General features: G+C 39.0%; 1 long non-coding RNA gene across 1 annotated transcript; it reads left to right on the top strand.

The window, feature by feature from the left end:
* Nucleotides 1–29,219: 29,219 nt before the first annotated feature.
* LOC139078432 (uncharacterized) lies at nucleotides 29,220–59,299 on the top strand. Its single transcript, XR_011531362.1, has 3 exons — nucleotides 29,220–29,605; nucleotides 43,440–43,528; nucleotides 59,021–59,299. It is a non-coding gene; the product is annotated as an uncharacterized lncRNA (long non-coding RNA).
* Nucleotides 59,300–71,063: the final 11,764 nt, after the last annotated feature.

A 71,063-nucleotide genomic window follows, 5' to 3' on the forward strand; every position in this document is an offset into this window, starting at 1 on the left:
TATACAACACCAAGAGTGAACTCTAATGTAAACTGTGGACCTTGGGTGATAATGATGAAAGTTCACTGATTGTAACAAATGTACCGTTCTGTGCAGAATATTGATAATGAAGGAGACTCTGTCTGTGGGGTCAAGGGGTACATGGGAACGTTATGTACTTTCTGGTCAATTTTGCTGTAAGTCGAAAATTGCTCTAAAAAATAAAGTCTATTTTTAAAAGTGACTCTGCCCTCTTTTCCTGCATGGCAGCAGCTTCTTTGTCCGCTCATTTCTCTTGGTTGTTGTGTTTACGACTAGATTCCAGAGTTCTGCAAAAGTCGATTCTGACAGTTTTTGCCAGCTTATCAGCTGCTTTCGTGGAGGAATGGAGACGTGGCGTTCCGCACTCCACCACTTTTGGTGAACTATAATGGCCTTTTATTTTGAGTGAAGCCGGAGCCACTAGATAGTTTTGAGCAGAGGAGTGATTTGATCTGACATTTTAAAAGGTTCACTCAAGCTTCTATGTCAAGGCTAGACAACCTGAGGACAAGAGTGGACACAGGGAGGCTAGTTAGGAGGGTATTGCAGTATTGCATAATCCAGGAAAGAGATGCTGATAGCTTGCAGCAGCTTGTTAGCAATAGAAAGGTGATTGGACTCTATGTATAAACATGTAGAGATAGACTAAAGGCTTGAACGTGACATGTGAACGAAAGGGAGACATCAAGGAGGGCCTCTTAATCTATTTTGCCTTTATCGTATGCTAGAATTTTTTTAAGCATAGTATAGGGCATTGAAAAGTGTACAAGCTTTGGAATCAGGGACATCTGAATGAATTCCTCTTACACTACTCACCAGTAATGTTACCCGTCTGAGTCCCAGTGACCCCATCTAACATAGTATAAGAACATCAAGCTCTCAAAAGTTGTGTGTCAAACACAACAACAACGTGACACATCCAGCTTTGTGCCTGCACTACAGTAAGAAAGGAATATGAGTTAAATTGGTTTCATCTCTCATTCTTTTCTAACCTGATGAGAGTGGGCCCATTTTAGAGGTTCTTTATAATTAAATCAAGCCTCCATCCAGTTTTGTAGTTCCAATTCTGTAAGCTTGCCTAACTGAGATGTTCAGTTTGCTCTCTTCAAGAGAATAGAGAGAGACCAAGAATCTACTTCCCCCAGGACGTGGAGTAGACACCAGGATCTGAATTCCAGAATCACAGCATTTTATAAATTTGAATGATCTCATTTCATTCTCTGTAACATTAGACAGAGTGGCAGGGGATTACACTGTGGAGATTTCTCTCTCTCGCTTTCTTATCAAAGGGACTTTGGGAAAACTTTCACATTTTTCTAGATCTTTTCTAATCAATAGTATGAAAAAGATAATTTTGTAAACTGAGGTTCTTGGGCATTGTCACAACCATTACAAAGATCTCATTGATGGAAAGACATAAAAAGACAGAGAAAAAACATATACATTCCATTAAGGTAGGTCAAAGGCATGAGGACATACCTAAATACACGTGCCACACTGATTGGGACACTATAGCACTCTCAAAGAAAGAAGATGCTTTCTCAGCCATCGACTTCCCACAAAGATGAACAGCGACCCTTGACTGACACAAAGGTTATAACTTGTTCCTCAAGGAGCTCCAGTTTACCATTCACCTGGGTGGTCTTAGTGTATTCCCCACCTTCCCAATTGTTTTGGATACTTTAGGTATGTGTGTCTTTCTGCTAACCTAGTGCAAGTAAGAGGTAAAAACCGCAGAAAATTCTGAAGTGTTTCCTGGGAGATGGACTGGATCAAAGTTCATTTTTCCAAACATTCCATCACTCCAGGCAGCCTCAGGGCTAATGTAAGATCTATGCCTGTAGATCCCCAAAGTAGAAAGACTAACTAAATTATAATAACAAACCCAGGATACATTTACTAGGTATGAAATATAGAAAGTGTACAGTTCCTTCTTCTTTAATTTTCCTCAGAGCTTTCCTGTGACACCTCTTCTACCAACATGCACAGATAAGGGCAAGAAATCCAGCCACAGGGCCATGCCTGAGGTTTGATTTGTTCTGCAGGACTTCTCTCCAGCTGTCGCAGCCATGGATTATCTCTGGTTGATGTAGGAGACGAGCTCTCTTGGTGGGGAGGGCTACACACGGTCAGCTGCTCTGTAGGTGGGAGACAGATAACCCTGGAGCTCAAAAAGGCCTGTAAGAATTTTGCCCGCAGGAAAAGCACTGAGCTACTTGGAAATTGATGGGATTAAAGAAAGACCTGAAAAGCAAAGGAAGGAACATTTTCTGAACCCAAGGGAAAATAAGAACTGTTTAACATGTGCAGTGGCATCCCTGGAATGGATTTTTAATCAACAACAGTTCTCATTTAGTCTAAGAGGGAGCCAATGAATAGACTAATACTACTGACTGACATTATGGCCCATTCGTCTGCTTAAGTTGTCTGAAATTTTCAGCTGCCAGCAAAGGATTAATATTGATTTTCAGGCTGTCTTCGTTAAATACCTGCTATAGAGTACCACTCTCTTATTCTCCTTGCCAACTCTTCCCCCAATTGTCACTAGCATTAAAATGAAACCTACCTATTATTAAATCAATCATGCCTGGCAAAACTATTCAAAAAGAAGGGAGCATTCATCATCTTTACCATCAACATGAAGCCTGATTTTTTTGTTGTTGTTGGTCAACCTGAAATTGCTGGTACAATTACTTAAAATGTCCTTACAGAACTCATGTAAGAAACTGAAAGTGAAACATGTCTGTGGAAGGACAGTGAGTACAAGAGGAAGAAAACCCTAACATTTTGATAGACGCATGAGCGTGTCTTTAGGTTGAGCTGCTACCAACTCAAACCAGGAGGCTAAGCTGACGTATTTGACTCCAGGAGGCCCAGATTTTTAAACCTGGGCTCCACAAACAGCATACGTGAGCTTGAACATAATGCCTTTGGTGAACTTGTGACCCTTTTCTGCTCACATTCTATATTTTTGCTGTACCACTTTCAATTCCCTTGAATACATCAACTTTGATATTTCTCATCTCTGCATCTTTCAACAGGCTGTACTTCTGCCTAGAACACTCCCAGTCTTGGGCTCCAGGTAAACTCCTGCTCATCCTTCAAGACAATCCTTCAATTCCTCTACAGAGCAATCCCAGGCCAACCTGGGTAAGCTGGGGACCCCTGGAGATCCCTTATACAAACCTGTAGCATAGTCTTCACCATGTTGAATCATCCCCTTAAAGGCTATGAACACAATGAGGACAGGAGTGGTCCCTCTCTTCAGCTTTGAAACCCCAGCAAGGGATTGTTGAAAAATTGGACAGAGTAGGTACATGATAAATATTTATTGACTGAATGAATGAGTGAGCTTTGAAGTATATGATTGCCATCTGGTTTTCTTGTACAGAACATGCCTTTTCTGAGTCTATTTAAAAGGCAGTAGAGCCTAATGGCTACTAAGACTTGAGGCTGTAAAGTCAGACTTCCCTGTTTTGAAGTCAAGATGTATCACTTATTAACTGTGACGTTGGGCAAATATGAAACAATAGCTGAACTGTTATTCAACTGCATCTCAACTTCCTCATTTGTAAACTGAGGTCAATAATAGTCCTCAGTAGGGTGGATGTTTACATTAAGCAAGAGAATCCACATAAAGCTCTTAGCGTAGTGTCTGACCCGTGTAGTGAACTCCCAGCAGTGATTTCTACCTGGAAGCCTTGCAGTAAACTTTGCTGCATGTTTTAGGAAATGCATTCTTCATATGGCCAGAGAACTTACAAGACACTCACCCAGCCAACATTCCTAAAGGAGGTCATGCATTACATGGGGTAATTAACACAAGTTAATTCCTTAAAGCAACAAAGTATATTTGTTTAGGAAGTTCCTTTTGACATCTTATTACATGCCTACTAGACACAGCTCTGTGCATTCAGAGGTGAATGATACACGGCTCCAGCTCTGCGGGAGTACATGGTTTCCAAAAAGATTGTTACAACAACACAGTGAGTGATTTAGAAAGTTAAGAGGTTGGGGTATAGGTTACCTGGCACTTTTTCTCTTTTATACTTGAGCACAGGCAATGTTTGTAATAAGGATTTGCATTATATGAGCTTGATACTGAAATATCAGTAAATAAATATCCGAGTACTAATTTAAGCCATTCTGATGACCACTGAAATGATCCACAGCAAATAAAATGGACTCTCCAAAGAGTTTATCACATTCTATACATCATAAGAAAGGTGATGAAAGAATGGCATGAAAACTAATATTCCCTGTTACTGAGTACCAGAAACACGGCTTGCCTTACTGAGACTAGAGATCTGGAGAATCCAGGGACTTTCTAAGCAAGATTTACCACAAATGGTAAATTAATGCTTGAATTCAGTATGAATGGAGTTCAATCTGTATTTTAAAAATAGTGTCTCAGGGCCAGCTCCGTGGCCAAGTGGTTAAGTTCGCGCGCTCTGCTGCGGCGGCCCAGGGTTCGGATCCTGGGTGTGGACATGGCACCGCTCGTCAGGCAACGTTGAGGTGGCGTCCCACATCCCACAACTAGAAGGACCGGCAACTAAGATATACAACTGTGTACAGGGGGGGTTGGGGGAGATAAAGCAGACAAAAAAAAAGATTGGCAACAGTTGTTAGCCCAGGTGCCAATCTTTAAAAAAAAAAAAATCTAAAAAAAGAACAAAAATAGTGTCTCAAAGAACAATTGAAACATAACACATTTTTATTCTTACTTTCCCCACCTTGGGCTCTACTTTCTGGCAGTGCCCTAGTAGCTACTCGAGAGTATATGGGTTCTAAGGCAGCCTTTTCATCCCTTCCTCTGATAAGAGTCTCCTTAAATGAGGGAAAAGAGAAAAAAAACCCTCCAGGAATACCCTACAGACAGTCCCCTGACAGAAATAGAGTGGACCTACAAAGAGCTAAGTGAAATTCTATGTCTTATAATCCATTAATTTTCATGATCAAATTAGAGATGTGTTCTCCTGGGACCAAATCAGGTTTACATGTTAATAACAATCAGATAGAATTTTGCACTTTTAATCACCAGTCATATACAGAAAGAGAATTATTACATCCACATGGGGTTCATAGTCAGTACATAGTGTGTTTTAGCTAACAATGAGGACAACGTTCACTATTGGTTTCCAAGTATAAATTCAAAGGAGCAAGGCAGACTAGTTTAGCACAACAGATTGAAGTCTGAAAGGAGACCAGCAGTGTTAGCTTAACTAGACTCAGGCTCTGGCTGAGGCCTCATCAGGTTTCACATACTTCCCCAGTACTAGGGTTTCCTAGGCCCTGGTTGGCAAGCTCTTAAACTGTCTTTTCTCTACCTTCGTACTTACTGGAATCTGTTGGTTTCTAGACCTATCTGAAAATGTTCTGTTAAAAAAAAAATAAAAGCTTAGGAAGCAGATGCCTAGGGACAGGAAAAATGGAAGCTACCCCCAAAGTCTACTTTAGTAAGTCATAACCAGGTACGCCCCCCCCAGATGCCCCTAAAGGTAAATTGCTCATTTGGCTTCCTGTCACCCTTGCTGTTCTTATACTTTTCCCACAAAATAGGATTAACTGTTGTAAGAATAGATAAAGAAGTCAGAATTCCTTCACTCTGTGTTTCATTTACTTATCAAAAAAAAAAGAAGTCTTTGAACATCCACCATTTATATGTCACTACGGTGGCTAGAGAGATTAAAAAAACACAATCCCTAACCTCAAGGGGCTTAATGAACCACCAGGAACAATAAATCTTGTAAACAATTACACCGTAAAGCTATGTGAGATAAACCCATACCACAATTATAAGCATAATAATAATATCTAATTAAATTTTCAAAATAAACATTTGTTGAAACTGCTGTTTTCCCCATTAATTAACAGATAAGGACATTGAGGCTCAGAAAGGTTAGGTGACTTGTTCAAGATCACCCAGCAGCGGAACTGGGATTTCCATCCAGGGTCCAGCTCCAGACTCAGTGCTTGCGAACTGCTCTGTGTTGTGTTTGTTTTAATGATATAGGGTCATTTCCTGCATGGATACTCAAGGAAATCATCATGGAAAAGTGAGGCGTGAACTGGTCCTTAAGAGATGGGCTGCATCTTTTTTTTCCCTCCAGGTTTATTGAGATATAATTGACATACAACATTGTGTGAGTTTAAGGTATACAACATGATTTGATCTGCATATATGTTGTAAAATGATTCCCACAATAAGGTTAGCTAACACATCCATCACCTCACGTAGTTACCTTTGTGTGTGTGGTGAGAACATCTAAGATCTCCTCTCTCAGCAATTTACAAGTATGCAACGCAATATTGTTAACTGTAGTCATCATTATGCTGAGTGAAACAGGTCAGACAAAGACAAATACCGTACGACATCACTTATGTACGGAATCTAAAAAAGTTGAACTCATAGAAACAGAGAGTAGATTGGTGGTTACCAGGCACTGGGGGCTGCACCCTAATGACTCCTAAGAAGGTGGAACAGTATGAACAGAGGCTCAGAAGCCAGTACGTCCACCAGCGCTCTAGGAAGAGTGAGTTGTCTGGTTTGGTTGGTGTGTAAGGTATACATAGAAGGTAGCAGGACTATAATATCAAAAAGGTAGGTTGGATCTAGATTATAATAGGATTTAAAAAACTAAGTTTATTTTCTTTAGCAATGAGCTACTATTAGGTTTATTTTCTTCCTCACTGCTGTCCCAAAGGCATCCTTTCTGAGTTAAGAATTCATGTGTGAACAAGAGGATAAAATGGGTGAGTAAAATACTGTATGAAAGAGCGTGTGATCCCACCCGAAAGACCCCACCACTAGCTAGCATAACTGATTTGCACCTCCAGTTCTTAAAATGACTGACTTAGCAGATACAGCCACTGTCACATTTACTTTTTATTATCCTTCCAATTGCTATAGTTACCCGTCATCCAAAGGAAGTGGTGAAGTTTTCTTCCAAATTTAGCAAGGAGGAGAGTAAGTAAATAAATTAATTGAGGATAAATATAGAGGCAATTAGAAAGAATGTTAGGCCTAACTTGAAATGTTTACATATCAGTTTTTAAATGATCACTTCAATATCCATTTAAATAGCATGAATTCTTTCTGAAATATCTTGAAGACTCTGATAAAAATTGGAAAGTGTTATTTTATCTGTGGTCAACCTTAAGTACTACAGGGTTCAACGTTCAGGAGCTTTTTGCAGTGGTTAGTAGCTCAGCGCTTGTCCTATATTAGCTGAGATAGAGAGGGTCAACCACGTGATAGAACCCACAGCAGGTTCACGGTTGGCAGTGACTTTACAGCTGTGGGATCATCCCCACCTCTCCATTTTTCTTATCTTGTAATGTTTGAGCGTAACGACTTATATTAAACTACATAATTGAGCAGGCTTTAGTTTCTCTCACATTATAGTTCTAACATAGCTCAAACAAATACAACGCTTAAAGTTACTTTCTTCTTCTTTTGTATGGCAGAAAATGACATTATCACGGCAACTTGGAAAGGAGGGAAAACTTCCCCAGCTTTCGTCATTGCTTTGGAGGCAGGAGTGGAAAGCGAAAGAAGACGTGAGTGATGACTATAGCATCACGCAGAAGTGACCTCAGTAGACAGCTACCTGGAGAGTGTGATGTGAGGGGCCTCTGACCCCCAAATATCCCCCCGACTAGGTACTAAAATTCTCATAAGTAGAAGTTCTCCTTAGGCTCTTTAGGAACCCTTTGCATCTTTACTGTTTGAAGCATTGCATTAGCAGGAAGATACAATGTATAATTAAAATGTCAAAAGAGGACACCTTATTTTTAAAATAAACCACCATTCATTGTCATCCATTGCAGAGCAAGAAACCGTAAGAATGAGACTCTAGAAGAAGGCAATTCTAATGGCCAAGAATAAGAAGGTAGTTTGAGGAAAGCACGAACAATCTACCAGGGTGTGTATGTGTGTGTGTGCAGAACAGAAAATGATTAGTGTTTTCAATGAAGCATAGTATATTAGTTCAGGTCTGCCAAGACAGGATTAGACAAGCAGGAGATTTATTAGGGGAGGGAATGGAAGAAGATGGAGAGAGGAGGCAAGAGGCGGCAGAGAGAGCCTTCAGTCAGAATGTGATAGAGACTGACACCTACAAAAGGAGAGAGGGAAGGAAGGCAGACAGAGTGGGAAGAAGTGTGGACTGCAATGCAGTTCTAAGAAGGATTCCGCCAGGCCAGTGGGAAGGCTTGGAGCCAAAGTCGCTACATGAGAAGTTCTGCATCTCTCTAGACTAGGTCTGCCTTGCTCCCCACTCTGTGCTCAGTCATTGGTTAGGAGTACCTGTGAGAAGCGTGACTTTGATATAAATGTCATGATCCAGAGGGGCAGTAGACTGAGTCATCAGTCAGTTATGCTCTCTGATCCAAGTGACACATTTTCATAGCCACCAAAAGCAGCAATTAAAAAAATTAGCATTTTGTATACGTATGTTCCCCTCAGAATTATTACTTTGAATATAGTCAGAAAAAAAGCTTATGGTATTTATTTATTATTCATTTCTGTTACATAAGAAATTTGCTTAGTTTCTATGTTATCATATACAATTAAATCTTCTTATAATATAAAAATAAGTTAAATGTGAGTGTCATTTTTTTTCTAAGTACTTACTTTCAAGAGCATCTCAAAACCCAAGGCCAACTGTTCTCAACATATTCTTACTTCAACATATTCCTAGGAAAGGAAAGGCCCCTCACTAATAGTGACTCCCTTGGCAGAAATTCTCAATCCTTATGGAAGAGAAACTCCTCTGTTATAACACCATTACTTCCAAACTGGGATGTGGTGGGATAATTTGAACTCCACCACCATCACCACCAAACCTAATGTATAAGTTGCCAGTTCTACAGTGACTGTGCCTGCATCTTTTTCAAAAACTTCCCAGGATCACTGCTCTAGGGAAGTGGTTTTCAAATTTTAATATTCATAAAAATGGAAGATGGGAAGGCTTGTTAAAAACAGATCTGTTTCAGTAGGTCTGGGAAAGATACTATGAATGTGCATTTTTAGTCAGCATCCTAGATGATTCTGTGTATTCAGGTAAGCCCCAGAAACATATTTCCAGAAACATTAAACCAGGGCCATGATTGGCTATCCCTAATCTATAAGGAGCCAAAAATCATTTAGACCCAAGGGAGCAGAATAGAGGGTAGGCAAGGTGCAGAGTGAAGGCTAGATGGAGAAGTAGCAAGATGGTAAGACAGAAGGAATGGGGAAAACCAAAAGATGGAGAAATACATACAATCCGTATATCTGTATCCATCAATTTACCTATGTATCCTATCACCAAATTCACCAGGAAAATCTAGTTCAGTTTGGAGAATGGAAAGTGATACATCCAAAAAAATAATTACTGTTTTACATCTTGGTATTCTATTTCCCTTTGGACTATAATCATGAAATACATACATACATATATATATATATAGATGATGTTATATATATAATTTGTGTGTGTACATACATACACACCGTTTTCTTAGATCTTCTTAGCTTTATTTTAGATATAAAGGAATGGTACTGATCTTGCACATATGTTACATTATATATTGTAATACAATACATTATATATCTAATCATTTGTACTCCTATAAAGTAGAAAACAGGACACACGATTATTGTTCAAAATTATCTGCACAGTTACAATATTAACATAAGTGCAGCCTTTTCCTTGTTTTATAATTTTCAAACTATAAATCAAATATGAATGCTTGATGAAAAGCTGAGGCTAGCAAGTGGATAATAAACTATTTTACCAGGGGGGTAGAGATTCATTTTTATTTTTCAGTTTCTATGTTATTCCCAAGCACCTTTTTTGAATACCGATACAAGAAATAATGCCATCTATATGCTGCATGACAAAAGTGTTGATATGTCTCTGTACCCCTTGGCTTGCATCCCTGTTGTCATCGCCCAGCCAATATTATTGTGACATTTTGACACTGCATTGTGACACAGTGACCTGGTGCCTCCAGCAGCCTAGAAGGACAAGTTGACGAAGGCACATGGCGCATTAGGAAGCGGTGAAGCATTTCATTACTGCTACAGAGAGAAAGTCTGCTCTGGAGACAAGAATTCTTATCTAAGGCACAAGACACTGGATTCCGTTCCTCGCTCTGCTACTGATTTACTATGAGATCTGTAACAAGTAATTTTAATTCATTGGTGACTCAGTTTTTCTGTCTGCAAATGGAAATGACCCAACATATATGATTTAAAAAAAAAGAAATCCTAGGGTAGTGATTGCCTTTGCAGCCCATTCTTGGAAAATAGAAATTTTGGAAGAGCACACTTTGAGGCACTGAATTAAATGATGATCACACGATTGACTTCAGTGCTGTCATAGTCTGAGAACTATGTACTGCCTTGACTTGCTCTCATCTCTTCCCAGACTTAAAGGGCTCCCATGATGGTCTAGCCATGAAATCCTTCCTTCGCCTTTGCTTAACATTAAAATTTGCCCCTTACATCTTGACAACAGCAAGTTGTATCTCAGCCTATGTGGTATTACACAACCCATTCAGCTCAAAATTCCATCTAATAGACATTCTCTTATAATACATAACCTCAATTGTTCCAAAACAATTATTGGTTGCTTCTGAGAAGCAGGATTTGTCTTGGAGATCGTGCCACAAATTCAGATGCAAGAGATGCCTTCTAAAGCCGTGGCTTTTCTCAAGTGCCCACTGGTCCAGCTCATAACCTATTTTACATCTCAACCTTTCCATAAGGAAAATGAAATTCTAGACGTTCTGGGATTAAAGTCCACGCCTTCTCAGGTCATCTGTGAGCAGGAGCATTTTGGAGTCTATAGTCCCTTAAGACTTCAGTAAAATGAAGCCCAGCCACTAAGAAAATGTCCATCCATTGTGTATCGAGTGGCAGAGCTGAATCTTGGCCCTTTCCTGACCCAGCATTTCAGAGGCAGGGCAGTGAGCCATGGGGGTAACCACAGCAGGGATCCTGTAATCAAGCCACAAAGGGGCAGGGAAACATGCTCACTCGCCACCTCAGCCAGGGGAACTTGGTGTAAGCTGTATTTTGATAGCCTTGTTTGTTTTCTTAGCTATTCGAAGAGCATACTAATGAGTGTAGTCACAGAAGAAGGGGAGGATGGGATTAAATACCAGGGAAAGTCATTAAAATGAAAGAATGGGATAAGCCTCACAACTATTTCCAAAGCTTAGCTATTTCCTGTCCAAAGCCAAGTTCCCTTTATTTTGTAAAAGATGAGTAAAATGAAGGCAAAAGCTCGCTTATTCCCTCGGTGCCCTGATTTAACCAAGTCCTGCCAGCAGTGGAGAGTCCGATGCAATGAATCGCTAGATGCCTCATAACTCTTCTCTCTTTAACACACAACCTCGGCTAGTTATTGTGAAAGGGGCTCTGTGCAGCTTTCTTAGTGCTCAAAACTCACTACTTCCAGCCACAACCGCAAAAACAAGAACACCAGGAAAAAAACACAACTGGATTCTTACCAGAAAATATCGCAGAGCACAGTTATCAATGATGAGGGAGTGGCGCTTATGGGGGAAAGCTGACTCGTGGCTTTTTATCACCTGGCTAACTAAGATACGTCACAAATATCCTACATTGGTCATGGAACAATTTCATTATTTGTGAAAAATTCAAGAGGACTAATTCAGTGCTACTGATAACGATGATACATTCCAGCATAGCACCGTGTTCGCTAATTTTTTTAATGTGTTTATTTTTTATATTTAATTTTCTATTTAATTATAAAATAATTTAAAATATAGAGAATACCGAATATAATGAACACTCATCAATTCCTCACCCAGAATTAATAGTCAGATATTAACAATTTGCCGGCTCTATTGCTCTGGTGTGCTATTTCTCTTCTTTCTTTTTTTTTTTTTCAACAAGGTATTACAGCTACAGCTAAAGCCTTCCACTTGCTTGCTGTTCTCCTCTCTCCTACCTCCCTAACTTGGTGAATAGCATTCCTATTCAAGGGGATTCTTATACAGTTGCACAGCAAAAACATGGAAACACCCGAACTGCCCCTGGACACCAGAATGGACAAATAGATTGGTTTATTCATGAAATGTAATACTATTTAGTAGTTAAATAATGGATAAATCGAAAGAAACCATACTACTAAATAGGAAAAACAAGTCACAAAAGGATACAAAAAGTATAAGGTTAGTGACAATTCTAAAAACATATTACAATAATATAAATCATTTACTAATACCCATGCACGTAACAATAACACAACACGTGAATGTGTTTATTTTTCAGTGTAATGTTTAATATTCTTTTATGAGATGTGTGTTCCACATAGCTGTTATGTACGGCTGTCCACTGAAGGTTTGTGTCCTCCCAAAAGCCCTATGTTGAAACAATCCCCAACACGATGGGGTTTGGAGGTGAGGCCTTTGGGAGGTGATTAGGTCATGAGGGCAGACCTTCAGGAATAGGATTTAGGGTCCTCATAAAAGAGGTCCCAGAGAAACCCCTCACCCCTTCCACCATATGAGGTGACAGAGAGAAGATGGCAGTCCGTGAACCAGAAAGCGAGCCCTCACCAGACGTGGAATCTGCTGGTGCCGTGATCTTGGGCTCCTCAGCCTCCAGAACTGTAGAAAGAAATCTCTCTTGTTGACGAGCCACCCGAGCTGTGGTACTTTGGTACAGCACCCTGAACAGACTAAGACATGTCCTCTGACAGGCACTGTGGAGGGGAACACGTATGCGATTTAGGATCCCTACCCTCTAATACAGGTAGTAAGATGAAATCGACAGTGACAAACAACAGGAAAGATAACAATTTGTTATTGCACCGGTAGGGTAGCACCTCACAGTGACTTAAGCCAGTCTCGGCAATGTGGTATCCCACAACTGTTGCTAATTATTGTTACCCCACTTAACAGATGAGAAAACTGAGGCTGAACTCAGGTAAGTGATCTATCCCAAATCAGTGAGCAAGGGGCACGGCAGGGCTGGAACCTACGTTGGTCTGACTCCACAGCTGCTCCTTTGACTACATCTTACTGTGCTAACTGGACCTATTGGTTAGTTGTTATGAAATAAGAGGGTTATTGTTAAAAACCTTAAATAAATCTTGCAGGACTAAAGGCAAGGCTATAGGGACAGAAAGATCAGTGGCTGCCCGGGGTTGGGGGAGGGGTCAACTAGAAAGGAGGTTTGAGACATTTTGGGGGATAATAAAAATGTTCTATGTCTCGATTGTGGTTTTATTTGTCAAAACTCATGGAACTGTGTACCAAAAAGGAAGGATTTCACTCCATTTAAATTGTACCTCAATAAAGCTGACATTTAAGAAAAACAGGGGAAAAAAGCCCAACAAACAAAAATCTCCAAAGCCTAGTGGATAAACACCTTGTTCTGGGTACTGAGGGGTTTCTCTCTTTATCACTGTTAATTTTTTCCCACTGAAAAGTAGGGGGAGAACTTCACGGAAAAGTCCTAGGTCGGTGCCCGCAAAGTCAAATAAAGCCTGGTCTGTTTCCCCTGCAGTTTCTGTTTGAAAAAGCGAGAAAGCTGAGCCTGCGTTAAGTCAGACCTTTCCCTTCCGCCTTCACGGAAGAGAAAGGTCATCTGAGAAGTCCTGCTGTGTTAACCAGGGAGCCTTTCCTGCTGAGCCGGCCTCAGGTGTACAGATGGTCTCCCCGCAGAGAGGGGCGGCTCCCCGCGCTCGCAGGGGCCGTGGCACACCTGCGCTGTCCTCCACCAGGTCCGTCCGTGGGCGCGGGTCCCGCCGAACCACGCCGGAAAGCACATGCATCTTGCAGGAGGAAGGAAGCCTCTCTAATCTGCAGCCTGAATCTCTCTCCGCACAGCCCTCAGAGCCTGGCAGTTTAGATCCTCTGATGATTGCTGGGACAGAGGCAGAAAGACAATGCGGGAAGCAATTTAATCAAGGCACTCGGAGTTCCCGCCGCCGAATAAAGCCATCCGCTGTGTAGCCCGTGACTTTTGGTCTTCCTCCCTGAAAGCTGCATTTCTTTGTAATGCGGGGTTGAGGAGCGGCGGCTATTCTTTGAGTCAGTTGTAGAACCCAGCAGGATAAGATATTAACAGGCTTAAAAGGTATTACCTGCCTGCCCGTACCAGGAGGCTTGCGGGCCTGTGGGGGCTTCCGGTTATTTCTTGTACTTTCCTGAGGGAATTAGTTAAAATTGCCAAGGTGGAAAGTATTTGATTTAGATTAATCTCATTTTGCCAAGCGGCCGAGCCTCGTTACTCTGATTGGCTGACCTAGCCATGCTGCCCTTCTCGCTGGAGGAAGGGGGGAAGCTTCTGGTTCATAGCTCTTGATGGATAAGTAAAATAGGCCATTATCATCCTTTCACGAAACCCATAAAAAGCATAGAACGAACTGGAGGGTCAAGTCAATGGGGAGGGGTGGTGAACCTACAACATTTCAGGGTCTTCCGCAGGACCAGAAACGCTAAGAAAAAATATGCAAATCCCGCGTCTTCCGGGAGCATTCATTCTCCCAGGATTCCGGGTCATGACTGGGCCGATGTTTTAGGCCCAGTTAAAACCAGCTGGAAAAAAGCATCCATTAAAGATTTCAAAAGGCTTTATTTGTTGCAAAGAGGAAAACAACCACAACCACAAAAACATCTTTTAATTGATTCTAAATGAGAGTTTGCTGCTCTAGGCTTTCTGAACTGCCTCTATACTAAAAGGAGGGAGGCCCTTTTCAGAGAAACTTATTACTGGAGCTAAAACCTTAAACTGTGCTTCTCAAACTTGAGCGTGCAATCTGATCTCCTGCAGCCTTGTTAAAATGCAGATTCTGACTTAGTAGGTCAAGGTTCTGCATTTCTAACGAGCTCCCCGGTGATGCTCTGCTCCTAGGACCACGCCGTTTCTCTTACACACCGAGGAGTAAGATCCTAAAAGAAAGTGAAATTTAAAACCATTTGTAAGCTGAAGGGCCTGGACCATGCAAATTATTCAAATTATTCTCTGTAACGTGGTCATTCACTGTCAGTTTGCATTCATATTTTTGTTAAAACCTAGTATCCGATTTCTTTTGCTTTCACCTTCTGATCGTCTATGAACAGCTACCAGACTGCATGGCACAGGGCAAAGAACCTAAAATAACCTTGGCCAGTCATGGACTCCTCACTTACTTGGAGGTATATGTTTTTTTCTTTCCTTGTCCCGAGGATAAATTCACAATGACATCATCCTTCTAAATGCATACCCACATTTACGCCATCCTTGATCCTTGTCCCTCCCAAATCAGAATAAGCATCTATCTCTCCAAATCTTCCAATATTTGAAATTTTTGCCTCTGCAGAAGTCTGTTTTTTAAGAAAGTGCTATAAAAATCATGTGGTTATCTTGTCTCAATCCATTAGACCTCTGCTCTACGTGGCCTGAACATGGACGACTCAGATTTTGTAAAGATACAGACTTTCACATGAACGATTTGGAAAAAAACAAAAAACGAAAAACCTAAACTAAAACCACCAATCTTTTGTTTGTTTACTTAGAAAGGGACGGGCTATGCAAACAGATAACTCTAAAAGATTTTTTAAAAATTGTATAAAATCGTTAATAAGTACTATTTCCAGGCATAATTACATACTTTAAAACCAAGGAGAGGAGGTGGGTGTTTCTGAAATCGTGAGCAACAACTGGACCCATTTTTAGTGGTTTATACACACATAATTAGCAGTTTAATTTCCTCTGTGGCTAAGTTAGCCTTAAGATTTCATTTAATAACAAGCACAATTTTACAGCCAGAAGCCAGGCTCCAGCACCAGCTTCAGCTCAGCACTGCCCTCCGCTGGTCCCCAAGCAAGTCACGCTGCCCTGCTTGGCGTCAAAGGATCAGACTTGCAAATTGCAATTGGGCTGCACAAAAATTAATTGTGAGAGAAATGGAGAAATAGAATTCATTTAAAACTCTCTTTAATGAGACTTTTATTTTTAGCTGAACATCAACAAAAAAGCATGAAAAATTATATTACTCCCCGCCTTTCCTCTCGTCTCTCAGATAATACTCATTATCGTATTGGCCTTGAAGCAGGAACCTGTTCCAGCACAATTACGTCCAATACTTCCATGCAAAGGATGGCGGAAGACAACTGTTGCTCAAAACAGCAGTTTTTACCCTTTAAGTAACCAAACTAAGTGTTATGCCTGCCGAGCCCAATTTTGGCTTTATATCCCAATTGCTTTGTGCAATTATTTTTTAATGGAGGAATAAAGTTTCTTCTATGCCCAGAGGGCCAGTCACTTTGTGTTAACACTGAGTGTGACTGACTGCCAAGAGTTGGAGACGTGTCTGGAAGATTCCTGCTAATGAGCTGACACACGTCAAAGCTGCTCTGTTCAGAGGCTGTCCTCCCAGCCTTCGCTTTTCATCTGAACGTAGAGATTTGACAATTATATCAGTCTTTCCATTCAAAATTTCAAAAGGGCTATATGCCATGTGCGGAAATGCTATTGCTGCGTTACGTAAAGAGGCTACCTGAAATAGGAATCGGAAGAATTCACCAGGATTTGGAGAAAACAAACGAATATTCCCAGTGGAAATGCAGGTGGTTTGGAAGCCCAGGAAGCGTTGGTGTCCCGATGGATAGAAGCTGCATGAGCTGCATCCTTCTGTGTGCCCTGCCAGCTGCCTCTGATAGATTTTGCTATCTGATGATATGAGATGAGATGCTGTGGATGAAGGATCCTTGTCACCAAAGCCTATTATTTACCAGAACTTACACAATTTTGACTTAGGTTGTGACCAGGGTTCATATGGCAGCTCTGGCACTTTATTAGCCTTAGGGTTTGATCTCAAATAAATTGTTCCATTTCCTAAGTCTCAGTTTGCTTATTTCTATGATTGAGGTGATAATATGATTCATATAACCTGGTTGTTATGAGGGTTAAATTAGATACCTTGTGGAAATACACAGAGTCGGACGCCCTGATATTCATGGGTTCTGAACTGAAGACACAAGGTTGTTGGGAGAGGGATGGTAAAATAGCGGTGCAAAGAGAACAGACTAATATCTCTGACGGTAGCTAAAAGCCTGGGCTTTCTGATGTCTAGGCCTGGGTTTAATCCTGGCCCCAGCACTTTCATTGACCGTGGGAAAGTTGCCTTAACTTCTTTAAACCTCGGTGCCTTCATCTGTAAAAGATGAACAATGGTAATTCCAACTTCTAGCGTTACTGTGAATGACACAAGGAAAGTCACCACCATAGGCCTCATTCATAGTAAGTGTTTCTACAAGTGGTGGATGTTCGTATGGAACTAGGCTGGTTTGGGGACCTTTCTTCAAATTCTGGAGTCAACATTTTGATTGGCTTTACATACTTGTGTATTGCGTAGTTAAATGTTGTGACCATGATTGCTCTCACTTAGTTCACAAGAAAGTTAACTATATTTTATCTAACAAGTTCATAGCGGCAAAGAGGAAAGGGCTGCTTAGGGAAAAAGTCTGATCTGAAGATCTAGAAAGTCGGCCAGTGTCTACCTGTAGAGCTGTGTTAGGCTCTATGCCAATGGATGAGGAAGAATCTTTACAGCTGGTTTACAGAATTCATTGGATGCACAACGATGACCTTGACCAATATCACCTCATATTTTCCTCTCTTTTAAAGGGCAATGACCCAACTAACTTATAGCCCTGATTCTAGGACACCTGAGAAGGAAGAACATTGCTGTATCTTCTGTCTGGCATCTGGTACTAAAGCTACTTAAGGAATAATTCAGAAACTTCCTGAGTGGACACAGGGGGCCTGTTTTCCTGCATTGTCTCCTTCACATTAGTACATTCCCAGAAGAAAAAGAAAAGAAGGAGATAGACATACAGACTGGTGAAGTTTTAGAGGGCTAATAAGTGATGTTTTTCTTCCCTACCTGAGTTTGGAACCAATTAAGAAACAGGAGACAGACAACTGGAGATGAAAATCTTAGCTTTGCTAGTGATACAAACTGGATTGTAGCCTGTGGCATTAGCTCTACGTCCATGTGGGCTTTCTGGTGATTGAGCTCTGAAGGAGACAAGCATACTCGCCAGCCAGAAGCAGAGCTGGACCACGGTGGAGCCCTGACCACATGGTGGAGAGCAGATGGGCATGCAAGCTCTGCACACAGGCAGATACGGCAAGAGGGGAGGGGAAATGATGGAGTAAGCCTTTCCATGCAACTTCTGCACCCCTCACCACTTGGATGGGCACCCTCCTCCTGCTGGGAGTGCTGAGCGAGGGGCAGAGGAAGACATACCAGCCTTACCCTTGGGTCAGAGATTTACACTATTTGTGCCATGTTCCCCTTCAGCAATCCTGTGAAAGACCTCTGGTCCTCTTTCTAGGATTAGTGTTTAAATACATAAAATAAAATTCATAGACTTGCAAAGGAAATCAATTACATTAAATACAGTTATCACAGTATTTTTTAAAATTTGAGATATAGTGATATGTGTTTCTTTATTAGCACATTCATAATAAGATCTAGCAGCAGCTCTGATAATTACCATAATTTCAAAGTAGCAATGAGTGTTGGTGATATTTTGAGATATCGCAAACCCTGGAATGAGATATGAAAATCTCTCTGATTTCTATTGGTGACGTGTACTGGTAAATACCACTCTCATTTATTGCCCATAATGGAGGGAAATGTTAATTTTTGGTTAGAGGTTAGTGAAAATAAAGATGGAATTCTTTTTTTTGTTTCCCATTCGAGTTCATGAACCCATGGTTAAGGACACTTTAAGAACCCCTTGAGATCAGTGGTTCTCAAACTTGAGCGTGTACTAGAATTATGGGGAGGGCATGTTAAAACATGGTAGGTCTGGGTTGGGGCCTGAAAATTTGCATTTCTCACAAGTCCCAGGTGATGATGATGCTACTGGTCCAGACACCCAACTTTGAGAACACTGTTCTAGATGAAAGCCTTCCACATAGAAACACTTGGAATGAGGAAAGTGTTCTCCCTTGAAACTGTCAAATGCTTCCACCTCAGGTGTTCTCATCTGGTTTTCAGAGACAGTAGGTAGAATCCAGATGGATATCAGTACCGTTATTGTCACACACTTTCTATTTTAAGAGCCAGCTCAAATCTCACCACTTCCCCAAATCTTCCCTAATAACCCAGTCAAAGGGACGCTTCCCGCCTCTAAACTCCTCTAAAACTGTAGCCCTTGTGAATAGGTGGTATTGCCTGGCCCATCTTCCTTTAGTTTAGCCCAGTAGTTTATTCCTCTTTCATCTCACTAGATTCTACGCTCTGTGGAAAACTAGTCCCTGTATTAACACTAAGGCTCTCCATATTGCCTCATACCTGGACGGCTTTGGGACGTACTTGTTAATTACGCTATCTTGTGAACCTCCACATAGGTTCACCTGCAGGTGGGTTAATTTTCATTGATGTGAAAAAAAAAAGTACAGCTAGATCTTGTTGAGATGTTTATGTTGCAAGTGACAGGAAATATTCCACATTGATTTAAATTTAAAAGAGGGCTTAATGGTTCAAGTACATGTAAGCCTTCTGGTGCAGTTTGATGCTGAGATTCCTGGCGACATCAGGCCTCTGTTTCCCTATGCACTTTATGTGTTTTGCTCTTCTCTGTGCGTTCAATTTGTCCTAAGCTGGAATCCCACTATAGTAAGAAAAATGGCCATGCTAGTTCTAGAGCTCACACTTCAACTCCATGCCATCTAGAGTAAGAATGGCAGCCTCCTTTGGAGCTTTCTCTAAAGTATGTAGAAACTTCTCTCCCAGAAACCCCAGAAAATACCTCTTCATATCTCTTTTATCCAAATTGGGTCACATCCTCACAAGTAAAAGTATCAACCAGGATCAAGGGAATCTTTTTGTAGTCAAACTCCGCTACTGTTCGATGAATGAGGAGGAGGCAATGCCCAAATGAAATTAGCCTGCTGTTTGCAAAGAGAAGGGGGGAATGAACGGATTTTGGAAAATCAACAGTAACAGATATCCTCTACAAAAGCTTTCTGGTTTTTAGTTCTATCTTATATTTTAAGATAGTAAACAACTCATGAACTAAAAGAGCTAGAAGGTGTCAAAGGAAACTCCTTTTGACCAAACCCATTGCTTCAGACGGGAATGAACCTAAACTATATGAAATCTACAGTCCCCAGGAAGGGAGACTTGCCCATTGAATTCAGAAACCTAAGACTGAGTGTACCTTCAGTCATAAGCAGCTGAGGGACTCTGCGTATAGAAATTCATCACTCTGGACTAGAATCTCTTTATCTTTAAAGTCAGCAGATGACAATAGAGGATTTCTAAGGTTTTAGCAATGTTAAGGCTGCTATTAATCTAATCTATGCTTGTGTGAGTTTGTGTGTCTGTGTGTGATGTGTGTTGTGATGTGTGTGTGAGTGTATGTGTGTGTGTGAGTGTTGGGTGGGATAAGAGGGGAGCCTCTTGAGTTTTTCCCCACTACTGGAATTTATGCCAATTTCTATTATTCTATCCTCTAGGATGAACCATTGGTACTTAGCCAAGAAACATGTTTAAGGAGTTCATCTTTGCTGGTCTGAGTTTTCTGAATTGCCTCTTATCCTACATTTGAAGATACACCCTCCCACTCCTCCCAATTGTTCAACTCTCACCTTCTTTAAATACCCCTTTCCACCTGTAGGTTCTGAGATGATTCTGAAAATCATTCACACTAAAGTATAAAAAATTAGCCACCACTAGGAATGTCAACTTTTCTAAGAGTCTAAGAAAACAGTAACTCAAAAGACTGGCCTTTTAATGTGGTATAAGGGAAAGAACGCACATTCTGAAGCTGACAAACCTAGCTTCAGATATTGGCTCCACTACTGATTAATTATGTGACTCTGGGTAAATGACTTAGCTTCTCTGAGCCCCAGGTCCTTCGTTGTAGGGTGAAGATGATAGTGCCTCCCTACAGGGTTCTTTATGAAGGCATAGGTGGTAGGCCGTGAATAGTGTTCCGCTCATAGAAGCGACTCAATCTATTTTCCCTTTTCTTTTCTTTTTTTTTTTTTTTGATTGGCACCTGGGCTGACAACGGTTGCCAATCTTTTTTTTTTTTTTTCTGCTTTATTTCCCAAAACCCCCGGTATACAGTTGTATGTCTTAGTTGTAGGTCCTTCTAGTTGTAGCATGTGGAACGCCGCCTCAACGTGGCCTGACGAGCAGTGCTGTGTCCGCACCCAGGATCCGAACCCTGGGCCGCCGCAGTGGAGCACACGAACTTAACCACTCAACCATAGAGCCGGCCCTATTTTCCCTTTTCTAATGGCAGAAATTCAGATATCACTCAGCAGTTAGTGCTTTCTGGGATGATAGGTTTGGTCTGCCCCTTAGATCATTCCAAGCGAGCTATTTAGCATATATATACCTTGAGCTAATCCTACATCCAGTATCTGACTCTTATTCTGTGTCCAGAATCCCACTGTTATTCTTCCTGTATATATGGAGAACAAGCAAAATTTGTTCCTTAAACAGCTAATTTTTCTTCCATTCTCAAGTACCATTGAGTAACTGAAACTGAGTTATCTCAAATATTTCAAGCTTATTTTAAACTTTGACATGAAGCCTGATGAAGATGGTGGGAGGATAGGGTTTTGATTTTAGTGTGAGAATTCAGCCTATTTCTACACTCGTAGAGTAATAACCTACGCTATTTGCTCGTTCACACGACCTCATCTATCTCTCTCCATCTTCCCTCTTCATTCCTCCGTATAGATTTCTGTTCTTTTCTATTTCAAATATTTTTAAAGAGGAAGGACATATCCCTCACTCATTATCATTAATTTGAAATTTTATTAGCGACTCCTTCCAAACAAAGAAGCAAAGATTAATGCTCTCCTCAATGGCCACTAGAGAAAATATTACTTAGATTGACCTTCTTCTTTTTTTCCTTTCAGTTTGGTCCCCTTTTGAGTACAATCTTGGAGCTCGCCTATATCTCCTTGACTTGTTAATAAGAAGATCATGCAAAATAAAATCAGAATCAAAACTTTAGCTGAAGTCCAGGTCAATTACACGTATTACTTCCCCCCTTATCACCCTGGCATGTCAGTGTCACTCCAGCACAGAAAAAAATGAGATTGGTCTGAATAATGTGATCTTTGCGAAGCTGTTGTGGTGGCAGCTCAAGATCTTGTCTGCTGGTGGAAGATTGCAAGTGGGTAGTTTGATTATTTCTTCAAATCGCTTTACAGGTCTTGAAGTAAGATGCAGAGCTTGGAGTCACCAAGGATAATGCTTTTTCTCTTAATAAATTTTGGCAACTTATCTATATTTGCTGGACTTCAGAGTTTTTGCTCTGTACACTACAATTTTTTTAACAAAGTAGAAAGCTCAGTTATCCTCAGCTACTCCCTGTCTCGAATACACAAATATTAGAGTTATAAGCTATGTCAGCTCTGCCTTTTAAATATCTTTCACAGTGTTGTCTTCTCATCTTTCTAATTTTAATACCTAAGTTTAGGCCTTTGCTGTCTCTCATCTTTATGTTTTATAGCTGATAATGGATCTTCCTCCTATAAAATCTCCCTCAATTCAGTCCATCCTCCACACTTCAAATAAAAACCAAAAACCAACAAAAAATAAAATTCCTAAACCAAAAACCAAAAATCAAAAACCAACAAGAACGACAAGCAACCAAATCTAGTCATGTCATGGTCACATTGGAAGATTACATTGTCCCCTTAATGGTTGTAGCAGAAGGCACAAACTTCCTGGCATGGCAGATAATACCTTTCAATATCTAATTCTGTGGCCTCATCTTCTACCATCCCTCCCTAGCTCCGTACACTTGAGTAGAGCCAATCTTCTTCCTATTTACAAAGATATGACAGTACCACAGACAGTTTTTCAAGTTTCTAAAAAAAAGAGGGGGACATGTACCCCCATAACTTCTTCAGTACCTGGGGAATAATAGACGCCACGATAACTGATCAGAGGATGGATAACCCAAGCTAGATGACTTATGTTATCAGCTCCGACTCCATGAATACATTCTTCAGTTCTTTAAGACATACTCAAGCAGAGTGGTCTCTGGTGTAGATTGGCTTTCTATCTCCGATAACTCTGTGCAATGATGCGACTCATTTTATTTTGGCAGGACTGGGAGAAAGTAGAGAGGGAGGGAGGAGGTGGTTGCCTGAGATGAGTGGAAAGGTATAAAATAAATTTCATTCCCTTCTCAATTTCACTCTAGGTTCATCTGAGGACTCAGGAGTCACATTTTGATCTACAAAAGGTGACATTTAATGAAGAAAATTCTAGGTAAGCGAGTTAGAATAGGGGTTGATGACAGCTTCATTCTTTCTGTCCACCAGTTCAGGAAACCTGACTGAGATCCGGTACAGCTGCAAGGGCCCAAGCTAGTCCAGTTTTGCCACCACCTTGAATAACACACTCTTACTGCAAGTGGTGTTCCCTGCTAGGCTGTTGGGGTAAGCTCAGGATATAGAGAGATTCTGACACAAGTTGACTTGAAGAGATCTGGCCACTTGACCACTGGACAGGTCTGCCTTCTAGAAACACAGATGGAAGCTAGTAAAGCAGGCACATGACAAAGCTGGTATTAAAGCAGCTTAACCCTTTATTTAATGAGTGTGTGATCTGATTTTATATTACCTCATTAATCTTTTCAGATTTTAACATGGTTCTACTCTGGATGTGATAAAGGCAAAAGTTGCAGTGAAGGTGGTAAAAATGGAAAGTCTTTTGGGGCTGGAAGAAGAGAGCTTTGGCGATTGCCATGGGCCTAGGGCCAGGCCAGCTCTTCATTGAACCTCATCGTTTCATTTCTCAAGGCCCAGTAAGGAGAGATCCTTTGCTTCTCTTTTCCACTTTTGTGTAAATAGACAACTCAGCAGCAAGTGTGTTGGGAGGGGCACTCACAGGGCGCCCATGAACCCAAAGGGATGGCTTTGGGCTTCCTTGCTTGGCATGTAGTCCCGCTTGTTCTGTTCTCCTTGGAGACAGCACGTAACTGCTTTTTATTCTCTTGTGATGTCACTAGGCGACTTGAAAACCTTTGTTCACTACCCTCTCAGCCCTTCCTGACTGCCTAATTAAACCTCTTTTTCAGTCTTCCTTCATGGGCGCCAGCCCAACCCCTTAGTCACTGCCATTTGTACTTCACTGGACCTGCTCCAAACTGCTTAGGCACAAGGTGGCTCACAACACACGGGCTTCCCCCAAGGGTCACAGACAGACTGAGATCTCAGTGAGAGAAACAAAAGAACAGGACAAAGAAACGAAGGCACGCAGGCTGCCGTTCAGGGCAACAGCTTCCTGGTGAGGGCCTGATCCCTCGTGACACTCCCTTGGCATGGCTTGGCTATTAGTCCGACTGGGATATTGTTCAGAGCTCCCTCCAGGTGAAAAAGCAAGCCTTGCTTCAGGCTGAGGAGGTGCCATTAAGCCATTTTCCTATTGCCTTTCAGATCAGCTTTGAACTATAAATAAACCAAGTACCCAGGAGGAGCCACAATGCTTGCTGTAAGGTTATTTGCATCCCTGTCTCTATCTGAACTCCCCTTATGCCAACTCTCTCTTTTAGAAACCCCACAAGGTTGGCAGGTCCACCACTCCTGCTGCCAATGTCAGTGCATTAGCACTTAGCTTAAGTGAACACATGTGCCAGGCAGGCTCACAGCTTCCTCCTCCCCTCTTTCCTAATGGAAACACTTCAGATAAAGAATGACACCGCTAATATATTGCATAGACTTATGTATTGATCCTATTTTAGACTACTAGCTCTTGAAAATAGCAACTATATTAGCTAAGATGTTGTAGAGTGACCAGCACAGGCATATAATGATGATGGCAACAATGAAGATAATGATGATAAAATAATAATAATAATGATGGTAGTGGTAATAATAATAATTTAGTGCTTAGTGAATGCTCCTACTGTTGGTCAGGCACCAGGACAGTGCATTCTATATTATACATTGTACATGTTGTTTCTAGTCTTCACAATAACCCTGAGAGTTATTTCTAATCTTTAGATGGAAAAAGGGAGGTTTGGAGCAGCAAAATTACTTGTCCAAAGGCCTACAGGGGGCAAGTAGGACAGTCTGTGTGACTCCATTGTCAAGTGGACTTTCTTCTCTTCCCAAGTTACCTCTGTGTTTAACTTCGTGTGACGAGGAAAGCCAGAAGGGTGTAATTTTTAAATTCATTCAAAAAGTGTTAAAGCAGTCTCACTTCTCTTCAACTTCACTGGAAAGCCATAGAGACAATATATTTCAAAATATGAGAAGCTAAGGCCACCTTTCAGTAGATTAAGGGTGATTTTTTCACAGTCATGACAGCCTAAAATTAGAATGTTTGATATTCTCTCAGCTCCATTGTCAAAAGTATTTACTCTCCATTCATCCCTTTTCTTGTAAGCTCTAGAAGTGTCACTGGTAATATAAAGAAGATAACATTCCAAAGCTTTACATAAGTTTAAAACTCCATTTCCTTCTCTTTCACAATTTTTTTCAATGTGGAAAAACTGAGTTATTTTCTTAGTTTCTTTGACTTCAAGGATCTGGAGAATCTGGGGTCTTTTTGTGGTAAAATCAAAAGAGAAGGAAGAGATTGTAAACATTTCTATGATCTGTGTGAACTTGTAAAAAATTATTCACATTTTGACCATAGATGGAATGAACCTAGATATGACAAGAGCAGATTATTAACCCAGTTATCTATCCAAGATTTTTTAATCAATATGCTGTTCATTGGACCCCTTTCCATTTTGCCATCTTGTTTCACCAGTAAAATATTAGACTTGCTAATTTCCAAGACTTGGTAAGATGGTTGGCTTCTACAGAAGTCAGGGAACCCAAACAATATCATGTCTAAAGAGGAAATATTGGCCAGGAAAGGAGATTCTCTAAATGCTACCTTCCAAAAACTAGACTATTGACCATGAGGTCACTCATTTGATTTTGTGATTGGAAATATCAGTGTTTGATATCTAACAGTGTGGTTCTGAAAGGGAATAACTAAGATTTATTAAACATCTTTACTAATTGCTTACTATGTGCCAGTCATTCTTCTAAATGCTTGAGATACATTTGCTTCTATTGAATGCTGACAACGATTCTATGAATAGTTATTTTCATCATCCTACTTTATATATAGTGAGACTGAGTCAGAGAGGAGTTAAATCACCCAGCCAGAGTTACAATAGTTGAGGAAAGGTCAAGCTGGGATTTGAACCCGGGTGTTTGGGCTCCGAAACCTCTGCTTCCGACGCTCTTCCATGCTGCAAGTACCCATGGGGCACAGACTGTGAGTTCAGGTTATGGCAGTGGTCTCAGGTCTAGTGAAGTGCAGGTGTGGTGCTAACTCCAGTCTTCCTCTGTGTGTGGCAGGAAGGTGCCTGATCTCAGGATACCCTGAATTCACAGCCCTGGACCCTGAGCTCCTTGAAAATCTCATCAGCGTCGTCCCATGGGATTGTTTGCCTGGCCTACTGGGCAGAACCATCCTGACCCTACTAGGAATCCAAGATGATGGGACCTCCTCCAAATCTGTAGTTTTCTCAAATCTTCTTCTTTCAATAGAATTTAATGGGATTAAAGATTGCTGATTTGCTTAAGCCTGATTCAAAAGAAACTGAATTCTGAGCTCGCAGATTCTAGCAATGGACTTCCACGGGGCATGGAGCCATTTTTCCCCAATCCCCTTTTTCCCCTTATATAATCACACCAGACGACTAACAGATCCTGGGAGCAGGTGGTACCCTTTAAATCGGAAGTGGCATGATCCTAGCACACGACCTTCCCTCCCCCAAATCACCTTCTCCTTGTTCCAAGTCACTAACAGCAACTGTTTTCAAAAAAGAATCTTTTTGAATTTTTTCCTTCACTGATCAAAAAGGAACCTTCTGATGGCCTTCTGCATATTTTAGCCTTTGACAACAGTCTTAACGTCTTTTTTGAAGCTTTTGTGCACTATTTTTTTTAAACAGCTACCTACTAAGGATGGACCCATCTCACTATCAAATGAGGAAAACTTACTCATGATACACTCACAAAGCATGTTGCCTTGAGAACCTGCAAAGAAATTACGGGAGGCTTAATCAAGTCTGTGGTGCCTTGATAGCCATGGATGAAAAGGGCTGGAGAAGCACAGGCCATCATTTATAATTTAGCAGCATTATTTTATTATGATCACCTCTTTTTTCCTAGGTTTGTCTCACATCCTCCTTGGCATTTTAAACAAAAAGATACTTTCCTCCAATTCTCCTTCTGTTTTTTACCAGGTCATGTTATGTCTTGTCACATCAAGTCATGTTTGATGTGACGTGACACGGGGTGCCATGTAACTCAACCCAATCAATAGAGGCATCGAGAACAGGCCTGGTGGATCTTTGCTGCAAACCTGGGGTCCGGGGCTGCTGACTGCTCTTTGTCACCCCACAGTTCTTTCGGTAACCAGCAAGGACAGGGTCAGCAATGTCCTCATAAAATGTGACAATGTTCTATTTGTCGTTTGCATTTTCACTGCTACTGATTACCTAGTCAGAGAAGCTGTGGGTAAAATATTTTTCATTTGGATATTCTCCAACTAGACAGCTATATATTGTCCACCTAAGACTGGCTACCTAATTTGTGGGACCCAGTGTAAAATTAAAAAGCACATCCCCTTTTTCAAAGTTATTAAGAATTTCAGTTTCAAGATGGCCACATCAGAACATTTAATCAAGTGTGGAGCCCTATTGAGCGCAAGACCCTGTGTCACACAGGGTACGTGCCTCACACACACAAGAGTCTCTTGGTCTTGGGATCACATTCAGGGGTCTTCTTGTCTTTAGAAAGTGTACCCTGCATGATGGTGCACATTTCTGATGATGGCCTATCGTGCCAGACACAAGAGGGAGAAGAGGAATGTCGTTATAACTGCATTCAGGGATATTTCAATCGGGGCTGATTGCTCCTTCTCCTTAAAGCACAGCAATTTGCCGTGCAGATTCTGTAGTGGTGGGAACGGCACCCACTGCTATTTCCTACCTCTGTCTACCTCTCCTCCTTGCAACGGTTCCTTTATTCTCTTTCTTCTGTTTTGGTTTGGATCTTAATGCTTTGGGCAAAGATTGCTTTCTTTACATTTTGCATTGCAGCTTTTATCCCGAGCCTAATCTACCTGCTTTATTTTGTTTTATTGGTCTTCTGCAAAATGGCAGCAGCATACTGCACAATTAACTGGTGTAGTTTATAGACTCAAAGAACTGAGCTTTCAGTTGTATGCATGTGTGTTTACATTTACATCTATACCCAAACACATTTTGCAAACTGTAAATGAACTAGAACAAATTCATTTGGTATATAGTTTTGATGTTTGTTGAAACCTCTAAAAGTGCAGTGTGTGTGAAACTGGAAACAAATAAGAGAGAGAATGGGGACAAAAGAGATCTTTTTGACAAAATATTTTCCTATTCAAACAGCTTGGCGTAATAGACCCAAATCTCTATCTTAAAGCATATTAAGTAAAATTGTTTTAAAATTGTAAAAGATTCAGTCCATGCATGAGGTCGTGGGTCCTCTTGGAATTGCCAGCATTTTAACGCCAGTTGGCACCAGAGGCCGTACTCTGAGGTGCCTTTGACGCAGCCACCCTGCCTTTTGAGATCTAAAAAAGAAATTACCCAATTAAGATGTAATGGCCCTCCAGCCTTCCCAGGCTGAGAATGAGAGGAGGCATATTTACAATCACAGAGCACCATAAAATTTTATCCAGTTGTATCAAATCAGCAGGGCTAAATTAGCCAGCACTGTCCTGATGCAAGGACCACGTATGCACATGCAGACAAGGGTGGCGGGATGTACGACCAGGGAGGTCAACCTGTCAGGGAGATTTAGGAAGATGCTCACTGGACGTGGGGTTGGGATGAAGAAGTATTGGGGTGTAATAGAGTTCACCCAAGATACATGTTATAGAGATGCAGAGTTTACCCAAGAGGTTATTATTTCTCTCCAAAGAGATCCCACTCATTGAAAGCAAGGTTTTTTTTTTTAAAAAGCATCAGCTAGGCGGCATAGATATTTTTACACATTTTCTAGTAAAATTAACACATACTAATTTTTAAAGATTCACTTTGAGTAGTTCTAGGATGACTTGGTTTTAATCATCTTTTAATTTTACCATGCTTCCCTAGAAAATTTCATTTTTTTCAAAACATGAACATCATTTCTGTTTAGGAATGCTGGAGGTGTGGATTTGCCCCTCTCAGCAGAGTCTCCTGTTCCTTCAAAGGTCAGGGATGATGTGGAAGGATGGCCTAATTCTTCCTCAGAATCTCTTTTTCTCATTCTTCTTCTGCCTTCCCCTTTTGCTTTAACAAGATCAGGGAAATGGTAAACAGAAAGGACTCCAAGCCTCTAAAAAGGCGACATTCAGTCTTTTGCTATTGAAGAAGACAGGAGCGCATTTGGTGTGGATGCAGTACATTCACTAATCCAAGCCTGCACCACGCTTCCGTTTACTGTTCAGAAGGTACAGAGGCCTCACTCCACTGAGACAGACGGCAGCAGCGTCTGAAAGGGGAGGGAGAAGAGAAGCGTGGCCAGATGATTGTGCCCCACAGAAACACAGTGAGTGTAAATGTGAGTGTGTGTGAGTGAGTGCGTGTGAGAGTGGGAATGTGTGTGAGTGTGTGTGAGTGAGTATACGAGAGTGGGAGTGTGTGAGTGGGTGTGTAAATGATTTGTGATAGAGTGTGTGAATGTGAGTGTGAGCAAGTGTGTGTGTGTGTGTGTGTGTGTGTCGGGGCAGGGGAAGAGGGGAAGAAGAACAATGTGGGAGAGAAGAGAAGGGCACACAAGCAGCAGAAGTAGTCGCTCAGACACTCTGATGGGCCTCAACTTCTCTGTAAGACTGTTGATGTCTTGGCAATCTGCATTTTAAAATCAAGATTCTCTAAACCTCCGTCATCCAATGCGGTAGCCACGCTCACTCTATGTGGCTACTGAGCACTTGCAATGTGGCTAGTCCAAACGGAGATGTGCTCTTCTGTATACAACGAGCACCAGATTTCAAAGACTTAGTATGATAAAGAGAATGTAGACTATTTCATTAATGTTTATATCGCTAACGTTAAACTGAAAATAGTTTGGCTATATTGGATTGAATGAAATATATTCTTAAAATTAATTTCACTTTCACTCTGAAAAACACTTAAGCGACATATGTGGCTTGCATTATTTCCTGTTGGAAAGTGCTTCTCTAAGTCTTTCAGCCCCTGACGTGAGTATGTGGGTGGGTCCGTGGAGGAGGGGGTGAGACTTGGAGCGAGGGTGGTAAGTTCCCATCCACATATGTATAATTCTTTGATCTTAGCATCCTAATCACCCCGAAACTTCTCACTCGATTACCCCAAACCCAGGAAGATATGACACATTCCAGAAAGGACTATCTACGGTTGTCAGTTTCTCCATGTCCTGTAATCCTGCAAAGGAAATATATTTACAAGGCACTTATGCCTGGCAGCTCTCTTATCTTTCTTAAAATATGGGTAAGGGACTGGTTCTGTGATTGAGCACAAAATGAGAGTGGCTCTCTCATGCCATCTTCCAAGCAGGTGGTATTAGGCGCCAGGCTATTTATACAGTGAGTCCAGAGCCCAAATAGGGAAAGAAAAAAGAGAGAGAGAGAGGAAAAAACTCTTTACCAAAAAATCCCTGATTTCTCCAGGAGCATGCAGAGCAGAAAAAGACATCTGCTGTCAGCAGGAGTTCATTATCTAAATCCTTTGTAATTACTCTAAAGCTACCGTTAAAGATAAAAAGTGATTATGTTATTAATGGTATCTTCTTGTATTTGTGTAACTCTTTATAATTTAAAAAGCATATCCTCAGCTATCATCTGATCTCTTATGATGACTCCCATGACTTAGATGGTTTTATTCCCATTTGCAAATGAGGAAACGGAGGTTGCATGAGCTACTGAAGAATATATAGAGTTAGTAGCAAGCCATGAGCAGAACTCCAGTTTCAAAAGTGATTCTGAGAGTATTTCCCCTCAGTTCCTCTTATACTTATATCTTGGTTGGTCTTGCTTAAAGGTACTTTAAGGTGTTCTTCCCTCCAAACTCTGTAAAATTCATAAGAATGAATAAACTCTTGAGGGGGGCACACAGATCACTAAAGCCACTTGTCATAGCTGTGTCACCTGAAATCAGTTGGTTTCACCCATGACTGTGGACATGATATAGATTTGATCACCAGAATGGGCTATTTGTGAACAAATTGAGGTTCAGAATGGTAGTCCCCAAGCAGCAAGCATCAGAATCACCTGGAGGACTTGTTAAGACACAGATCACTGGGCTCCATCTCCAGAGTTTCTGGTTCTATAGCTCGGGGTGGGGCTGAGAATTTGCATTTCTAACTACTTCCCAAGTGATGCTGATGCTCCTGGTCCAGGGACTCCCCTTAGAGAACCACTGCTTTAGGGTGTTAACTACGTGGCAGAGATTCACAGGGACAGAGGACTAATTTCAGTGACAGGAAGGAGTCAATGAAAATGGGGATGTTTAGAAGTTGAGCTGGGTTTTCTCTGAGGACCCTTTGGGACAGGTACGCCTTACATTAGTGAATTTCTGGGATATAGGCAATTTAGGAAATTGGATCAAGAGGCAGCAGAAGATAGATGACAGCAGAGGAGAGAGAGAGAGACGGAGACAGAGAGACAGAAAGGAGAGAGAGAGGACAGACACAGAGAGACAGGCAGAGACAGAGAAAGACACACAGAGAGATGCTGATTTAAAACAAAGAACCTTTGATTGCCAACTTACCATAGAATAAAAGAGCAAATCAATACCACAGTTTCCTCTTGTACACATATTAAGAATAATCAAACAATAAAAAGGTCATTAGTTAGCTATTTAAATGTTTGCAATGTTTTCCCTATGAATGGAAATGATCATTTATCATCATGGTTGAAGTCACTTAAAATGTCTAAATACACAGTTATCCAAATTGGCAGTGCAGGCAGAATCTCCTGCCTCTCCAGATCATGATCAAGCAGTAGGACTTCAAAACAGTCATTTATGTAAAATTCTGAAACGGAATTACCATTCAAGGAATGTCATTAACTAGAGATCTTTTTCCTATGACGTATCATTGTGTTAAGTAAATAAAGTAGATAACCCCTATGTTCCCCAGCCCCACAGCTCCCCTGAGCAGGGCAGGGGAGAGAGTCTCATTCTTCTCAAATGTCCTCTCCTATCTTCATTACCCCCCTCACTTTCTCATTTGTTTTGTCTATATAATTCTAAGTTAAAAAAAATATAATAATAGAATGACAAGTATTATGTAGCAATGGTCAAAAATTAAATTATCCAAAGTACGTTAACAAAAACCCTTGCTTTAAGAAAATCTCTCTTTTATTTCAAATCTGGGACAAATGAAATTTTCAGCCAAATGGTTTTTGAGGCATTAAGTTGTTCATAGTGACAGAGCGAAACAGTTGGATAATTATAAAGCAGTGTGTCGCTTCGGAGAGTAATTTTCCATTTAAGAGAAAGCAAGAAGCCGGTTTTCACAGGAAGTCCTGTCTGCTTTGGTGGTTTGGAGGAAGGAAGGAAAGTGGTGCCTGGCTCCTGGTTGTCATGCATACACCCCTGCATACACATTCCCCACACTTGCACGGTCTCAGCACAATTTTGGAATGGGCTTCTCTTTTGCCCTGCTCAGTTAAAAGTTGGGAGAAGTGTAGCTGTAGAAAGCTATGGCTAGCACATTTTTTTTTATGGGTAAAATTTATAGAGTAATGTATCTACTTTTAGCATGACTATTGTTAAACCTGGAGATCAAGCAAAGTGACACTGAGTATATTGCTTTATCAATTGGATTCGTTCGAGTGAAAAATGCTGATCAGGCCATGTCTATCCCTTGGGTGCAGAAACCCTACTTCAACTCTTGAATGGTCGATACATAAAAGTCAAATTCATTATAATTTGTTGCCTTTTTTTTCTTGAAGAAGCACACAGTTCTCAGTCCATCAATATCAACTCTTAAATCCACATCGGATGGAGAGGGTACAGCACAGTAATTCAATCTCTTTACACTTAATATGGTCAGGAAGGGAGAATGAAAACAGCCTCTTGTAAAATGATGGAAAAAACAGGATGCAATCACTCTGATAGAGCGGTGCAAAGGAGTCATTTTACACCATCGGTTACCAGGGCAACAAAATACAGTGAGCCCTATACATCTAACAGGTGACATTTTAGCTAAGAAATTGCTTCTTTGGTATTTTTTCTGTCTATGAAAAACAATGTTACCAGCGTTTTCACTTGTCATGTACTATAGGGCAACATATTCCTGCTGACAGACCCATAATGGAAAAATCGAGCAGTTAAATAGTATTACAGTCTAACTTTTTGCATACATGTTAATATGCTCTTTAAAGAGATTTCAGACATTTTCAAACACCCTGGAGATTCAAGGACTAGAACTCTCTGCGTACATCCATGCATTCGACTTGGTTTTTAGATAAGAGAGAAAGTACTTAATTTCCAGAATCTGCTGTGAAGTCCTGGATATACTTTCAAGAAAGGTAATTAATATAATTGTCTCTCATCATGAGGCCCACGAGCTTGCACACTTAATGTATCATGCCCAAAGCCCTCCCTTAAGGAAAAAGTAAGAAAGTTATGTTTTCATAGCAGAGCAGTCTTTTCTTTTCAGCTTACCCCAAAAGTAATCTGGTACTGAAAAAGTAGAAAATGGGGAAATCAATTTCCTCAAGAAGACCAAAAAGAGTTTTATAGGATGTGAGGTGACTGTTTTCTTCAGTAACTGGAGGAGATGATGATTTTTTTCCCCCTAAAAATTCATGCAGGGTGGTCATTGGAAAATACGTGTTCGTCCTCCCTTGGATTTTGTGTTTTGCCCGTTGTTACTGCCCCAAAGCTACTCTAGTTCCTCTAGGCTGAGATCCCAAAGGGAAGTACTCAAATCTGTGCCTGAGTTATCATTTGGCCTTCTCATGATGTTCTTCCAGAACCACCGATGTACAAGAATAGAAATTAAAAGCTAGGATAAAGTTCAAAGAATATAATACAAACTTTCCTCTTTATAGATCAATAAGCCAATGTCTGAGTGTGCAAAGAGGTAGAAATGGGACTAGAACCCGGGTCCCCTAATGCTGAGGCCAGCGCTTGTCAATTACTGCAATGTCGTTCAAATATTTACTGAGCATCTGCCACATCCCCGCCTTAGGGGTTGCAAAATGGAATAGATCACAGTCCCGGCCTGCCAGGAGTCCACCACCAGATGGGGGTGATGGATAGTTATAAATGCAACAAGCTAAGTGTTCTAGTGAAGATATGACCAAGGCACTGTGGAGAGACAGAAGTGGGAAAGCTCCTGTTTAAAGCAAAGGCTATCTGTTAATTACGTGGCAATTTGTTAGCTATCATAAATAAACAGCCCCATCATTGGGCTCAATGGGAAGTGACATAGAAGCCAGCACATCTGCATCAAGGATCAGAAGTATGTTTTTCCTCTTTTTTAATATTTTTTTTATTGTGATAAAAAAACACATAAGATTTACCAGCTGTCTTAGTCTCTTTGGGCTGCTATAACAAAATACCCTAGACTGGGTGGCTTGTAAACAACCGAAATTTATTTCTCATAGTTTTGGAGGCTGGAAGTCTGAGTTCTGGTGAGGGTCTTCTTCCAGGTTTCAGACAGTCTGCTTCTCACTGTGTCCTCACCTGGCAGAAGGAGTGGGAGCTCTCTGGGGTCTCTTTTACAAGCGCACTAATCCCATTCTTGAGGACTCCACTCTAAGGACCTGATCACCTTCCAAAGGGGCCCACCTCCTAATGCCATCGCATTGGGGGTTATGATTTCAACATATGAATTTTGAGGGGACACGTTCAGTCTCTAGCACCATCCCAACTGTTTTTAAGTCTGCAGTTCAGGAGGGTCAAGTATATTCACATTGTTGTGAAATAGATCTCCAGCACTTTTTCATCTAGCAAATCTCACACTCTATATCCATGAAACAACTCCCTCTTCTCCTCCCTCCCCTCCTCCTCCCTCCCCCAGGCCCTCATAACCACTATTATACTTTCTGTTGCTATGAATTTGACTACTTTAGATACCTCATATAAGTGGAATCATACAGTATTTGTCTTTTGTGACTGACATTTCACTTAGCACAATGTCCTCAAAGTTCATCCATGTTGGAGCATGTGACAGAATTTTCTTTCTTTTTTTTTTTTAGGATTTTATTTTTCTTTTTTCTCCCAAAGCCCCCCAGTACATAGTTGTGTATTTTTAGTTGTGGGCCTTCTAGTTGTGGCATGTGGGATGCCGCCTCAGCATGGTTTGAGGAGTGGTGCTGTGTCTGTGCCCAGGATTCGAACTGGTGAAACCCTCGGCCGCTGAAGCAGAGTGCACGAACTTAACCACTCAGCCACGGGGCTGGCGCCGAATTTTCTTCTTTTTTAAGACTCAATAATATTCTGTTGCAAGTTTGTACATGCATATAGTGGATTGTGTTTGTCCATTCAGTCAATGGACGTTTGGCTTGCTTCTACCTCTTGGCTATTGTGAGTAGCTCTACTATGACCATGGATGTGCAAAGGGGTTAGAAATATCTTCACAAGGAGAGAGGCCAGACATAGCAAGGAGAACCTCAGAAAAGAGGAGGAAAAAGAAGAAAAGAAGTGTGAGTGTGTGTGTGTGTGTGTAGGGAAGTGAGATAAAATGTCAAACAATGGCCTTAACAAAATAATTCTCTCACTTCAAATTTGGGATAAATCAAATTATTTGGATTTCATTCATTATGGTCTCACCAAGAAAAGATAAATACTGAAAAATTAAAGTGGCAACATTCAGTAAATTAATGAGTAGTAGGTTGGGACAAGAAAAAAAAAGAAGACATTTTCTTATCTTATGGCTTATGTTAAATACTAAAGAATCCCAATAAACAAAAAGGACTAAGAAAGAATAAAATGACTGAGAGAATGTGAAAAGGAAAAAAGTTGTGACCCGATGGGGGAAAAAAAACAGAGAAAAAAGTGGAACATTTTAGATAAATTCTCAAATATGTTTTGCCCTCTGTGGGCACTGCTGAAGTTACCAGTCTTAGACGCTGAGCATTCTTTGACTAAAATACTGCTGGTTATGACATGAGAAATTAGAAATGATAGATAGATAGATAGACAGATAGATGTAGATATAGATTATAAAACAGGACAAGAGAAAGTCAATGGATGCATTATGAAGTTAGATATAGAGGAAAGAGAGAGGTTTACTGGACTGGGGCCAAAACCCAGAAACCCAAGGGACAGTTACATATGATTACAAACGGGAGCAGATGTAATAGGCCCAACTAGACAAAGATGCAAATTTTTTTTAAAATTAGAAATAATTAAATACAAAAGTAAGAGGGAATATATACTATTTTTTTGCTATATATACGATTTTCCATGCTGTCTTTCTATGGTTTTCTGGAATCTCCTTTTCCGTTTCATGTGCATTTAAGTGGCTGACCTAACATGAAAGCTTAAGCCTTCCCTATGTGGTGAAACGCAGCATGCTGTAGGACAATAGAGGGCTCCTTGTTCACAGCAGCCGTGGGGTTAATGAGAGCCACTCCCTGGGTCCTAAGGCCTCCCTGGAGGTAGTGGCTCCCGGGTCAGCATGGATTCTGTTTAGAATCACACGTTGTTAAAGGAGACGGATGGAATTGACAAGCCCTTGGATAAGCTCCAGAACAATGCGCTGAGTTACAAGAAAGACATAATATATGTATGGCAAATAAATGTAAAGTGATTTTTCCCCAGGGTTATAACAAAGAATCCAGGAGACAAGAATTTGTGTTTCCTGAATTTTAAACCTTGTCAGTCACTTACCTTTTGTTTTTAATACCTGATTTAGAAGGTTTAAGGAATTTCGAAGTTTGAATTTAAAAATTTGGATGATTTCATTAAAATAAACAAAAACAGACGAAGAAACTTAAAACAGCCAATGAGAGATTGTTCCCTAAAAAGGACTTGGAAAGGAAAGATGTAATGCTAAAATAATTGCTATAGTGTTTTAAAATTAAAAGTATCAGAAATAATTTTACATATTTGTATTCGTTTGGCATATACCGTTTTTTTTTAATCCAGCTTTGTTTTTTCATATTAAAATATATTGCTTTCGGGGCTGGCCCCGTGGCCGAGTGGTTGAGTTCGGGCACTCCGCTGAAGGCGGCCCAGTGTTTCGTTGGTTCCAGTCCTGGGTGCGGACATGGCACTACTCATCGGGCCACGCTGGGGCCGCGTCCTGCATGCCACGACTGGAAGGACCCACAACGAAGAATATACAACTATGTACTGGGGGGCTTTGGGGAGAAAAAGGAACAAAAATAAAATCTTTAAAAATATATATATATTGCTTTCATGCGTCATTATGAATTCCTTACAAATATTACTTGTCAGATCTATAATATTCCTATAACTGTGTGGATTATAATTTCTTTAATCCACACTGTATTATAGTTCTCCTATCAAAAATGATGCTGTGGCTAGGTGTGAGGTTTATTGTTTTATTTTGGTTTTCTGATAGCAAATAGAAGCTATGAATTGCACAGTTAGATCTATCAGTGCTTTTCTTCGGAATGTCCTTCATTGCTTCTAAACTTGGAAAGTTTTCCACATTTTCAGAACTGTAATAAGCATTCACTGTCTTTTCTTCTAGCTTCTTTTTAACAGTTTTGAGGATTTTTTTCTTTTACTCTCCAACCTATCTGTAACTTTTCACGTCTCCTGTGAGGTTTGTGTGTAGATAATCCTTTATTCCTAAATATCTAACAAATTTTTAAGAATAGTTTATGGAGTAATCATTTTCCCCATTGATCTGTGACATCACCTTCCACATATATTAAATACTCGCATATTCGAGGATCCTTTTCCAAGCAAAACAATTGCACTTTGGATAGTCACCAGTCTATTCAAAATGTAAGCAGGAAGAAATTCTGAGTGAGATAACACAGCTTTGTGCATTAGTTAATGAGAATCTTAATTATCACTCATCTAGGTTTTAAATAATTTTTTCTGTTCTTTTGCAAGTAAACAGTAATTTTATGAACCTCCATTTGTGCATTCGTGAACTCTAATGATAAGCCGTGCCTTGTCTCTCAGGTTTATATTTTTTTATTTTAATTTTTTAGGTATAACTCCCATTCCTCTTAGAGTTCTTGTGAGTAATTATAGTTAAAATATTCATCACACATTCTGAATATAAAGGTTTTATGAAAATGTAATCTATAAAATAGAAACAATAAAATCTGGGATGAAATGTGTGTAAAGATGACCACAGTTCATGTGAACACCAGACTGCCAGTATTGTAGGGAGAGTGGCATATCATTTAATTGATTATTATTCAAAGTTTTTTATGTTTCCCAAATGAAAGCTGTGAGCGAAGTAAAAAGTGCTGTAGCCGTTAGAAAGGAAGATGACGCAGAAAGAAAGGAGTAACTCATAGAACATGACTCAATTCCTATGGAATTTCGATCATTGATTTCCTGACCTTTCCATGTTGTGGAGAGGGGAAGGTAGAAATATTCATGGAGAAAAATGTGAGAGCAAAAGGTAGGCTGCAATCTTCAAATTGTATGTCAGTAAAAATATATTTTTTGTCAGTATGTCAATAAAAAGATATTTTCAAGCTGGCACTTTAATTCCAGTAAAATTTATGAATGATGCAGCCATTACTTTTATCTTTTATAGCAAATGTATAATTTCAGTTACCCATAACAACAAATATAAAGAATAAATGATGATTATTTAAAATTAGACCAACATTTCTCCTTTCCTGTACCAATTTCTGTCTAATTTCAACTATTTAAAAAGAAATCCCTACCACGTTAGAAGACAAATGGAGATGGATTAATCCCTAGTGACTATTTTAATAACCTCCTTAACACTAGTATCCCTAACTCTGTTGCCATTTGCCTTCTTCTAATTGATCCTCTATTCTGCTAATGGAGTGATCTGATTCTCATCAGTCACTATTCCAGTTATTAACAGAATAAAGTCCAAACACCTTGTCTTTCTGTATAACCTGGCCATTAACTACTTTTTCCACTTTGACCTCGAGCTCCTAGCAGCATTCTGCTTTACCCACTCTGAAAACCTTGTGTTCTGTGACAGGTCTTTCCAAACTCTGCACCTTTGCTTATCTTTCTACCTGGCCTGCCATTCTGCAAACCTGTGTTCCTGGAGAATTGCTGATGAGACGTAAAATTTCAAAAAAAAAAGAAAAAAAGCCTTCTAATAGTGCATTAGAAATAGACATAAGCAAAGAAAAACCTTGCCAAATAAGCTGAACCCAAAGTACAAGGACAGAGAAAAAAAAGTCAAGTCAGCTTAACCCCAACTGGCATTTACAAGATTAACAGTATGGTTTGCAGTGCACTTGGAAGGAAACCAACCAGCTTTAAGATAATTAAGTGCTACCATCAAGGGAGGACTATGCAGGTGCCAAATAAGGTTGTCTGGGACACCGAATCTCTATCTTACAAATGCCATAAAAATACAAAGAACTTAAAGACTTGGAGCCCTAACAGTGTTTGTGATGCTATAATTCTGACTGAAGCAAGACTGAGATAGGAATCTGGATGGAGGAAAGAGAGCAAATGAAATAAGAGATGCATGTTACTATATTTTTTAATTTTAGAATGTAAATCCAAACATTTCTTCAGTACTGAAGATCATTTTATTCTCCCTCTGGCTCTTGTCAAGTTAATACGGACAATAAATCCTGTAGCTGCCCAGCCTCATTGCCTTACCTCTTCTGCAAAAAAGACACTATAGACAAGAAAGAAAAAGCTTACTCTTCTGGTATGAGAAATGAAAGCAATCTTGTTGGCATGCCGATGCCCGGCAGGGTTGGGACCACCTAGTATGTACCCGTAGTAGAATCAGCTGCTCCTCTCTCATCCTTTAGGCCCAGCTTGAAAGTCTTTGCTCTCTGGAATTTTTAAATTTTTCTTTGATTCTTCCAGACAGGTTTAACTACTTCTTATATTTTTAATGCAGCAGTTTATACAGACCCACAACATAATTTGCATTACATACTTAGAAAGAAACTATTTGGATTACTTAAGGGTAGGGTCTAGAGCTTCATCTTTTATAATTCCAATGCCTTGAATATAGTCTGTATTAGAAAAATGTTTTTTAAATTGAATTGTCAAATTAAGCTATGAATCTATAAGTTTCTACACTGTGTTCAATCCTCTTTATTCATCAAGTTTATTTCAATGGTTTCATGAAGGCCTTTTTTGCACCACAGCCTGTGACCAATGACCATCTTTCTCTGAACTATCATTGAATTTATTCTTAGTATCTTATAGTTTAGAGCTTAATTATTTCTCAGTCATTCTCACTTCCTTGGTAGATAATTGGATTCTTTAAGATAGTAATTACATTTTATCCTAAGAAATATCTGGCACAATCCTGACATCTGAGAAGTATTCAGGAGATACTGTTAATTAGTGTACTTGGGTCAATATCCTAGTTTTCACTCTATATAGTAATATATGATATATAAATTTCAATAGTAATGGTAACAATAAATGATCTATACATCAAAGTCAGAGATTATGGAATTCTGAATTACTTCCTCTCCTGGCATCCTGGTAAAGAGCAACACTCTGGAATCAGACTGACATTGACATGAGTCACATCTCTGCCCTTGGTTATCAATGGGCCCTTGGATTTAATCTTTTTGAATCTCAGTTTTCTTGGGTATAAATTGAGGATGAAAGGGAGTATTAATGATTTTTGGTTTGTGACCTCTCTTTTTTCATATCTTATTTAAAAGACAATTAAATAAAACAATTATAAACCTATTTTGATGAGCACATAATGTGTAAAGATGTAATTTGTGAAAATAACAACTCAAAGAAGAAGGGGAAGATAACGAGCTATATAGCATATTGTATATAATTAAAATTAATTTTGTATTAATCTGAACTCTTAATCTAGATGTTAAAACTAAGTTGTTAATTGCCAATCATTAAGAAAATAACAAAAAATACAGTAGAAAGAACAAGGGAATTAAAAAGACACACTAGAAATTATTCATTTCACTCAAAAGGAGGCAGTATTGGAGTAACTGAGGAACAAAAAAGATATAAGACATACAGAAAACAAACAGCAAAATGGCAGAAGTCCTTTCTTGTCAGTAATTACTTTAAATATGAATGGATTAAACTCTCTAATTAAAAGGCAGAGATAGGCAGCATGCATTAAAAAGAAATCATCCAATTCTGTCCTCTCTACAAAAGATTCACCTTGGATCCAAAGACACAAATAGGTTTGAAGTGAAAAGATGGAAAAAGATATTCCAGGTAAACAATAACCAAAACTGAGCTGGAGGGCTAATTAATATTAGACAAAACAGACTGTAAGTCAGAAACCACTACAAGAGACAAAGATTATGATATTATGATAAAAGGGTTAATTCATCACATAACAATTATAAATATATATGCACCTAACAACAGAGCTCCAAAATATATGGAGAAAAACTAACAGAATTAAAAGGAAAAACAGTTCAAGAACAATAGATGAAGACTTCAATATCCCGCTTTCAGTAACGGATAGAACAGCTAGATGGAAGATCAACAAGCCAACAGAAGACTTGAAAACACTGTTAACCCGGTAGAGCCATCAGTCAATTATAAAACACTCCACCCGACAACAGCAAATAAATATTCTTCTCAAACACGTGTGGAACTTTCTCAAGGTAGACCATGTGCTAGGCCACAAAAAAAGTCTCAATAAATTTAAAAAGATTGAAATAATGCAAATATGTTCTTTGACCACATGAAATAAGATTATAAATTGATAGCAGAAAGAAATTTGAAAAATTCACAAATATATTAAACAACACACTCCTAAAGGACCAGTGAGTCAAAGAAAAAATTTCAAGGGAAATTAGAAAATACTTTGAATTGAACAAAAACTAAAACAAAACTAACTAAAACTTACAGGGTGCAATGAAAACACTGCTCAGAGGAAAATGTATAGCTGTAAATGCCTACATTAAAAAAGTATTAAGATGTCAGATCAATAACCTAACCTCCTCTTCATCATGTAATAACTAAATATATGACAGAAGTGTTATTATAATTAAATGGGAAAATCAATCTTCTTTTTCCCCTCACTTCTTTGTTCTGGCAAAATTAGTCAGAATTGGACAAAAACAATGAAGACAGGTTCACACCTCACAACGTATACTAACTTAATTCCATATGACTTGAGGAGTCAAGTACAAAAATGAGAAAGAAAAGTAGAAGATGCAGACAAACCTGGAGTAGGTCTTGCAACAAAAAGAAATATAAAGCAACGGAAAATGCTACACACTTAAAAAGCTGATATATTGTGTCTATATACAGAGTTTTAACTTTTGTATACAAAATGAAGACCATAAAGATACTTAAAGGAATTTTACAACATGTAGTAAAATATACACTACAAATTTGACAAATTAATTTGTTTCAAGATTCCTATGATGTTAAAAAAGAGCTCTTAAAAATCAGGAAGAAAAGAATGTAAGATGCGGTAAAAATTGGTCAACGTATAAAAAAGAAATACAAATTAAAAAAGATGGACAAAAATATGAAATTATTTAATATGGATTCATTGTTTTATGAAAGGAGTAAGTATAAAGAACCAAAACAGGTTTCTTCCCAAAGGTACCACCAGAAGGACAAGGATCATAGGAAACAAAAAGATAAGTTTCCCCATGTATAGCATCAAAGAGTGATAACTTAAAGGGAATTTCTGGCTTTTAGCATGGTTTTGATCTCAGAGGACATCAGATAGTCTAGAAGAATAGCATGAGAGTCATCACTACGAAGAACTTCAGAGGTGCTAAAGCAAGCCTGGGTCACTGAAAAAACACTCCCTATATCAGTGACAGATATTGAAAGGCAGCCACAGTGAGGAACTAATACAGACCCACATGTAATATGTCTTCAAGGGAGGGACTCAGTAGAAACCTGGATAAATTAAGGAATGGGAACACAGGAAGAAGAGGGCTTTTGGTGTGTACAGCAGACTCTCATCATCCCCAGGGGATTAATTCTATAGAAAATGGCGTAATATTTGCATATAACCTGTGCACATCCTTTCGTATACTTTGTCATCTCTAGATTGCTTATAATACTTAACACAATGTAAATGCCATGTAAATAGTTGTTACACTATATTGTTTAGGGAAAAATGACAAGAAAGAGAAGTTTGTACATGTTCAGTACAGATGCAACCATCACAGGCCTTTCAATCTATAGTTGGTTGAACCCGCGGATGTGGAACTGCAGATACTGAGACAGAGTCAGCCACTCTATAGATGTGGGAATCCAAATATGCCTATCTGGGAACTCTTGGTTTCCCAAATTTGTTGCCTCTCTTGCAGACACTGAGCAATGTAAATAATCGTGAAGTCGCAGAACCACTTCTCCCCGACACAGTCTGTGAGAAATAGTGGACAAGGAAACCGTGAAGGTAACCTCTCTAGTGCTCTGTTACTGAAGACCACAGGTACTTACATTTCTCTCTCTCCTCTCACCATTGCACTACTGTGGGATGAATTCCAGAGACAGGCCTAGTATGCTGACTGAGTTTTCTTGTCTTAAAGCAGGAGTAATCCTACTTTCATAATTTGTATTTTTCCCATCCTTAGACTTCACCACTGACCACCAAAATAATAATTAAAATAATCATGTGTCACTTTTCCCTATAAAATTGGCAAGCAGTTTTTAAAAATATATTATATAGATTTGGCAAGTGTGCCTAGAAGCAGGCACTTTCGGTATATTGCTTTTTCAAACGTATGTTTATAAAAGTTTTGTGTTGGATAAAATACATCAAGAACCATATAGAGTCAAACCCACAACATTTCCAAAAGGAGGAATTTACTCTAAGACAATAATGACAGCTGCAATAAAGATTGGTGTTAAAGCATTTGTGTTTCAATAATAGCAAAAATACTAAAAAAAACCTGTAATACAATGAAAGTATATTTAAATATGCCCTACAGAAAAGGAGAAAAAGGCTGACTATAAAATTCTTTTCATTTTTTCATATACATGCAATATTTTAAATTGGAAATCCCTCAGTCGTGTTACCTTTTCTCTCTCCCTCCCCAGTGGCAGTTACTATCATGAACTTAGAGTTTCATAATTTAATAAATATGTAACTCATACTAAACAATAACTAGTATATAATATATGCAATTTTAATTACTTTAACTAAATTATGTGTAATTAACTGCTTTGTTATTCAATATTAAATTTTTGAGACAACTATATTGACACATATAGATCTAATTTATTTATTTTTCACTACAGTACTCCATTTGATAAATGTATCACAATTTATTCACCCTTTCCCTTACTGTGAGCCATTTGAATTGTTCCTAAATTTTCACTATAACCATATCATCATAAACAAACTTTGTTATGTGTCAATATTTCTCTGAGAAGACAGTTCACAAACAATTTGGGTCCAGGACCCCTTTACATTCTTTTTTTTTCTTTTAAAGATTGGCATCTGAGGTAACAGCTGTTGCCAATCTTCTTTTATCTTTTCTGCTTTTTCTCCCCAAATCCTCTCAGTATGTAGTTGTACATTTTAGTTGTGGGTCCTTCTGGTTGTGGCACGTGGAACACCGCCTCAGCATGGCCTGATGAGCAGTGCCATGTCCGAGCCCAGGATCTGAACCGGCAAAACCCTGGGCCGCCGAAGCAGAGTGCACAAATTTAACCACTAGGCCATGGGGCCACCCCCCATTTACATTCTTAAACATTCTGGCTTCTGCACTCACCCTATAGTGATATGTAGCTTTGGTTGAAAGAATTCTTACATCACACAAACCTGTTGTTGGAAAGGGAAATATGTTTCAGTAGCCTTTTAAAATTATTTTAGATACTCTTGTTTGATACTACACCAAACCTCAACAAGTGGTAGTTGCTAAAAACTTTGTTGTAATATGGAATCTGAAACCGTATCAATGAACATTTCATATTCTGTCTTATGAAGATCTATTGGTGTAGCTTGAATGTCGAATTGATCTTTTACCTGTGGCATGATTTTAATGACATCAGGCATTGGTCATTTGGAAAATATTGGTTCACTGAGTTTGCAGACCTTTCAAATGAGGAATTTCATTATACATTGTATATTTCATTACACAATATTAAAAAAAATCACATTTGTTAATGTCACATCAGTCTCATCAGGAAAGATTTTAAATATTAGAAGGTTGTTAAGCTCACAGTAGCTAATACAAGTTTTCCAGAATTCTAATTTTTGCCTAGAAACTTGAATTTTATCATTGGTACAAATATCATCAATTGTTTTCCTTGAAATGACAAACTCACTTTGTTCTTTTTCATGAAAGTGTCTGCCACATACATTCCTGAATAACGGTAGTTTGTCTGTCAGTCATTCTTTCAGGTAAAATTGGTGTCCCATAAATAAAAACAGCTATTTTAGCTCATAACTTAATCACACAAGTGTTGTTCTATGCTCTTCACTATGCAGCAAAAATACTTCATACTTAATTGCAATTTTATCACACAGAATATTAAAAAGATACGCACTCAAGAGTCAAGATTTAAGGAATTTAATACTTTTCACTGATTTATCAAGGACGTTCTTTTTGTAAAACTAGCTTTTTGTTTTTTAACTCTAAGTGCCTAGTGGTGAAGAATACAGTAACAATTAATTTTGATGCTTCTGCCTTGATTTGTGTTAAGGCATCAGCAAATTTATCCTTCATTGCTTTTACACCATCAGTGCACAAGTCAACACAGACAAAAAGACAAAGAAAGTCTTATTATTATAAAAGTAACTTTGACTTGCAGACACCCTGGAAAGATCTCAGGGACCCCTAGGGATCTGTGGACCACACTTATAAAACTGCTGAGATAGAGTGAGAACTTGTTCAGCCTTTTTATATTTGCTAGACTAATTTTTTTCTAGCAGACACACTTGAATATTCCCTTTTTTCTGTCCATCCTTGAGAACAATTGCATTATCACATTAATAAAATTTTGCCAAGCCCATGGGACTGTACTGTGACTGTGTTGTCTTAATTTCACTTCTATACTCACTAGCTTTTGATAATTTTTATATCTATCATCCTTTTTGGTGTCTACTGTGAATTTTGTGTATCTAAACCCTTTGTCAGTTTTCCTTTCTTGTGGTTCGTTTTTCTCTTAGTTATCCTGGGTGTTTTGTATACGCTTTTGTTACTTCTAGCCCTTTGCATATTTTACATTTTGAAAATATATCCTCCCAGTATTTTTCAGTGTTTACATTTTTTGTCTCCTCCTTCTATTGGTTTTGGTAAGAGCAATGTTAAAATCCTCCACTATCGTTGGAAATTTGTTTCTTTAATTCAGTCAGCTATTGCTTTATACAGATCAAAGTCTTGTTGTTAGATGCACATGAGTTACTGATTCTTATATCTTCTTGGAGAAGTGCTTCTTTTTAACAATATGTGGTGCTCCTCTGCACCCCTAATAATACTTGCGGAAAGTATTATTGTTCTACACACCTTCATTTACTTAATATTTGCCATATTTCTTACCCTAATAACATTTAGTGCCTTATACTCTGTCTGATGTTAAATTACCTCTACCGGGCCATATCTTTCATTAATTATTTGCCTGAAATATATTCTTTGTCTTTTACTTTCACTTTTTCTGTGTTCTTATGCTTTCTGTGCTTCTCTTATAAACTGCACATAGCAAAATTTTATATGTGTGCATGTACATGCTCATCCAATCTGGGAATATCAGCATTTTAACTGGTGAGTTAAAAGACATTGACTGTGAAATTGACGTTTTTAGACTTATTTATATCATTTTTATTTAATGCTTCCTATATCCCTTGCATTTTTATGCTTTGCTCATGTATAATGTGCTTTTCAGTAATTTTTTATTTTCTGTATTTTGCTTTTCATTCTATTGTCAGCTGTGGTTTAGAAGTTATACAAGATATAGCCATTCCTTTAAAAGTAACCTTAGACATTTTAACACAAATATTTAAGTTAACGTACTGAAGTGGCAGTTAGTCGATATACTTAAATTCTAAACAATACAAGAATTTTAAGGTTTTTTTTCCTCATCCATATGGTCTTAAATGATATTTTCTCCAATGTTTTAGTTCTATCTTGATTAATAACTCTTAAATTATTCAATATTATTATTTTATATGGTCAAAGCTTGTTAGACGTTTAACAGTTTCTCAAAGTTTTAAAAGTTTTTCAACAGTTTCTCCAACAGTCTATCAATGTTAAACAGTTTCTTTGATAACTATTTTTTCCTTGAAACTCGATTCTTCTTTCTGGGTCCAATCACTTTATTTCTGAAATCCATATATTTGTAAATCCTTCCCCAAGTCTGTTGCCTGTAACATCCTTTACTGTGTGTTTGTCTGAAAGTGATTTCATTTGGTCTTGTCCTTCCTTGATAGTTTAGCTGGAAATAGAACTTGGATTATAGGTTGTTTTCCCTCGTCATCTTTTGGTATAACTTCATTATCTTCTGGATTCTAGTGTAGGTGAAGTTTAGATCTCTGGTTTTTGACTAACTGTTACTCTTTGAAGGGAATCCCTTTTTATGGTATTACCTTTAAATTTTTTTCTCTGTGTTACAAAGTAGAGTGAGTCTAGGAGCACGTTTAGTTTTCTTACACTAAAGAATAATTTGTGCTGTTTAAATATGCTTCTTCATGACTTTTCTTAACTCTAGAAAATAATCGCTTTATAACTTCTCTCCTATTCTCTCTGTTCTGCCCACTAAGAAACTTCATGAATATATATTGGATTTATTCTATATATTCTTAATGTATGTCAATCTCATTTTAATTTTTTTTCATTTTGTCTCTTTTCTGCTTTGCTTCTGGGTAATTTCCTAAGATCTATATTCCTGTTTACAAATTCTTTGTTCAGTTGTGCTTAACCTGAACAAAGTTCAAAGTTTAAATGATTCATTGAAGTTTATTTCATAAACTATGTTTTTTATTTCTAAAAATAATCTATGCTTTGTACATAGATCTTGTGGTTGTCTATGTTTTTATCCTCTTTTCATAGCACTATCCTTTTTTACATATGTTTATTTCATAGGCTCTATTATCTGAAATTTTTAGAGGCCTAATTCTACTGTTTGTTATTGCTTTCTTTTGTTTACGGTGAATTGTTTTTGCTTATGTTCTGTGATATTAGATAGTGAGCTCATCTTTAGCTGGGTTTCATCAAGTAAGATCTTTCAAGGAGTGTCAACGTGTAGCCTTCCAGGGCAGTTTCATATTTAATTTTTCCACATGGTCCTGGTGTATTACAAGCCTGGGTCACTTTTGGTTTGTTAATTTCTTAGATTGTGGATTCCACATTAGGACTTGAATCTCAAAATCACATGATGGTAGGCCCTTGGTTATAAAATCTTTATGGGAGGTTTCTTCCCCTACATGGAACCCTAGCGTGGCAAACTTCTTCAGTGTCTTTCTGAGCCAGCAATCGGAGGAGTTGCTTAGCCTTTCTTTTTTACCAAGAATACATTCCCCAGATTTATGTGAGTTTTCTATTTAAGTTCTCCATCTTTTCTGACCAAGTCCTCATCTCCAGTCCCTTTCTGTGCATAATTAAGTCTTCAGAAACCACACCTGTTTCTCTTCATTGCTTCTAAGACATTGTGCTTATCCCCAAGCTCCTGTTTCCATTTTGGTTTTGGTTCCTGGAGATATTCTTATTTATGAGTTCTACTATGTGTTCATGAAGATGTTTGCTGTATTTATCTGGAATACATATAAATGTTGTTTTATAATTGGGGCTTTTTCATACTATCTAGTATTACCTCTTAAATATGTAAAATTATTGTTACTTTCAGTCAACAACTAATTAGATTTATAAACATTTCTCAAATGTCCATGCTTATCATTGCTTTATTCACTCTATTTCTTTTCTGTTATCCTTTTCTGTAAAGTATAGTAATTATTTCAGGATCTTTTCAGGGTTTGCAGGAAATTTTATTATTTTAGATATGAAAAACAAATGGTTATTATTTTGCCTTCACTCTTGAATGACACTTTAGCTGCATATTTAATTCTAACTTGACAGTTTATTTTTCCATATGTTTTGAAGATATTACTTCATTGTTTTTGGCATCTCTTTTTATTAATAAAAATCTTCTGTCACTGTAATTGTCATTTTAGTATGTAATTGTGAAAGAAAAATCAAGATATAAAACTGCATTTATAGTGTAATTCTAAGTTTCTGAAAATATATGTGCTAGAATGCTTTGCTATCTAATTACTAAATTCTCATAGTGAGAGTTCAGATAGCAAAGGATACTCATTATCTGAATTCTTTCTGTTCCCAAGATTCACATTATAACTAGTAGATATTTACATAACTTTCTGGAAGCCAATTTAGCAATATGTCAAGGGCCTTCAAAGAGCTTAACCCAATAATTTCATTTGTAAGAGATACAGATAAACTTTTATTCATAAAGCTATTCATTGCAAGATTCCATGTCAAAAAAGGAGATAATATAAAAATCCAAGCTATTTATTAGCCTTCAAAATGATCCTTTTGAAAAATTATTGATTATATGTAGACATATCACAATATATGTAAAGTCACTGGTAAAAAAGTAACAAAATATATCACAATCACATGAGTTAAGGTCTAAGTGTGTGTATATTTCTATGGATATAGCTCTACAATTTGTTAAGAATGCTTGCTTCTAAGCGTTATGGTTGCATGTAATATTTAGTTTCTTTTTAATTTTACAAAATTTTCTTAGTTCTATATAGTGAAGAGACATCACTTTTATAATTTAAAAAAATGAGAAGTTATTCAAATATATGCACATAATAACGCTTGCTACATACTAGCTTAGAATGTAATACTGTTTGCCACATCATTAAATTACAGCAATGGGAATGCAGTTTCTCTACAAATTTTTTTCCTCATATTCAAATGAACGCAGGCTTGCAACAGTGCCTTTATGGTGTTTCCACTAATGCTAGAAGTGCGCAGCCCATCGCATGCCCTCTTCACACACGTAGGATCCTGAACCCCTGTCTCATTCTCCCTTGTTCCAAGCCTTCTTGCTTGATCTGTTCTTTGCTCCTCCAGTTACATAACTTGGATGTTACCTTTTACCTTTAATCCATCACCGTCTCCATTATGTTCACGTTCTTGTCCTTCTCAGCTAAGCCGGCCCATCTCTACTTGGATTTTCTTTTCTCTGTATTTCTGGTTCTTCTCCACAAATTACCTAAGGCAATCCCCCCTGGATTACCAGACTGTCTAGACCATCCTTGTCATTTTATACTCCCATTTTCATCCCTCCTCTCCCACCCACCTCTCTTTTCGGCTGCTATCATTATAGAAGGGTATATTATGCACGAAACCAAGTTATCAACCAAATGGTTTTTTTAATTAAATGCTTTTAACAACTGAAAGGGAAAGTTACTTTATTCGTGTTTCTATATTTTAAAAAAATGTGCAACATCTTAAATTTTGAAAGTGCTCTTTCTTTAGTGAAATATATAAATGAAGTGAAAGATTTCATTTCTGTTAACATTACGAAACTTCTCGTCTTTCTTTTTGCCAAGGTGAACTGATGTAATCCAGGATTTTGTTCTTTTCAAGAGAAGATGAGCAACTTTATAAGAAACCTTAAGGGAAAAGGAAAAAAAGCTTCTTGTATAACAAGTACAGCTTGGGTAACTGATATTTTTACACGAGGATTTTTGGCTCAATATGAGGAAGAGGATTTTATAGCCCCAAATGGCAATCTGAAATACTTCAAACTCATATGAACAAGTTTGAATATTAGGGATTCTGCATGATTTCTTTTTAGAACTAGACAAAATTGAATTTTGATATCTCATTTTTAAAAATTAGTCTATCTTGAGAGAATACCAAACAACTATACGCGCACTATATGTAAATCTGAGTATTTCTGTGTTTTCTATTAGAAAACTGCATATTATTTTGATATAAATGATAAGATTAGAGATGCACAATCTGGATTCAAGTTTTGGAACCTAGGTGTTATATGTTCTTAATCTTTCAAGGTGCTTCTTTAGAAGGGGATATTAATGTCTATCTTGGCTTTTGCACAGCATTAGTGTGAGGGGAGAAAATCAGATAATGCAAATAAAAATACATCATAAGCTCTCAATCACTGTATTGATCCGTGACTAATATCCAGATAGGACACCCTTGCTTATGAAACTTTAAGTAACAATAATATACCTCCTCAGTGTTTAACCAATTCTCCTTGGCCAATAAAGTTTTTATGCATCTGGCTATAATATTCAAACATTGATCTTATTACTAGAAATATTCTATTACTTTCTATGGACCAAGAGGATTTTCCTTTAGCTGTCACTTTTGTGCTTTCCAAGTACTAAGATAACTGCAGATAGCAATGCCCCAAGGCACCAGGATTACCCTGGAATTTGCCTAGCAATGATGTTAATAGTCGTGACGATAACAGCTCACCTTTGCTGCATGCTGCCTGTGCTTCGGGCACTGTCCTAAGCACTTTTACAGGTATTATTTTAGTTAATATTCAAACTCAATCTATGAGGTTGGAATTATAATTACCCTCTTTCACAGAGAGCAAACTAAAATTCAGGCAGGTTCATTCGTCCATTTGTTTAAAAAATGTGTGTTGAGTGCCGAGACCGTACCAGATACTGAGCTGGATGGGGGAGAAATAGCAGTAACCCAGCTTAAAAGGGTACCTTGCACCCATAGAATTTACATTATGGTGGAGAGAAAGACAAAAAAAACCACAAAGAAATGTGTACATCTCAGAAAGTAATACGTACTTCGCAAAACACTGAAACTGAGTGGCTACTTAAGAAAGTGGTTAGGGAAGACCCTTCTGAGGAAATGTCCTGGAAGACAAAGCCTGAATGACAGGAAGGGCCAAGTCAAGTGAAGAAGGGCAGCAGAGAGTCTACTGGGCTGAGAACAGTAAGTAGAAAGGTCCCAGGATGGAAATAAACTTGAGGTGATGATAATGGTGGAGAGATGTGGACAAAATTAGGATATATTTTGGAATTAGAATTGACAGATTTTCTCCTGGATTGGAGATGGGGGTAAGGGAAAGAGATGAATCAAGGGTGAATAGTTTGATGGTTTGTTAAGATTAATAGATTGCTGATGTGCTAATTTGGGGAAGATGGCAAGGGGTGAGCATGTTTGGAGAAAGATCAACAGATATCATTTTTTTTTACTTTTTAAACATTTGCTTTTATTCTGGTAATATATATATATAACATAAAATTCACAATATTAACTATTTTAGCACACAGTTCAGGGTCATAAAGTACCTTCACATTATTGTGCAACCATCACCATCATCCATCTCCAGAACTTTTTCATCTTTCCAAACTGAAACTTTGTATCCATTAAACAATAACTTCTCATTCTCCTCCCCCTCCAGCCCCTAGCAACTACATTCTATTTTCTGTTCTATGAATCTGACTATTCTAGGCACCTCATACTGGAATCATATAATATTTGTCCTTTTGCTACTAACTTATTTCACTTAGCCTGATGTCTTCAAAGTTCATCCATGCATCAGAATTTCTTTGTAATAGATTTTATTTCTTAGAGCAGTTTTAGGTTCACGGCAAAGTTGAGCAGAAAGGATAGAGTTCTCATTTACTCCTTCCCTCCCTCTCCCCCTGCCTACCCTACTAACAGCATCTGCCACTAGAGTGGTACATTTGCTACAGTTAATGAACCTACAATAAGAATTGCCTTTTGACTTGATAATATCAGGAAGAATGAGATACAAGGTGTGTTGTGAAGTTGTGTTGTGCTCAGGATCAGAGATGATATTCAAAGCTTAAGGTCTAAATGAGATTACCCAGAGAGTGTGTTAAGGAAAGAAAGGAACTCAGAGTAAAAAATTTGTGATACTTCTATATTTAGAAGTCTACTAGAAGTGAAGCAGAGACAAAAGAGACAGCAACGAAGACAGAGAAGGAAAGGTGAAGTAGAGTACAGAAGAAAAGCCAGGAGGAGACAAAGTGTCAGGGAAACCAAGAGAAGCCCTTCAAGAAAAGCATCATCAAATGTAGCAAATGACAATGGGAGGTCAGTCAAGTAAAATTTGCAAGAGAAGCTACCATTGAACTTGGGCAACGTGGTCATTATTTGTGACCTTGACAAGAGCAAATTCAGTGGGGTGAGAGGGATGGATGCCCAATTTAACCAGAGGCAAATAGCTAGTAAGTGGAATAGTCTGAATGCCAATGTAGGTAGTCCATCTCTAGAGCCTATGTACTTACCTTATCATAATATAACCTCTCAAAAATAGTGTATCATTTAGTGGTGAGCACACTTGATGGTAACGCTCTTTGAGTATCAGTAGCTAGATACAGTGTACAGGATACCTGAACAACCAGAACATAAACAGTCTCTCTGCATATGCTCTGCATTGCCTTGTATACCTTTCTAACAATTGTGTTTGCCATTCTGGAAGAGGTTCCTCCACTCTCCAGTTAATCTCCCCAAGGCTATGGCACCTTTCTGTGCTGCGATGAGCATTCTCTTTCAGTATTTCATTAAGATTCCTGCAGACTTCTCTTACTTTTCTTTTTATTCCACCAGTTGTGATGGAGAGTTTCAGTTGGTTCTCAGTTCCACATATACCCTTTTCTACCACCAGAAGTGGAAGCTTGCAAACTACATTTCCCAGACTCCTTTGCCAGCTGGCTTCCTGCTAGGTTCTTCCAATGGGAGATATTGTGAAAGACTGGAATTGGGAGGGGGAAAGCCACCATTTTCTTTCTTTTGTCAGCACCTGTGGGCAGCACAGAGGCAAGCACCTGTAGGGGGATGTGGGCTCCAGTAGCGTCTGTGGGTTCGAGCATCATTAGCAGGGTTACAGTGGCAGTGGGAGGTGTGGATTCCTGGGATGCAGCTCGGAGGAAAAAGCAGATTCCTAACCTTTTGACAACAGCATCCTTCTCTCCTTTGCTCCTCAGGTTCACTTTCTAACAACTGTGTAGTCAATTTTCTGTATTAAATTCCTCTCCACTGGAAATATCTAGATTGATTTCTATATTCCTTGTACACACTGACTTATGCATCAATATAACAACATAATAGAACACTAAATCTTTTTAAAAAATGAAAAAATTCACATGCTTGCCCCAATGACAAATAAAACCACTGCATTTTCTCACATTTCCTTCCAGGCTTTGTCCATAAGACTGAATACATTTTAGGTGCTGCTCTAAATGTATTCAGCCTTATGGACAAAGGAAAAAAAGTTGAAGTTCAAGTTCTGTTTGCAAAGACTATCTCATTTCTACAGCACATGAAAGAAGTAGCAGTCGTATAGGTATTATGACCCAGTATGTAGATTTTCTGTTACCAGGGACACATCACTTAAATTAAGGAATTAAAAATAACAAGCAATCTTTTGCTTCTTTCAGGTTTTAGATTAGGCTGTACCTGCATTTGGATATCTGATATTTCTTTTGCTCAACAAATTGAGAAATTAGGTTAACGTTCTCGTTCTTACATTTCTTAACTATAAAATGGGGATGATAACGCCTAGCAATGGGATTGTTTAGAGAATTATGTAAGATATCTGTGTGCCTGGTGACTGGTATAATTAATGTTATCATATTTCCTCAGTTCTAAATTGCTATTGATTTTAAGATGCATAGCTGCATTAAAATGTTTTTAGGACTATGAAGTGCTATGAAGAACTCCAATGCAGTAAATGAATACATAAAATACAAAAGGGGTCATTTAAGTATCATTCAAATATGGAAAAAAAAATAGACCCCGGGGTAGGAGAAGGAATGCATCAGTTACCTTTCTGGAGGCAAACATCTGATGTAATTAACTTAACTTTGCTTACTTTCGCCCCGCCTTTTATGGAGGATAAACAATTCTACAGGTTAAAAAATTATTGGGTCCAAAATAGAATGTAGGAAGAGGAGAGAAAGATAATTTAAAACATTTTGGTCATTTTCTTTCTCTGGACCAGCTCTGTCCAATATAGTGATCACTAGTCACATGTAGCTATTAAATATGTGGAAAATGCCTAGTCTGATTGGCTGTAAGTATAAAATAAACACCAATTTTGAACACTTAGTAAGAAAGTAAGAACACAAAATGTTGCAGTAATGTGTTTTGTATTAAGTAATTGCTGAAATGATAATTTATTTTCATTTTCTAATTTTTAAAAATTGTAGTATAATACATGTAACGTAAGCTTTACCATCTTAACCATTTTTAAGTGTACAGTTCAATGGCGTTAAGTACATTCACATGGTTGTGCAACCGTCATCATCGCTCATGCACAGAACTCTTTTCATTTTGCAACTGAAGCTCTGTAGTCATCAAACCTCCTGTCTCCCTCACAAGCCCCTGGCAGTCACCATTTTACTTTCTATCTCTATGAATTTGACTACTACAGATTAAAATGATACTATTTTGAGTTTATTGGGTGAAATAAAACATAATTTTAAAATTTACTTTTACTTTTTATTTTTTGAAATGTGCCTGTTAGACAATTTAAAATTACAATCTATTTCTGTTGGGCAACATTATTTGCCATATATGGCTATTTACATTTAAATTAATAAACGTTAAATAAAATTAAAATTTCAGTTCCTCATTTGCACCAGCCAAATTTCATGTTCTCAATAGCCACATGTGGCTAGTAGTTACCATATTGAACAATGCAGGTTAGAATATTTTTATCACGACAATAAGTCCTTTTGGACTGTACTGCTCTAGAAAATCCAACTCAATAAAGAAAGAAACAAAGAAAAACAAGGAAATCTGAAACAAGGTCAGGGTGGTTGCGCAAATAGTTCTTGCAGCCAACAAGGGAAAGTGACAATTAATTTATTATGCAAAGATTAAAGAGTATTGTGAAATTTGCAAACTGCATTATTTATTCTAAAACACTTGGGCAACAACAGACAGCTTCAGATGTTTCTCCCATGAAATTTTAGACGTTGCCACCAAACGTACAACACACTGCTGTGTACTGTCACAAGTCAGCTAAAACACATGTAAATATATGTCATGTCAGTCATTAAGAAGAAGGGTATAATTACACTTTTAAATGTGGCAAAGCATTTTGAAAGTAGCGTATAATTTTCTAGAGCAGGAACCTTTGTGAGCATATCTTTCCCTGAGTGTTTACACAGCCTGACATCTTCCGGTTTGTTCATATCAAGAGCCCCACTGTGAACAAGCCAGCTGCAGACAAAGGAAGCAATTTGTTCTTTAGGTGCCACTTCATGGAGAGAACCAGAAAGAATGGTGAAGTAGGCACAGAGTCACAGACAGACAGAAAATCAAGGCAGGAGAGGGTACCACCAGATTAGAGTGAGCAGCTGAAAGCTTTGTAAGGTCTGCTCATATTAAAGGAATACATTTTTAATAATTGCTTGTGACCAAGATAACAGATATGTAGTTTATCCTATAAAAGTTGGTTCCTTTACACTTTTTTTTTTACAGCTCTATTGAGGTATTATTGACATACAAAAGAACCGCACATATTTAATGTATGCAATTTTATGAGTTTGGACATATGCATAAACCCATGATACCATCTCCACAAACAAGATAGTAAGCATATCCAACACCTCCCAGAGTTTTCTTGTGTCCTTTTGTCTTTTTCGTGTCATAGTAAGAACACGTAGCATGAGAGCTACATTCTTAACATGTTTTTAAGTGTACAACACCATACTGTTAACTGTAGGCACGATATTGTACAGCTGATCTCTACAGCTTCTTCATCTTGTACAACTGTAACTTTATACCCACGGAACGACAACGCCACGTTTCCCCGCCAGCCCCTAGCAACCACCATTCTATTTTCTGCTTCTATAAGTTTGGCTATTTTTAGATACCTCATATAAGTGGAATCGTGTAGTATTTGTCTTTTTGTGACTGACATTTCACTTAGCATAATGCCTTCCAGGTCCATGTTGTTACAAATAGTAGGATTTCCTCCTTCTTTAAGACTGAATAATATTATATATATATGTATATATGTATACGTACTATTACATACATATATAACATTTTCTTTATCTCAGATCCCTCTGAGGACACTAATTATACTTCTATTATACTTTCTCTACACTCTCCTTGGGATTAGAGTATAAATTCTATTTTCCTCAAGTTTTAGTTCTCCTCATATTTCCCACTTGGTCTATTGTTTTTTCTAAAATTTTTGTGATTCTTGATCAGATGCTCACCTTTTCATCTAATATTCTTGATGTGTGTGTATTATTGAGGATGGCATACAGACTTCCTGTTTCTTTCACCCTTAGGACATGGTCATTGAATTAGACAGTCTTGGGTTTGAACCGTGACTCTATTAATTAAAAAAATTTATGTAAATTACTATAACTTTTTTAGAAGAATAAAATCAATTGCATCAGCTCTAAAATGAACCTATAAAGAGAACAAGATTAATTATTATAACCCAAGAATTTGAACTTATATTAATTTTCTGATATGTGGAACTATAGAGTAAGAGAAATTGATTACTGGAGAAATTCAGAGGAATATTTACTATATAAGTTCTTGATAAGTATCAGATTTATTTAGTAGAAATGAAGTGAATAAGTAAAACAATTAACAAACATGTACTGGAATTCAAGCTGGCTATCACAAAACGGAGACAAAACGGGAAGTGAGAACAGCCAGAATTGTGGAATATTTTGTTTCACTGATGGCAGGAGTGAAGTGAGCCGAGAGCTCAGCGGTACTTTTGCCAAGTGGAGTTAAGGTTTAGTAAAGGTCACACCACATATGAACCACTCTTGTTATCCCTGGTAACAGGCCCATCTCTATAGGCTCCTAGCATGTGAATGAGAAAAAAAGACTTGTAAATTAAATAAGCAGTGATTAGTTGGGGAGGCTTTTTTGGGGGAAAGATCTGGGGAGGAATTAGGGAAGAGTTTATGTCACACAATGAAAGTCATGAGAGAAAGAATCTGTCATGTTTATAAGGGTTAACCAGGGACTGCAGACCTGCCAAATGTTGGGTCTGGTGTGTATCTGTTGCTTGAAACACAGGGTTGCACTTCGTTATGGTATAATCTGTTCTATACGTTGGCCCAACTGGCTGAGGGAGTAAGGTCCTGAGAAACGGGAGCACTCGCTCTGCCGGTGGCCTGTAGAGGTTGCCTTGAGTTAGGTACACTTGTAGCTACCCACTGGATGCACTGCTCTTCCTCTCTGCTCCCTTGCCGTGCAGCAGGAAGATTGCCCCTGTCCAGGATGTTGGGAGAGAGAAGGCGTAGATGACAGAGAAAGATAAGAGTCTAGCGTAGAAACCAAAAGTTGCGTAAGACTCTTCAATCTATAGGCAAGAATTAAGAAATACCCTTTCTTTCACAAACAGTATTCTCTTGACCTTCTCTATCAGACGTTAAGATTTTACTAAGCTGTGTTATCACACCCCAAAATTTCTAAGTACTACTTCAACGTTGTTAGTCCTATTTTTGTTCCAAAACAAATGCCCTTCAGCTTGAAGAATGACTTCCGTAAGCATTCTGGTCAGAAACCTGTGGATTTGATATGTAACTGGTTTCACAGCTTAGATCACAGCTTATCCTCACAGAAGCCTGGTTTATAAAAGACCCCTGGAAGCACATTTTCTTATCTATAATGGCCAAAGAGCCATTGATGCTTGTGATGCTTGGAGCATCTCCATGGATACGTCAGTTATTGTAACAATCTGTATAACGATAGGACCCTTTGCAGAGATATTATTATCTGCGACTTAAAGTACATGGGACTATCTTCTGGAATACCTCTCTTTTTTCCCCTTACTTTGTCCTTGGCTTTTCATTTGTTTGTTTGAGGAAGATCAGCCCTGAGCTAACATCCACCACCAATTCTCCTCTTCTTGCTGAGGAAGATTGGCCCTGATCTAACATCCATGCCCATCTTCCTCCACTTTACAGGTGAGACGCCACCACAGTATGGCTTGACAAGTGGTGCTCAGGTCTGCACCCAGGATCCAAACCAGCGAACCCCAGGCTGCCGAAGTGGAGCATGTGAACCCAACTGTTATGCCACAGGGCAGGCCCCTGTCCTCGGTTTTTTGGGGGGATGTGAGCTATGGTCATGACTGATATTCCTCCATCTACACTCAATCTTCTGGATTATTCTGTTTTTATCAGGTGAATCTGCATTCAACAACCTTCAATGGTTCCCCAGTGTCTACAAAATAAAAACCAAACTCCTTGCTCTGTGTTGAGTGGATGCACAAACCCTTGCTCCCCGAAATACAGCTCTTCAGCTTTTTCCTCTGGGTGCCTTATAGTATTTTCCCTCCTTGCTTGTCCTGGTAAATGTATTTGAGTGGAAGACTCTAATGCATCCCTTCAGTCTACCCACACTTTCAAACTTATACCTTCTTCCCTAGGCTGTTGTGGTCTCTACTGATCTCTCTTTTTTTTCAACTGAGACATAATTGACATATAACATTATATTCATTTCAAGGGTACAACACAATGATTCAGCATTTGTATATACTGTGGAATGATCACCAGAATAATTCTAGTTAACATCTGTCACCACACACAGTTACAAAATTTCTGTTTCCACTGATCTCTTTTAACATCCTTCTACATAATACCTAATATAAAGAGCTTAAAATAGTGCTTATTAATAAAATGATCACAAACAGCCATGTTTTCTACTTTTCTCCCTTTATGGTTACGTGTTCTCAAGGACCATCTTTAACTCATCTTTGAACCAGCGCAGTACCTAACCCAGTGCCCACGCACAGTAGTTCCTTGACAGACATTTGTTAAACAACTTAAATAGTGCCATGTGTTAATCACTGGCAATTGTTTTTTGTTTTTTTTTTAAGATTTTATTTTTCCTTCTTCTCCCCAAATCCCTTCAGTACATAGTTGTATATTCTAGTTGTGGGTCTTTTTAGTTGTGGCATGTGGGACACCACCTCAGCATGGCCTGATGAGTGCGGCCATGTCTGCGCCCAGGATCCGAACCGGCGAAACCCTGGGATGCCAAAGTGGCGCGCGGGAACTTAACCACTCGGCCACGGGGCTGGCCCCTCACTGGCAATTGTTTACAGATGTTTTTCACTGGCACAATTGGAAAAATATTTACGAGAGCTGTCTGTTCATTGAAGACATAGATAGATACGCCGTTGCCATTGGCAAGTAAGTTGCCCTTTGGTACCAATTCAACATATTGGCTGAGTCATAATAACCTTTTTTTTGTCTCTGTTATTTATATCTCATCTCATTTAGCTTTTGACTTTAGTATCAATTATGTTCTCTTCATATTCTTGTCCCATCCTTTACATTTGATGCCTTTGTTTTTTCCCCAAGAATGGCCTTGTTTCCTCCCAACAAGGATTTTAGAGAATCGCTCCTTTTTTTGCTGTGTTTCCCATGGCCTCAACACGCTACATCCTTTCAACATTCCCCAATCCTTGTTTTCCCAGTTTTGTTCCCCTCAGGGACTCTCAACTGACTTCCGTTGTCCAGAGGTGAGACCCAGTGAGTTGATAAACTTGGGAGAGAATTACCTTCCCATATCTCTCAAAGAGGGATATATCCGCTTTTTTCATAGAAATATCAGGGGATTTAAATAAATCAATGTGTAAGATAATGTACAAACTCTAAATTGAGAGTCATACAAATCTAGGGTTATACAAATAATTAAAATTATACCGTTGAACGTATTCTTTCTTCCTTGGTAGCACATCGTCTGCGGGACCTAACAACACAATTTATCCTTAGCAAGACAAATGCTTTAAAAGAGATGCAATGTTTTATCTTGCAATGAAATTCTCTGTTTAGTTTTGTCTTTCTCATAGGGTCAGACCCAGGCGTTAAAACTGGCATTAGTCAAGGTAGTAATGACAATTACAGAAACTGAGCAAAAGGGAAAAAAAGGCCCTTCCCCAGCCAGATTAATGGGAGAAAGCTTAAACCTCTGACGGGAAGATTTTGAAAGTGTTTGTGAAAATCCCTCTTACTGGGTCACCATTACTCAAAGAAGGGCCTGCTGAAAATAAGAAATTCACAGCTATCCTGCTGACATGGAGAGAAAGAAAACTTCAAAGTAAACCTTGAAGAAATGATTTTTAAAGTAGTAGAGTTGAGGCTTGACCCAGTAATAGATTTTGAAAGGGTGTTTGGTATCTCTGTGGTAAGTCGGGATGTCCAACAGACAAGGCTCCAGACCCGAATACAACGAGGCTCGAGGCGCCTTTGTGGTGATATTGATTGACTATAAACAAAGACAGACGAAAGTAACTAGAGTAGCAGAGAAAAATGTATTTTGGGGAAAAAAGTTATTATCCTCCTTCCAGATAGCTAATACTACAGCCGTAGAAATTCACTTTACAACAAATGTTTTTTCAGATCCTGCAATGTGCCAGGCACTGGATAAAAGACACATTTCTAAGCCCCAAGGCATTTTCAGGCTAGTTTATGTATTTTAGAGAGGTCGGTGGAAGGAGGGAATAATCTATGGCCTCTACACAAAAAACAAACCTGCCACTTTAGCATTATCAATACCCCACCCCCTATCGAGTTGCTCTGAAAAAAGAACTATGCCACACAAAATGACTCGTTTTGTTTCTGCCACAAAATAGCCGGGTAACTTAGAGCAGTTACTTCACTTTCCTGCGTCTTACTTTCTTCTTGGCCAAATACCACCGGGCAGAGTCAGGGGCCACAGGGGGAGGAGGAAGACTGTAAACAAAAATTATTTCTAAATCGTCTTTTAATTCTGTAACTTAAATTTGGTCGGGAATTGATATGCAACACAGCATTAGGATGTGATCTTTGATGATCTCTGTGAACAGAATACGAACTCTCCTTCACGAGAATCAATTTGTATCAAACCTGTTGGTGGAGTTATTGACGACAGGAGGGGGTTTTGCCACAATGTCACTTTCCTTATCACTCACTCCTGGTCTCACGGTTCCTGGCTCTGAGACAGGCGGAAGTAGGGCAGTATCGGTCAGGAGAAAACATAAGAGCTGAGGGAAGCCCCTTGTCCTTTGCTTCCCCTTGATGGATATTTTCCAAAGACTAGGATTTAACTGGTTATTTTGGAGTCATCCAATCTGGAGTAAGTCTAGGGAACAGAATACTTAATGGTGGCAGATTTCTCATGATCTGTGTGTATAGGTGCCTTCCAGCCCTGGCAGGGGTCTCCTATCGAAACTGCTGTAGCATCTCCTAAACAGACACCAGGTAAAACTAGAGAAAAACCGAAAAACCTACTTGGAATCACTGTCTTAAAGAGGCAACCTTGTCCATTGCAGACATTTGGGATTTCACAGTTTCCCATCAATTCAAAAAAGTTTAAGCACCAACTATAAGGCAGGTAGTGTTCCAGAGCTGAGGTCATGGGCAGTAAAGCAAGACAATTTGATCTTGCGATCTGAAGGGTGAGAGAGGCAGTACACACACATCAGATCCAACAAAAAGTAACTTCGGGGGCGGCGAGGGCCGTCACAAATCACAGCTCCACACCTGAGTCTGCTATGGCTGTGGCGACAGCTTCCACGCAAGCTTGCCAGCTTGAGCCAGCTTGAAATAAGCACAGCTTGCTCGTGCCTCCCCTTGGGCTGGAGGCCTGCCCTAGAGCATCTCAGCTTGGATGCCCCTGGGGGCCTGTGGGGCACTTATTCATGGGATTGCCACCCTGATCCATGGGCGATGGAACATAAATGTGCTTCCCATTTCATCTCCATGGAGGAAAGATCTGAGATGCATTTCATGAGGCACTTCAGAGGGTTCTACCGAAGTGAAAATGCATTCTTGTATTTGCTTTCCTTCCCTGTTTCACTCTCCTGTCCCTCAGTCCTGCTCCTTGAGATCCTTCCCAAATAAACTGCCTGAATGCAGGCTTCCGTCTCATATTCTGCTTTATGGGGATATCTAGGCTACTCAACCATACAAAACACTTGTGCTTTTGTGATTTTATCCACATGTACTCCTTACAGCAATGCAGAAAATACTTGATGCAGGGCAGGCAGAGAGGTGTGGTGAGATGGCTGGAGGAAGACACTTGAGGATTATATTGCAAGTACAAAACTTTTTGGAAGTCAAGTGGTTTATATTAAAAATTCATGTGAATTTTGCATTCTTCACAATATTTTCAAGTACATTTTTTTTTTTTTAAAGATTTTATTTTTTCCTTTTTCTCCCCAAAGCCCCCGGTACATAGTTGTATATTCTTCGTTGTGGGTTCTTCTAGTTGTGGTATTTGGGACGCTGCCTCAGCGTGGTTTGATGAGCAGTGCCATGTCCGCGCCCAGGATTCGAACCGACGAAACACTGGGCCGCCTGCAGCGGAGCGCGCAAACTTAACCACTCGGCCACAGGGCCAGCCCCTCAAGTACATTTTAATATAAAGTTATTAAGATTGTAACACCTCCATAATAACTAAAGTCCTACAGCAGCTTATTGGCTGGCCTACAGTATTGTCACATCCAAACCTTGCTTGATAGCATTCTAAAATGCAAATCTGATCAAGTCGTTCCTTTGCTTATAACTTTAAAAGGGACAGACCATTTGATGAAGTTCTGATGACGTTTAAACTCCCTAACATGATTTATAAGGTCTTGCATAATTTGGCCCCTGCTTATATCCCCAGCCATTTGCTATCCTCTCCTTGACATTTATCATCCAGCCATAATGAATTCCTTTGAATCCCTTAAGCGCTCTGTGTTCTCTTGTCTCCAGGCATTTGCTCATTCTGTTAAGTCAGTCTGTAGTCCTCACCCCACTGCTCTACAATCTGCTCTCAAACCAGATCTTCATTCCTCAGCTTCCTCCTAGAAAAATGAATCTCCGTCTGGGTCTGAGTTAGATGCTCAGCCATGTGCTCCTTCTGCATCCTCATCTTCCTCCGTGGTAGTACATGTTTCACCCTTTTATTCTTGCCTGTTAGCCTGCATCTCCCATGGAATAGAAGTATAGGGCCACAGGTCACTGCATTTGTCCCTGTTGCCTGGTGCCTTGCAGAGTACCGGGAACAAAGCTAACGACTGTCAAGTTAAGGTCCTCAGAGTCACTGAGTTCAACTATTGTTCCTCACACTTGCTGGCTGTATGACTTTGGGCAACTCTTGCAAGCTCTTTTAGTCTTAGTTTCTTTATCTGTAAATCGTGGGAAATAATAATATCCTGATTGTAGGATGATTGAGAAAAATGAGATAATTCATGCCATTTAACACAATGACTGACCCATAGAAAGCACTTAATAAATGACGGCTACTATTATTCTAATAATTATTATTATAATTATTAGGTATTCAATATATACAAATGAAATGACCGAATGAATGCAAAATAAAAATATTTCATACCTTTTCTCATTTGTTAATGAGCAAGTTATTTTTTCATTGTCTATCAATTTCTTAAAAAACAGAGCTGAACTGAAGAAGCTAATAAAACGTTTAAGATTCAGCATCCAGGAAATTTTTCTTCACTGCTCCATTGTCACAAAAGCACATACATATGTGGATATGACTGGCACTAGTTTTTTCAGCCTCATTATAACTAGGTAATTAGGATTATAACAAAGGAGAGTGTGGCAGGCTGAGTAACGCCCCCTCCCCTCCTGCCCTCCAAAGATGTCCATGCTGTAAACCCTGGACTCTGTGACTATGTTATTTCACACGATAAAAGGGACTTTACAGATGTGATTAAAGGAGGGATCTTGAAATGGGGAGATTATCCTGTATTATCTAGGTGGGCTCACCAGGATCCTCATAAGAGGCAGGCAGGAGGACAGAGTCAGAGAGAGAAGGTGATGCGATGATAGAAGCAGGTGGCCCAAAGGTGATGTGATGTGAGACCAAGAGCCAAAGAACGAAGACGGCCTCTAGAAGCTGGAAGGAACGGCTCCTCCCCTGGAGTCTCCAGAAGGAACCAGTCTGGCCAACACCTTGATTTTAGCTCCATAAAACTCCTTTTCTCAATTGAGATATAACTGACATATAGCACTATATTAGTTTCAAGTGTGATAAGACTCATTTTTAGACTCTGACCTCCAGAACTCTAAGAGAATAAATTTGTATTGTTTTAAACTACCAAATTTGAGGTAATTTGTAACAGTGGCAACTGGAAGCAGCTACGGATTTGAAATGTACAGAATATTGACTAGAAAGTGGTTTAACATGGTATTTTTGGATTTCTGAGGATGGGGAGAATGGCAAGCACAAATTTATACTGAAGAGATAATCTCTTATGATGTAAAGAGGACGGAAGGTAGAACTTTTGCTGGCTATTTAAACCGGTGAGAAGTGCTAACCTTTTCTTATTCTAAACTCCAATAGACATTTATATGTATTTGGATCTGTAACCATGCCGTTTTAAATATTGTGGCTCTATAATATATTCTACTATGTGGTAGAACTCGCCTCAACTCGCTATTTTTACTTTCAAAAAATTTTCAGCTGTTGCACATTTATGCTTCCAGGTTAATTTAGGAATATTCTTGTCATCTTAAAGTAAGGATATTTTAATTTTCTTTTGGTTTTAGTGGACTTTGGAGGATTTTTAGGAAATAGAAGTATCTTAATTTTATTGTCTTCTTATTCATCAATAATGTGTATTTATGTATTTAACCAATTTTTCCCATAAGTGCCTCAGTAGAGTGTTATCTTTCCTTCAAAATGGGTTTGCGTATTTAACACGATTTATTTCTAGGTATTTTGTTGTTGTTCTTATGAATGGAAGCTTTTCTTCCACTGTCACTGCTGTAAACTGAATGCTTGTGTCGCCCCCAGTCCTACCCCATGTGATGGTATTTGGAGGTGGGGCCTTTGGAGGATGACTGTTCATGAGGGTGGAGCCCTCATGAATGATTATTAAAGATTATGAAATAGACCCCAGAGAACACGCTCATCCCCTCCACCATGTGAAGACAGCGAGAAAACAGCCATCTGGCTATGAACTAGTGAACTAGGAAATAGACTCTCACCAGACACCCAATCTTTTGCCACCTTGATCTTGGACTTCCCAGTCTCCAGAACTGTGAGAAATAAATTTCTGTTGTTTGTAAGCTACACAGTTTATAGCATTTCGCTATAGCAGCCCAAATGGACTAAGACAGCCACATGGCCTTTTTCTTAGCTTGATCAGCTTTCTTTTCATCTCATTTTGCTGTCAAAGGAGCTCATGTTTGCTCTCTTCCTGTTCCACCTTGGTCCACTATGTCATAGGGTCTATGTTCTCTTATATTTCCATGAGAAATGCATTTGTTGTCCACAATTTTCTTTTGTTTCCTGGGATAAATATACTGCTAGTGTAGATTCTTTATCTTTCTCTTATACATCATATTCTTTTCTTTTTTGCCTTTTTATTTCTAAAGAAAATTTGCCTTCAGTGCATCAGTCCATTGAAAAAAAATAAGCTTGTTTATTTCTGATGGGTGCAATTCTGAGCATTCTATTTGCTCTCTAATAGTGTATGATTTTCCTCTTGGCTTCTCCCTTAGATTTCATACTCTTTTGCTATCCTTCCTTTAAAACAAAACTTAAACGATGAACTGGACCTTTTTTTACCCCCAAGATATCCAGCAGCTTGGGAAGGGCAAGTGGGGTCAGAATAGCAGATCTTGGCAGCTGCAATTGGTAAAACAGACTGCTTTCCCCAGACAAGTAAAATTAGTATAAAAAATCTTGTTTGTGATATCAGATTATGGAAGGCACATGGAAGTCTGTTCTCACAGCTCCAACTACTGTGGAAATTGGTGTGCACCCACTGTTGGCAGGATATGTTACCATCCCAACCAATTATAGAAGACCCTTGGCTCCTGACTTCGACCACATAACTTTACATGACAAAGTAACAGTATTTTCAACTTTTATCGAAGATTTATTTTTTCACCTGACCTAAATTTTCTTTCAAAAAATTGCAACCTTTGTGTTACCGCATATATGAAATTGAGTGAAGAACATAAAATCTTGTTAAGGGGCAGATGCTGTGCCATAGTTAGTTGCTTTGGCTAGTAAAGCGACTTTCGTACAAACTAGCTTCTCAGTCTATGCCAATTTAATTTCTTGTGGCAGCAAAATTATCAGGCACTCTGTGTTATGGACTTTTGAGTATTCCACAAAGATAATCAAAGTTGTAAATGCTGAATCTTGAGTGCTGACGGTTCACTATATTCACTGTAGCTTTTCAGACTTCAAAATTGTGTAAGTAGGTAAGACGTTTCATGATAAGCCCTGTAATGATGTCAGCTCAGATCATTTTGTAGGTAGAAAAGAGTTTCGAACATAAATTTTATCATTTAAGGTAAAAATCATTATATATTCAGAGATAGCTCTCCCGTAACTTGGCCCTTCTGAAAAACTCCTATTCATAAAATAGGCCCACTTTTCCATAAAGTTGTGAGGAAAATATCTGAAATGCGGTTTAAGGGCCCAAAGACTAAATAGAAATGGTAAAAGACAAGATGGGGGAAGATAGAAAAGATTTAGACTTCGTAATTTTTTCATGTGGGTACTGACGTTTTGCTGTTCACAGGCCCAAGGAAACCACTTTTTCCTGATACGTCACCCACTCAGATTTGCACATAGAGCTAAAATAAGCCTGGCAGAGAGGGTGTAAAGGTCATTGAAGGAGAAAGCCTCCAGAATTCAGCTCACTGTGCAGGACCACTGCTTAATTTCTTTCCTGTGTCACTGCTAACAAGTTTTGAAGTCCCACATCTAAAGGAAATAAAAGGATTCCTAAAGGAAGTTTTCCTTTGCTCCCCTTAGAAATGACACTCCACTTATTCAAGAACCCAGTGAAGTAGGTATTTGAGCAAAGTCACTACAAAGAAACAGTCAACGGGATAGAACAGGCGACATTCAGTAATGTCCTTTGAGACATTCAGCAAGAAGGCAGTTTAAAGATGACCATTTTGACTTGAGAGACAGCCAACTAGTTTTGAAGTCATATAAAATATAGAGAAATGTACCCCCAATTTTGATGTTATCTTAGTCTTTGTCCTGCACTTGCTGTGCTCTCTCTCACTCCTTACACATATCCTCATTCTCCTTTATTGTGTACTAAAACAAAACCAGATCTCATTCAACACAAACGAAATCCTCTACAAATCTGACGGAGATGGAGGGTTATAAGCTTTTGGACATCCATTCCAAGCATCCTGTTACATTGTAGGAAACCTCATTGCTGGAGGAGAAATTCTTACATATCAGCAGGTGAAATCTTATTTGGGTAGTAATATCCTTGACTAAGTAGATACTTAGAGTTTTCTGACATACGAACCTGACAGCTGCTTCTGCGACCTTTAGTTACCTCAGTGCAGTTCCCACTGATGCCATTTCTTTGACTCCCAACACATTCCGTGGTTGTGCTCACCATTGACAGATCTGTATGGATATATGGCTTCCTTCACTTTAGAATGAAAAGATGAATCTTGAAGGTAAATACTCTTGGGTTGACATTTAAATAAGTAATTTTGTTTTGGGGAGAAAATAATTTTAATTTATTCTTATTTTAAATCTGTATCATCCTAGTGAAATTGATATCAAGGCAAGATAAAGGTCTTCAAAAATACTTATGTCTTGTATGGAGGTTATTAAGAATGTCCGGGGGTCGGCCCGGTGGCGCAGCGGTGAAGTTCTCACGTTCTGCTTCTCGGCAGCCTGGGGTTTGCCGGTTCGGATCCTGGATGCTGACATGGCACCGCTTGGCAAAAGCCATGCTGTGGCAGGCATCCCACATATAAAGTAGAGGAAGATGGGCATGGATGTTAGCTCAGGGCTAGTCTTCCTCAGCAAAAAGAGGAGCATTGGCAGTAGTTAGCTGAGGGCTAATCTTCCTCAAAAAAACACCAAAAAAGAATGCCCCTGCTTTAAAGGGTGAAATGTACTGCCATACATCTATAAACATGTACATGGGCATATATGTGTATATAGGCACATGTTTATATTTGTGCATCTATAGAATGTGTATGTATGAAGAACAACTAGGAAATGTTAACGAATGTTAAACCTGGGTATGGATATACAGGAGTTATTTGTCTATTTATTTCAATTTTTGAATCATTAAAAAATTTCAAATATTGATATCCATATTAAAATTTCAAGGCACAAACAATTTGCATTAAGATTTCCCCCCCTTTATATAAGGCCTTGGACTGTAGGATGAAAGGTATGAAAAATCAGGAAAGCAACCAGCCAGACCAGTCTGCTTTGTGAAAGGCTGCAGCACGGCATGGCGGGACTGGGGATCTTGAAACAGCAGTCAAGTACACATCCTTCCTTTCTTGCCTCTACGCTTCCTGATTCCGTCTGCTGCCTGCTTTTCTGCAGTCATAGCCAATAACATGCTTGGGATAGAATCGGAACTTTTTTCAACTGGAGTCTCCCATATGTTCATTATAGAAAATGTGTTTGCATTTTCACTGCAACACACCGCATATACTGACGCTGCCTGACTGTGAATTCATGGCTGGGAGAGAAGAGGGACTGGCAGATGAAGTGAAAGAAAGTTGGTGAGAAGTGGAATTCCAGCCCAAGAGAGTTTCAGAGTTTCACAGGACTTTGAAGCTCTTCTGCTTGGCATAGCTCTCATTACAGAATGTCTGGTTGTTGTTTCTTCCCTCGCTGGGGCCCTCTTCCATTTAGACATGGCTATAATTTCATCAGTTATAGCAACACGTGAACTTTCTCAGCGTGGGACCCTACGTGAGACAAATGTGTCTAATTTCTGATTGGTTGAGGTCTATCTTTAAAGTGATTTTCTTTTTTCCTAGCCACTGATGGTATTGATTCTTATTTCATGGATGCCGGTAGATTCAGTGTCACTAGCATATTCTACTTTTCCCTTATGTAGATGAATTAATGGATGGATGGTTGAAGAATGGATGGATAGAGAGGGAGAGACAGATTGAGAGAGAGAGGTAATCACATTTTTGTCTTACTTTTGGCTGACCTTAGGGCCGGCTATTAGAGAACACATGGGAGAGGTCTGGGACACAAATAAATGAGAAAGCTTTATGTACTGAATCCACATTTCTGTGCTGCTTGCAATAGACAGCTGTTTGGAGCTTTGGAGCACCTGTCTTCATAAAAGCCATGACTTTCCTAAGGTTTCTAACTCCTATTAATCAGACAGTGTTGCCATATTATGACCAAATTTGTTATGGATTAATTGAGATTTTCGGTTGACCACTATATTAGTTTGCTAGACCTGCCATAACAGAGTACCACGAACCAGATGGCTTTAAACAACAGAAATGTATTCTCTTATGATTCCTGACTAAGAAGTCTAAAGTCAAAATATCAGCAGGGCATATTCCTTATGAATATTCTAGGAAAGACTCTTTCCTAGCCTCTTCTTAGCCTCTGGTCATTGCTGGCAATCCTTGGTGCTCCTTGGCTTGTAAATGCCTCGTTCCAGTTTCTGCCTCAGTCTGCACGTGGCCATCTTCCTTCTGTGTGTGTTTCTGTATCTCCACATGGCCTTCTTATAAGGACACCAGTCATTGGATTTAGGGCCCCCTCTAATTCATTATGATTCCATCTTAATTTATTACGGCTACAACGACCCTATTTCCAAATAAATTCACATCTTGAGGTTCCTAGTTGCCATGAATCTTGGAGAAACCCTATTCAACTCCCTCCCCCCAGAAGAAATAAATATATTAAAAAGGTTAGTCTTTGACCTCGGTGTCTTTGAGTCATCTCCCAGGGCCACCATTCTCTACCTGTGTGACTTCAGAGAATTTACTTAGCCTTTCCCTGGCCTTGGTAAACTGAGGATAATAATATCTACTTCTGGGTAAATTGCTTAAAATAATGCTTGGCACAAAGCAAGAAGTCAATAAACGTTAGTTCTCCTTTATAATCATTTTCTTCTTTGTCCTGCAGTTATTTGTGAACTAATGTGCATGCTCCACTAGGCAGGGAACTATTGGAAGCCAGGGTCTGGGCATTATCTATCTTAGCGTGCCATATGCTGTCAAGTAGCTGCTTGTTATG

This window comes from Equus przewalskii, chromosome 22, assembly GCF_037783145.1.
Source record: "Equus przewalskii isolate Varuska chromosome 22, EquPr2, whole genome shotgun sequence".
NCBI classification, from domain to species: Eukaryota; Metazoa; Chordata; class Mammalia; order Perissodactyla; family Equidae; genus Equus; species Equus przewalskii.